At 38.2% G+C, this 70,826-nt stretch overlaps 2 protein-coding genes across 4 annotated transcripts; both read right to left on the bottom strand.

Moving 5' to 3' along the window:
• Positions 1-16,962: 16,962 nt before the first annotated feature.
• On the bottom strand, positions 16,963-23,959 carry LOC104120593 (long chain base biosynthesis protein 1-like). Of its 2 annotated transcripts, none has more exons than XM_070196657.1 (13): positions 23,757-23,959; positions 21,624-21,759; positions 21,292-21,386; positions 20,292-20,383; positions 19,410-19,503; positions 19,260-19,332; positions 19,024-19,156; positions 18,541-18,715; positions 18,273-18,413; positions 18,088-18,183; positions 17,833-17,974; positions 17,635-17,762; positions 16,963-17,526 (listed from the first exon to the last, which is right to left on the bottom strand). In XM_070196657.1, the coding sequence occupies exons 2-13, from the start codon at positions 21,736-21,738 to the stop codon at positions 17,350-17,352; spliced, it is 1,461 nt and encodes a 486-aa protein (XP_070052758.1). In that variant the 5' UTR covers positions 21,739-21,759; positions 23,757-23,959; the 3' UTR covers positions 16,963-17,349. The 2 variants fall into 2 exon arrangements, with proteins under 2 accessions (XP_070052758.1, XP_009630683.1); XM_009632388.4 differs by having other exon boundaries at positions 21,624-21,741; positions 23,735-23,958.
• Positions 23,960-26,072: 2,113 nt separating this feature from the next.
• LOC104120595 (uncharacterized) lies at positions 26,073-60,189 on the bottom strand. 2 transcript variants are annotated; one of them, XM_070196656.1, is made up of 13 exons: positions 59,633-60,189; positions 49,738-49,815; positions 33,982-34,139; positions 33,109-33,184; positions 32,428-32,495; positions 30,461-30,716; positions 29,796-29,924; positions 29,582-29,688; positions 29,420-29,473; positions 29,228-29,311; positions 28,901-29,064; positions 27,416-27,565; positions 26,073-26,480 (listed from the first exon to the last, which is right to left on the bottom strand). In XM_070196656.1, the coding sequence occupies exons 1-12, from the start codon at positions 59,964-59,966 to the stop codon at positions 27,418-27,420; spliced, it is 1,656 nt and encodes a 551-aa protein (XP_070052757.1). In that variant the 5' UTR covers positions 59,967-60,189; the 3' UTR covers positions 26,073-26,480; positions 27,416-27,417. The 2 variants fall into 2 exon arrangements, with proteins under 2 accessions (XP_070052757.1, XP_070052756.1); XM_070196655.1 differs by having other exon boundaries at positions 29,796-29,927; positions 59,633-60,188.
• Between the last annotated feature and the right edge of the window lie 10,637 nt (positions 60,190-70,826).

Raw genomic sequence — 70,826 nt, 5'->3', positions numbered from 1 at the left:
GAAAGTTGTTCCTTACGTCCTAAGCTTCGAAACCACTATATATATGCAGCTTATACGCACCTATAAATAGTTCATAAATGAGTTTAAATCGGCAGATTTGCCATATGACCCTAACTTGACGAAACGCCCGTAGAACTTTGTAAAAACGATCATAAAAGAGTCCCAAGATGATTACCTTGGCAAACCAAGTATAAATCCTGAAGAACCAGCAAGAACAACAATTTCCTATCTTCCGAAAATAGCTCCAAACACAGCTAATAGAAGGGGAAAACGATTGCAAAGCGTAGAGATTGTGCTTCTAGGCACGGGGGCAAACTTTAACGATAGAAATCGTTAAAAACGCACCTTAATCACTCAAGAACACCATGAAACCCTCTCTTAAGCTTTCTCACTGTTTTGGGACGAAGATGAAATGTTTTGGGGTCTTAAAAGTCGAATTTTCCGACTTATACCACTTGTTTGACCCGACCCAGTTCGCGATCCGATTTCAGCCCGGACAGTCCGCGGTAAAACAGTCATAACTGTTTACTCCAATGTCGGTTTGATGTGAGATTTCTTTGGTTTTAAACTAGACTCGTAGACCTTCGATTTGGTAGGTTGTGAGTCCCATAACTCTTTATATATTGGGAGAAATGATCTGATATATTTGACCTAAAGTTTAGAAAATTTATTAGAGAAATTTACGATAACTTTTGCCGACCTTTATTTCGCAACTTGCTTGACTTCAAAACTTAACATGTGACCAGTGTGATATTATAATACCTCATAACACATTATTCTTAGCATATTATATATTCTTAGTCTTATCCCACAGGTACAAGTTAACTTAAACCTTCCGAACGCGCGGGGTGCTACCCGAACCATTTCTTTAACCATGAACCTTTGTTTAAGGGATTTCTTTGACTTAAAGCTTTAGTTTAGTTCCTTGATATTACCACACATTTTCAGTCTTATTCTCCCAATGTGCTATACCCAATCATATATACCTAATATAACCATGCCACGTTACGTATATTACGTAAGAGAAGAGAGAAACACCTGGGGTCTCTCACCCTAGATTCCTATAGATTTGTTAGGAAGGTCCTTGGAATCTTCTAACCTTGTAGAGAATTATAAAAGAAGCCCTTATCTTATAAATTTGAAGAAATTATATTAATTAATATTTATACACTAGCCTATAGGTGACTAGTATATATAGGAGGTCATTCATTTATAACTCTTCAAGCAAATCAATCAAGTTATCTACAATACTAAAAACTTCCTCTGAGTTAGTTAGTTGTTATGTAAATAAGCATAGTCCTACATAGAATAGGAGTAGTGTAGGTATTGTGTATTGTTATAAATAGGGGTACTTGTATTATAGTTAAGGTATATTAATAATATAATTTTTCCGTGTTATATTTCTCACATAGTATCAGAGCAGTAGTGAGAAAACATTCGGGAAAGAAAACCCAGCTGAAAAAGTCGTCGTGCTTCAATTCTGGCAACCTTTAAGGGCTGTTTTTTCGTCAAAAGCAATTTCCATCGGTGTTGTGCAAAAACCAACACCACCACAAGATCCCCCAAACCCCGGCGACCAACCCCCAGCAAACACCTCCGGCAGCAGACGTCTCACGCGCCGCCACGGGCTGACCAGAGACAACTTTTTTCCGGCGAGATCTACTTGTAATGATCCGACCAGTCGTTTTGAGCTTTAGCATTTCATTTTGTTGTTTGAGACTTTTATTAGCTTCATATTATGTATTATGACTTTCGTGTATGGTTGGTTTCGATTTTCGAGCAGTTCAAGATTGATTTGGAAGAATGATTCTCGTTTTAGAAGCTTTAAGTTATACGAGTGACCAAGGTTTGACTTTTAGGTAAACGAACTCGGAATCGGATTTTAATTATTGCAATAAGTTTGTATGATAATTTTGGAAATGCCTGCAAAGTTTGGTTAAATTCTAATGAGTTTTGGATAAGTTTGGGTTGTATGGTGATTGTTTTCGGTTTCGACGTCGATTTGAGAATAAAGGTTACCATATAGAGCAAACGGCCTTTGATTCATATTTTGACTAAACAATTATATCCATATCGTAATTTTGGAACCATAGCAACTGAAATCATCAAGTTTCGACATCGTATGAAGAATTTATGATCATTTTACTAAGAATTGGGTTGCTATTATGAACAATAAAGAAGAAGAAGAATATTGTAGAGAAAAGTAGGGAGAAAATTCTTATTGATTTGGGATGAATTACAATGGAATAGAACCCTCTATTTATAGGGAAAAAGTGACTTCGCCACCAAATAAAATCCCTAAATCTCTCTAAAATATAGACATTCACTTTAAATACAATTCTATTTATAACACTCCCCCCTTGAATGTCTATTCAACAGATAATGTACCTCGTTAAAACCTTAACTAAAATAAAACCCAGTGGAAAAAAAATTCTAGAAAAGGAAAAAGAGTACACATATTTAGAAATACGCCTTTTGGTTGCCTCGTTAAAAACCTTGCAAGAAAAAACCAGTGAGACAAAATCTTATAAGGAAAAAAGAGTACAACGCGTATTAACTCCCCCTGATGAGAGCATCAATTTATATCCTTGAGCCTTCGCATTCCAATCTTGTGCACCATCTTCAAAATATCGTTGGTAGAGATTCGATAAACAAATCAGTCATATTAACTTGAATGAACATCATTCTTGATAGATATATAATGTCTTCATAAACTACCATGGAATGGACTTTTCAATATCTCCATAAAGGTAAAAAATTCTCGCTATCACATTATCATGCTTATAGTTATAGCAAGATACATTTGTGCATAAATTGCACTGAGGATGTGGTACTTCAAGATCAAGAATTGTATGTGCTTCAAGCAATTGAAATCCTTCAGGGATTATCATATAAGTATAGTTAAATAGGCCATATAAATAGACTTTAGATACATATCAAGTTTTCATGTCATGCTAGACATATAAAATACATGAAAGTGATTGCACACACCTATTGACTTTATACTTTCGAGTGTTTGAACTACATATCCAAAACTATATGTCTTTCATATGAAACCAATTCATTATTTCTCCAGACTTAAGATCCTCTTATATATTTAGCGTTATCATATATGTCGTCGACGGATATTATATATCAGTTCCAATATATTTTTCATAGAGATATCTTCATTCATTTCTGGTACCTGAACCTCTCCTGCGATTTTATGAAGTATTATGTCATGTGATCTTCTAGATCACTTGCCTCCTTACTATGATCATTTGCTCATCTTCTTTATCAAGAATTTTATTTGAAATCGATTTGTCTATACGCTTTAAGCGTACTGTAGACTTTGTCCTTCTAGGACTTATTAATTGGAGCATTTGCAATGAGAATATAGTTACTTTCTTTGGATCGGCAAATGCATCTGACATGCTTTGCAATATATTCCAAATGAATTATCTTTTTATGAACTTCAAGTTCATATTATCTTATTTGAGGATCTAGATGTAGAAATAATAATTCATTCCACGTAACTTTTTCTCAACTGTTTATCCTGTCTCCCCCTCATGTTAGAAAAACTAACTTGCTTCCTCAACTTTGGGAACTCATCTTTGTGCATTATGGTGTTAATCAAAATATACACCGCACATCAATAATAATAAGATGAAATTATTTGATTCCTGACCCTGAACCACTTGTGAGGGGAGAATGTAATATACTTTCGTCCATAACGTATGTCAAACTAATGTAGATAACTTTATTCTCATAAGCAATAGTTTAACTATTAAGTGGAGGCACTCAATAAATTATTTTGCTAAACCAGTTGTGATGTAAACTAACTTATCAAGATGAAGTGTCTTGAATAAAAAATCTGAAAATTATGCTCTAAATTAAATTATTGAGCAAGTTACCTCACAAACACCAGGTTGCAGGTTAATAATAATCGCATATGTAACCATCTCATAGATGCATCTTTTTTAAGGTTTACATAGCAGGTGAATGGGCACATATTCATCTTTGATAAATTTCATAATTCAAGGGATTCAATCTCAATTTTAGTTGGTATAATAATCGCGAGAACAAGCAACATAAGAGAATTCATAAAGAATCTTCTTCAACACTTACCCATGTTAATTCTCATTTATTTTGCGCATCTAAATCAAGATTGCTCAATAGGCCATGCTTGATAAAATTGTCGGTGTTAGTAAACTTTAGTTTTACATCATGACATGCGCAATTATGAATAAACTTCAAGTTTATTATGATATGGGTTTTTATATCAATAAACGTCTACTTTATTATGGCATTCTTTTGTTTGTGTACTACAAACTGAAGAATAAAGCGGGTAGCTTTTCACATATATATCACCCGCTACAAGTTGTAGTAATATAAGATATTAAAATTTTTCTTTATTTATAGTCTCAATATAACCAATCGCTTTTGCGAATACTTTAGAAACTCAATAAGTTTCTTTGAGACTTACTACAACATAATTCCTTATTGGTTATCAATTTTGTTCCTCCAAAATAGTAATAATTAGCTCTTCCAGATCTCTCAATAAATGTACTATCACATATTCATCAACATCCATATGGTGAATATCTCTTTTAAAGAGAAAGTTATACCATTATGGTTATGGTTAAAATTATATGCAAGATCTGTTTCTTGTATTACCGTTGTCTTTTAATAATCACATTGCCAAAATATTTTGGCATACAATAAGTACATGACCAATGACCATTTATGTCATAATAATGATATTATTTTCTTATTTCCTCTCAAACCTCCTTCTAGAGGTGAGTGTGGTATATACCACTAGCGCGCTCATATTCTTCCAAAAATGAATATGTATTCATAAATCACATGTTGTCACATTCACATCATGAATGGACCATAATCATCTATATGTGCTTTGCAAAATCTCATATCAAATCGATGACAAATGTTACTTTCACATAGTGAAGGATTAGTTTGAGAATAGTTATTATTCTCATTACCACAATGATGACGATTATAATTTCGTCTATTGCCATGTCCACATCCATTGATACATTCATGGTAATAATTTTTTCTTCTTTCAGACGTATCACATACTGCTATCACATTCTCTTAAGGGAATGAGAATGAAGCAAATTCAATGGGACGATGTAACGACCCGGCTGATCGTTTTGAGAGTTATAGCCTCGATCCCCTATTTACTGCTTTTCTCGTATCTGTTTCAGCTTATGTGACTTGCCGGGAGGTTTTGTTTTGGTTTTTGGGGGTGTTTTGGGACACTTAATCCCTAAATGGAAGTTTAAGTCTTAGGATTTTATCCGTAGTCGAAACTGTGTGAAGACGACTCCAGAATGGAGTTCTGTCAGTTCGGTTATCTCCGTTGGGTAATTTTGGACTTAGGAGCGTGTCCGGACTGTGAATTTGAGGTATGTAGCTGATTTAGGCTTGAAATGACGAAAGGCGAATTTTTGACATGGAGTGGACTTTTTGATATCGGGGTCGGATTCCAATTCCGGAAGTTGGAGTTGGTCCGTAATGTTGAATATGACTTGTGTGTAAAATTTGAGGTCAATCGGACGTGGTTTGATAGGTTTCGGCATCGGATGTAGAAATTTGAAGTTTCAAGTTCATTAAGTTTGAATTGGAGGTTGATTCGTATTTTTAGCATTGTTTGATGTGATTTGAGGGTTCGACTAAGTTCGTATGATATTTTAGGACTTGTTGGTATATTTGGTTAAGGTCCCGGGGGCCTCAGGTGGATTCCGGGTGGTTAACGGACTAGTTTTGGACTTGAAAGATTTCAGATATTTTTGGTGTTTTCAGTTACTAGTTTCCTCTTATGCGGTCGCGTAGGAGGAGACGCGATCGTGAAGCCTTGAATTAGGCAGTCACCTTTTTGTTCTATGCGATCGCAATATCTCATCCACGATCGCGAAGTTTGCGTGGCCATTGGTACGCGAACGAATAGCCAGTTTCGCGTTCGCAGTGAGGAAGAAAGGACCTGGGCAGTGGGAGGATTTACTCTATGCGGTCGCGCGGAATGTTACGCGATCGCGTAGGTTTATGCAGTCACTGGTACGCGATCGCGGGTGAGGTGACGCGTTCGCATAACATGTTTTAAAGCTGTTGGATTTTTGTTCTATACGATCGCGTGGGAAATTCCGCGATCGCGTAGTGTGAGCACCTGGGCAGAATATAACATTCCAAAATCGAGGGTTAAGCCATTTTTAGCAAAACTTGAGATAGGGAGCTCGGATTTGGACGAGATTTAGAGGGATTTTCAGAGACATCGATTGGGCAATGATTCTTCACTTATTTTTGGTTATATCCCACTAATCTATCATTAATTTCATCATTTGATTTCGGATTTGAGTTGAAAATATTGGGAAAAATGGGAGAAATTCTTCAACCAAGTTTTTGAGTTTTGATTCGGATTTTGATGTCGGATTTGGATAATTTTGGTACGAGTGAACTCGTGAGTAAATGGGTGTTCATATCTTGTGACTTTTAGCCGATTCCGAGACGTGGGCCCGTGTCGACTTTTTAGGACGATTTTCGGAATTTTTTGTTAAAGTCTTGATTTCATTAATTAGGTTAGTCTATTATAGTTGTATTTATGACATGTAATTATTTTTGGCTAGATTTGGGTCATTCGGAGTAGGATAATCGAGGAAAGGGCATTCTTACTGATTGATTGAGCTTGGCTCGAGGTAAGCGGGTTGCCTAACCTTGTGTGGGAGAAATACCCTTAGGATTTGGTATGGTTATGATATGTGAGCGCCGTGTACGCGAGGTGACGAGTCCGTACGCGGGCTATTTGTGGAAAAACATGATTTTCACTGAGTAATAGCTTGTTTTCATCTTATCAGAGTATACTAGCATGTGTAGTTATCCTGTTAGCCTAGAATAGCATGTCTACGTGTCTTAGTAAGTCCTGATTCTTTCTTGACTTGTACTTAGTCTAAATTGTAGGTTTCTTGCTGTAACTGTTATATTCATTTATTTGAGTTGCGTATTTATTTTGGGACTACGGGACGGTATCTCGGGAGACCCCCCATGCATATTTACTTTTGAGACTACGAGGCGGTTCCTCGGGAGTTCTCCCTGTACATTTACTTTTGAGACTACGAGGCGGTTCCTCGGGAGTTCTCCCTGCACATTTACTTTTGAGACTACGAGGCGGTTCCTCGGGAATTCTCCCTGCACATTTACTTTTGAGACTACGAGGCGGTTCCTCGGGAATTCTCCCTGCATATTTACTTTTGAGACTACGAGGCGATTCCTCGGGAGTTCTCTCTGCATATTTACTTTTGAGACTACGAGGGGGTACCTCGGGAGATATCCTTGCATTTTTATTTTGGGACTATGAGACGGTATCTCGTGAGATCCCCTGTTGTTTATCCCTGTGTTCTGCGTTGCTAATTTGCTATGTTCTCTTTGTTTAAATTCCAGTCTCTTATTATATTGTTATATTCTCCTGCTTATTTATTATATACCAGTGGGCCTGACCTGACCTCGTCACTACGCGGCCGAGGTTAGGCTTGGCACTTACTAGGTACCAATTGTGGTGTACTCATGCTACTCTTCTGTACATGTTTTCTTGTGCAGATCCAGGTACTCATTACCAGCCGCATTATTAGTGAGTCGAGACAGTTTTGGAGACTTCAAGGTACATCTGCCGCGTCCGCAGACCTCGGAGTCCCTTTATACTCTTCCCCATGTCTATTATCTTCTGTATTTCTTTTCTTAGACTCTGATGTATAGAGATACTAGGTTTCTTTCTGTAGTTTGTGATTCACGATGTTCCAGGTTTTGGAAAAACTGTGTACGTCTAGTGTTTTGGTTATTGTATATGCCGAGCGGCAGTATTATTGGTTATTCAGTATCTAATGCAGTTGGCTGTTTAGTTTTGCTTCCATTATTGATATTTCCGCAATCTGTTAGGCTTATCTAGTCGTATAGACTAGGTGCCATCACGACATGTCTCGGAGGGATGTTTGGGTCGTGAAAGACGGGTTTCCACTTCTTGTGCTCACAATCATACATGAATTTGATCATGGCAAGACATAGAAATTTTACCACTTAATGGTGGTTATAATTTCTCACAAGCTCTATTAGAATTATAATCAAACTTTATTGTCATTGCATATATTTAAAATAAAATTATAGAATTTCAAGAATTTAAAAGAGAAAAATAAAGTAAAATACTTACCTTAAATTCAGAATTTAATCATGAAGGAAGTTCATGGAACAATTGACAATCATTATGCTCAATCCCAAAGTTTATATTCAATTGGTTAGAGTCTCGTACTGATAACGTGTTATAAAACAATAAAGAAGAAGAAGAATATTGGAGAGAAAAGTAGGGAGAGAGAATTCTTATTGATTTGGGATGAATTACAATGGAATAGAACCCTGTATTTATAGAGAAAAAGTGACTTAGCCACCAAGTAAAATCCCTAAAATCTCTCTAAAATATATACATTCACCTTAAATACAATTCTATTTATAACAGTTGCTAGATTTTTTAGATTAATTACGAAATTTTCACTGAATTCGTATTTAAAAATCTCCACTATTTCCAAATATTAAAACCAACATATTTCCTTCATTATAAGGTCAAATGGAGTGATTCAAAAGCCTAACTTGACTGGAATATCACGAGGAATCCATTGGAGTTATAAAAAATGAGTTTTGGAATCATTTGGAACAAGAAACAAGGCAGAACAACTGGGTATTTTTGGCTATTAATGTTGTTGGAGTTTTTCTCATATTGAAAGTTTGGGATTGAGAGAATTCAAGGATGTTCTTCAAGTTTCTTCTATGGGGTAAGTGTTTTCTACTCAGTTTTGATTATATTTCGTAATTCTATCTTTGTTTTAGCATTTGATTGATGATTTCAAAAGATAAATTGGGAGGGATTTAAAAAAAGAAGAAGAAAAATTTGGGGTTTTTGTCTAAACTTTTCCAAAGTGAGTTTTTGAGTTTTGAACACCGGTTCAGAGTCGGAATTGAGTGAAATTAGTATGGTTGAACTCGTAATTGAATGAGTTGCTGGATTTTATAAGTTTTGTCAGGTTCCGTGGTGCGGGCTCAAGTTTGACTTTTTGGTTGACTTTGGGTAAATGTGTAAAGATTCGACCTTTATCGATTGGGTTTGCTTCCTATGGCATTATTTGATGATTTTGAGCTGCTTTTGGCTAGTTTCGAGCCGTTCAGAGGATGATTTGAGTGGGATGGCGCTTCTAGTGTATTGATTGAGCTTGTTTGAGGTAAGTATCTTGCCTAACTTTGTGGGGGAAAGGGGGAAACTACACCTTAGGTTGGGTTGATTGTGCTATTTGTGTTATGTGAAAGCCGTATACGCAAGGTGATGAGTGAGTACACGGGCTGTATGTGTATTCGACCGGTTTAGATTATCTAGACTCTTTCCATGCCTTTAATTGAATTGTTATAACATATCATATCTCTCATTGTTAATCTACTCTTACATGCTCTATTTGACGTTGTTAGCACTTGTTCTACCTCTTACTTGTTATTTTGCTCTTATATGCTTTAGTTGAATTTATTTCCCTCCTTATTATCTTGTTACCTCTTAATTGTTGAATTATTTTTAATTGAAGTTGTTATTTCATGGAATATCATCTTGTTGAGTTATTGGTGTTGAAGTTGTAATATCCATTATCACATTGAGACGAAGTTGTTAATTGTTGAGATACCTTTCCTTGTTGAGCACTCTCATTCATTTTGTTATTGTTGAAATTCTTGTACACATTGTGGTTGAGCTATGGGCTATTTGTTGTGGAAATATTAGTGTTGTTGACTTTGTGGCAAGTTGTGGCATATAGGGATTTGTGGTGCGAGTTGTGATCGTGTTGTGATATTGATACGCATGTGGTGATATAAGGCTAGGGTTTGATATACATGCGGTGAGATAAGGTGGGCTTGATACACGTGTTGCTAGTAGGGGAACTACTTGAAGCCACGCGGTGAGATAAGGTGGGCTAAAACGCGTGTTGCTATTTTGGAAAAAATAATTTTCAAAACTAAATGTAAGGCTCACGCGGTGATATAAGGAAAGATTGTGATTGAAATTGTGAAATGTGAATACGAGGCAGTACTTCGGTTGTGATTTTCATTGTACATTCCATGTTTAAACAACTTGTTGATTTGAACGGTCATTGTTCTTCCTTCAATCACTCATCCGCATTTTGATTGTGTTTGGTTATTCGTTGTTATCTTGGTGTTGGAACGATTGTGGTTTCTTGTGTGAGTCATGCATTCTACGTGATTTGTTGTGTTGCTTTAACATGCCAATCTGTGCCTCCGTTATAACTTGGTGAATTGATTGTCAATGTGAATTTAATTGCGTGGAGTCACTATATCATATTCTGTTGAGTTGTTGTTAACATAACGGTTTAAATAAAAGAATTATTAACATGTTTTATTCTATGTGCCCCTTAAGATAGAACTCGTTATCTCACTCGATACCTTATTATTCTAAATGGTTATCGCACATTCACTATAATTGGGTTCTCAAATTATACTCATTACCCTGTTAGATATTTACCTTACTTAAAATTATTATCATGTTTTTCTTTAACAAATTCTATATTTAAGTCGTTAATTTAACTTGTGTTTTGTTTTGTTTAAAAATGATACTTTTACTCAATTTTATGAATTTCTAAACTAAACCCATCTTATACTCTGTTTCGTACAAATTGGATATTATTTTACTTTACTTGATTTCTAAAATAAACTCATTATTTCATTTGACACCTTACTTTATTCAAGATTGTTATCATATTTTATGGTGTCTAAATATATCTTTCGTTCATATAAATAAATATTTATCACGGTTGCAAAGTACATGGTAGCACGTGGGCTTTGCCGTGTGAGGGTGATTGTTATTGTGGGCACGAGGTGCCATATGTGTAAGATTTCAAAATTGTGGTTCATGACTTGCGGTTTATGAGGTGTGGTGCCTCAGGGTAATTCTTGTTGTAAGTCCATGCGTTGGGAGCGATTTGATTATTTGAGTTATCATCCGTTTTTTTTTCTTATTTGAGTTCATTTACATCTCATCGGTGTTCTGATTATGTTGTTTCTTTATTACTCGTTTACTACTTACTGTCATTTATGTTTCTATTACTTCATTGTTGGTTGTAAATCAATAATTTTTTCGCCGTTGGTCTTACATTGATGTTCTTTCCATTGTTAGCTTATGTATATCTTGACAAGTTTCTATGTCTAGTAGGTGTCTTGACCTGGCCTCGTCACTACTCTACCGAGGTTAGGTTTGATACTTACTGGGTACTGTTGTGGTGTACTCATGCTACGCTTTTGCACATTTTTGTGCAGATCCAGGTATTCTGATTGTGTTGTTGAGAGTTGCATCTGCGCGACGGGAGACTTCAAGGTATCTGCTTGACGTTCGCAGGCCTCAGAGTCACCATCTTACTTTATTATGCTACTATTAAATTGTAATTCAAAATAGTATTGTGTTTAGAAATATTAGTGTATTTTAGTAGTGCTTATGACTCCATACTACCGATTTTGGGAAATGTATAACTATTGGCCGCTTTGCGGCTATGTATATCATTTAATAGTTTATGATAAATAATTAAATAGTTCAATTCTGTTATTAAATCAGCATGTGTTAGGCTTACCTAGTCTTAGAGACTAGGTGCCATCGTGACATCCTAAGGTGGGAAAATTAGGGTCGTGACACTACTCCACGCGCCGGCACGTGGAGCCCTTTCCGGCCATTTTTTGAAAACCCTTCTTTAGAACAGTTGGATCGCCCTTTAATTCCGAGCCTACCCGTAATTTTCTTTTTTGATTCTGAGCATTTTGAAAAAGTTTCGGCAACTACAGTAGTTTTCCGGCAATTATAGTATTTTTTTCTAATAGTTTTCCGGCAACTACAGTTGATTCTTTGTTTTATTTGGGTGCTAATTTGCTAGACCTCTTTTCAATCCAACAATGTCTTTGAGAGTTGATGTATTTGGGTCTAAAACACGGGTTCTGGAAGTTCTGGTATTATGATTACCTTAGAACCTTTAATGGGAAGTTCAAACTACTTAGCTTGGGTTTCGTCTGCCGAGTTGTGGTGTAAAGGTCAAGGTGTTCAAGATCATTTAAATAAAAGGGCTAGCGACGGTGATGAAATGACCAAAGCACTTTGGGAGAAGGTCGATCCTTAGTTATGTAGTATCATATGGCGATCTATTAATTCCAAGTTGATGCCCTTGTTCCGTCCATTCTAGACATGTTATTTAGTATGGGAAATGGCTCGTACTTTATACACTAATGACATATCTCGTTTCTATGATGTAATATCGCGAATGACAAGCTTGAAGAAACAAGAATTGTATATGTCTACTTACTTGGGACAAGTACAGGCAGTCATGGAAGAATTTGAAAAGTTGATGCCAGTTTCTGCTAGTATTGAAAAGCACCAAGAGCAACGACAGAAAATGTTTCTAGTTCTTATACTCGCTGGACTTGCTAATGAACTTGATTCAGTACATATTTTGGCTAGTTCGACTGTCCCTATAATTGATGAATTATTCTTTCGATTACTTCGCCTTGTTGTATCACCAAGTCACCTAGTGATCTCATCACAGACACTTGACTCCTCTGTTTTTGCTTCCTAAACAGTGAAAAATCGAGCATATCAAACTATGGAGAATAGACGAGGACGAGGTCGTTTTGGAAGATCTAGACCCAAGTATTCTTATTATCATAAACTTGGACACACTCGTGAAGTGTGCTATTTTTTACATGGTCGACCACCCAAAAATGCTTATGTTGATCAAACCGAGACTACAGGTAACAAGAGATTTTCTTTATCTGAGGAGAATATAATGAGTTTCTTCAATATCGAGCAAGTAAACAGACATCTCCTTAGTTTCTCAGACTGATACTTCTGTTGTTGGTAATTGTTTTGCTTGTGTCTCCCAGTCTAGTACTCTTGGACCATGGGTCATAGACTCAGGCGTTTCTGATCATATCTCTGGTAATAAATCATTTTTGTCGAATATTGTGTATTCACAGTCTCTTCCCATTATTACTTTAGCCAATGGGTTTCAAACTAAAGCAAAAAAAGTTGGACAAGCCAATCTCCTATCTTCTGTCACTCTAGATTCGTTTGACTCGTGCCCTCCATTGTGGTATATATTTTATTGATGATTCTTTTATTATGTAGGACCGCATTTTAGGACAGACGATTGGCATATGGCGTGAATCAGAAGGCCTTTACTACCTTAACTCACTCAGTCCCTCCACAGTATGTCTAGTTACAAATCCTCCAGACCTAATTCACACACATTTAGGACATCCGAACTTATCCAAGCTTCAGAAGATGGTGCCTAGTTTGTCTAGTTTGTCTACATTATATTGTGAGTCGTGTCAGCTTGGGAAACATACCCGAGCCTACTTTTCGTGTAGTGTTGAGAGTCACGCATGGTCTGTTTTCTCTTTAGTTCATTCTGATATATGGGATCCTAGTAGAGTCAGTTCAACCTTGGGATTTTATTATTTTGTTAGTTTCATTGATGATTATTCAATGTGCTTGGCTTTTCTTAATGAAAGATCGTTCTAAGTTATTTTCTATGTTCCAGAATTTTTGTGCTGAAATAAAAAATCAATTTGGTGTTTCTATTCGCACTTTTCACAGTGATAATGCCTTAGAATAATTATCCTCTCAGTTTCAGCAATTTATGACTTCTCAAGGAATTATTCATCAGACATTATGTCCTTATACCTCTCGGCAAAATGGGGTTGCAGAGAGAAATAATAGGCACCTCATTGAGACTGCTCGCACAATTCTCATTGAATCTCATGTCCCGTTGCATTTTTGGGGCGATGCAGTTCTCATAACTTGTTATTTGATTAATCGGATGCCTTCATCTCCCATCCAGAATCAGGTTCTGTATTCAGTATTGTTTCCCCAGTCATCCTTATACTCTCTTCCCCCTCGTGTTTTTGGGAGCACGTGTTTCGTTCATAACTTAGTCCTTGGGAAAGATAAGTTAGATCCTCGTGCTCTCAAGTGTGTCTTCCTTAATTATTCTCGTGTTCAGAAGGGATATCGTTGTTACTCACCTGATCTTCGTAGGTACCTTATGTCAGCTGGCGTCATATTTTTTGAGTCTAAACCTTTTTTTACCTCTTCTGACCACCTTGAGATATTTGAGATCTTATATATACCGACCTTTGTGGAGTCTACTATAGCTCCTCCTCCACCTTCAGCCACATAAGTCTTACCTATACCAACCGTTGAAGAGTCTAGTATTGCTCCTCCTAGATCCCCAGCCACAAACACACCACTCTTGACTTTATCGTCATCCACGCCCAGCATCAGGCCCAGTTGATTCATGTCCTGCACCTGATCCTGTTCCTACTGCGGACTTGTCTCTTCCTAGTACACCGATTGCACTTTGGAAAGGTATACAAACCACACTTAATCCTAATCCCCATTATGTCGGTTTAAGTTATCATTGGTTGTCATCACCCCATTATGCTTTTATATCTTCTTTGTCCTCTGTTTCCATCCCTAAGTCTACAGGTGAAACATTGTCTCATCCAGGCTGACGACAAGCTATGATTGGAGAGATGTCTGCATTACGAGTGGTACTTGGGAGCTTGTTCCTCTTCCTTCAGGTAAATCTACTATTGGTTGTCGTTGGGTTTATGCAGTCAAAGTTGGTCCGGATAGCTAGGTTGATCGACTTAAGGCCCGTCTTGTTGCCAAAGGATATACTCAGATATTTGGGCTCGATTACAGTGATACTTTCTCTCACGTGGCTAAAATAGCATCAGTCTGCCTTTTTCTATCCATGACTGTTGTTTGCCATTGGCCTCTCTATCAGTTGGACATTAAGAATGTTTTTCTTTACAGTGACCTTGAGGATGAAGTTTATATGGAGCAACCACCTGGTTTTGTTGCTCAGGGGGAGTCTCGTGGCCTTGTATGTCACTTGCTCCGGTTACTTTATGGTCTAAAGCAGTCTCCTCGAGCCTGGTTTGGTAAGCTCAGCATAGTTATCCAGGAGTTTGGCATGACTCGGAGTGAAGCTGATCACTCCATGTTTTATCGGCATTCTGCTTCAAGTCACTGTATTTATTTGGTGGTCTATGTTGATGATATTGTTATTACCGACAATGATCAAGATGGTATTACTAAATTGAAGCAACATCTCTTTCAACACTTTCAGACTAAGGATCTGGGCAGATTAACGTATTTTCTGGGTATTGAGGTCGCTCAGTCTAGATCAGGTATTGTGATCTCACAACGGAAGTATGCCTTAGACATTCTTGAGGAGACAGGAATGATAGGTTGTAGACCTGTTGACACTTCGATGGATTCGAATTCTAAACTTCTGCCAGGACAGGGGGAGCCGCTTAGATATCCTACAAGATATAGGCGGTTGGTTGGTAAATTAAATTATCTCACAGTGACCAGACCTAACATTTACTTTCCTGTGAGTGTTATAAGTTAGTTTATGAATTTTCTCTGTGATAGTCATTGGGATGCAGTTGTCCGCATTCTTCGGTATATAAAATCAGCTCCAGTAAAGGGTTATTATTTGAGGATCGAGGTCATGAGCAGATCGTTGGATACTCAGATGATGATTGGGCAGGATCACCTTCTAATAGACGTTCTACGTCTGGATATTGTGTTTTAGTTGAAGGCAATCTGGTGTCTTGGAAGAGCAAGAAACAGAATGTAGTTGCTCGGCCTATTGCAGAAGCAGAATATCGAGCAATGGCTATGGCAACATGTGAGCTAGTTTGGATCAAACAATTGCTCAAGGAGTTGAAATTTGATGAAATCAGCCATATGGAACTTGTGTGCGATAATCAAGTTGCCCTTCATATTGCATCAAATCCGGTGTTCCATGAGAGAACTAAACACATTGAGATTGACTGTCACTTCATCAGAGAAAAGATACTCTCAGAAGATAATGCTACAAAGTTTGTGAAGTCGAATGATCGGCTTGCAGATATTTTCACCAAGTCTCTCACTTGTTCTCGTATTGGTTATATATGTAACAAGCTCGGTACATATGATTTGTATGCACCGACTTGAGCGGGAGTGTTAGTTAGTTAGTTGTTATGTAAATAAGCATAGTCCTACATGGAATAGGAGTAATATGGGTATTGTGTATTTTTATAAATAGGGGTACATGTATTATAGTTAAGGTACATTAATAATATAATTTTTCCGTGTCATATTTCTCACATTTCCTTTAGCAAATTTCTCTTATTTTTCTTATCTAGTATTCCCATAGTGATTTTAAGTGTAAGTTTTGAGCTGACTTTGCATAGTAAGATCATGAGCAAGTTGTGCAAGAGCATGAGCAAGTTGTTAAGTGCCGCATATACGCTTAGTTTAAGACTAAGGACGTGACATTTTGGTTGAAATTTTAACATTTTTGAAGGAGATTTGGTGGAGAGGAAATGAGAGAGAAAGGGGGGGGGGGGGATAGAGGGTTGGGAAAGAGAAAATATAGGTTTTTACCAGTGCTTAAAAAAATTCAAAATATATATAAATTGGGCTAAACCTAGTAAGAATAAGCGAGTTAGGACCAATTTTTATAAACTAGTTGCCAGACCGGCCCACTATTGTAAATACCGCTTTAAAATATGGGCCCATTTTTGTTATAACTTGGGCGGGGCTATTAGACGTTATTATCGACCTTTAATACTCGAAAATCTCATCAAAACGCTATGTGATATGCTAATATTATTATCATTCTTTAATAAATAAAATTTTCAAAAAATAGTTTTCACTCTTCAATCAAACACCGAAAAACATTTTTCATAAAAACATTTTAATAAAATAAGTCATTTTCCATAATTATGCTTCAGTAAAGGCCATATGATATTTACTCAATATTTCCAAAATATTAGCCCTTTACTTCCTCTATACGATAAGATAGCTATAAAAATTTGAGATTAATCACTTCTAGAATCTAGACCAAAAAGATACTGTATATCTTAACAATACAATAAGAAATAACATGTCTATACAGTCAACTACAAGATCCCAACATTCTATCCTCTTCTATTTTCTTTATAATCGGTAAGAAAGGGAGATTTAAAAAAAAAAAAAAGATTAACACAGCTACAGGAAGCACAATATTAATCAAGAGAACTGACTTTTCAGGCCTTGTAGCCTTGCAACATTGCAACCTCAAGAAGTAAATCTTGATCTATCTAATATATTATAGTTGACATGCAAAGTCTAATGGACATAAAAAGTTAAAAAAGAATGTTCACCTATTTGAATACTAGAATACTTCTGCCCTATTTTCGCTTCAGCTCACATATCAGACACTTAAAAGACGATGAACCTCACTTCTAGCTCTGATCGGTCAATAGTGAAGCTGCGACTCTCTTCAACGATTCACTAGCTTTCTTCATATCAGATTCTGAGTGCCCTGCTGAGACAAACAATCGAAGCCCAACTGGCAACTTACATTTATCAAGTGTCGATCTCTTTGAAGTGACAACAAAAACAGAATCTTCCTTCAATACCTGCCAAATGACAATATTTTGTGGAGAATCTATTAGGATGTGTATGAGAATAAGAATAAGAAGAAAACACGGCTACAACTTGAAAGTTGAACACAGATTATGACTTACACGATCCGCGATATCTTCTAGCAGTTTTAGGTCACTGTTTGTGGAACCCATGGACTTGTTTAGTCTTAGAAAAACTATGGGAGAGAGTGGATCACTCGCTATTTCCAGCCCTTTAATATCTGATAGACCTGCAACCACACAAGGTAATAAGTTGATATCTTCCAGCAACCACTGATTACTTTGTGTAAGGGAAAATACCTTTAAACAGTATCTTAATGTTTTCCCTCAATTTTGTGATAAGGTCAGGATTTACTTCCAGGATATCAAAAGCTTTGATTGCAGCACTTGCTAGATATGGAGGCAGAGAAGCAGAAAACACGTAACCAGAACTACTGAGGCGCTGCCAAACAAAAGAAAACCGGCTTAATCGGGAAAAATAAACAGGAGACAGTGACAAGATTTTTTTTTTGGAAGAGAAGGGAAGTGTGACTATACCAATCACATTTTTAGTACCTGGTGTTCAATGACTCTTGTACTCCCGGTGCAAAATCCTCCCTCTGTGGCCAATGCATGTCCCATGGAAGCAGTAATGATATCTATCTTGTCGACCTGCAAAAAGGATAACCTGATTAAGGTTATACATACAGAAAATACAAATCCAGAATAATACAAGACGGCTATCAATTGAGTGGCATTACCGGAACATTGTAATGTTCTGTTAGACCTTTACCGGAACTGCCAAGCACACCCAAGGAATTGCTTTCATCCAACAATACCCGGAATCTGTAGTTTTCCTTCAGTTTGATGATTTCATCCAATGGAGCGACTTGACCAGAATTCTAGATGTTGAAGAAACAAATGAAATTAAAGAATAATCTTCTTAGTGAATTGAGAAGAGGTGATCATGGTCCAGGCAGTTCTACGACATACAGCTTTGACACAACTAAATAATAAAAAAGAAGATACCTGATACACTGCTTCAACAACAATATATCGCCTAAGTTTTTTAGCTCGCTTGTTTTCTTGAGTGACTTTCTCCAATGTATTTCTCAAGGACTCCATATCATTGTGCTTGAAGTATATGATTGTACTTCTAGAGAGCTGAAGTCCATTTTGTATTCCCCAATGCACACCTTCATCCCTAAGCAAGCAAAAGTCATGGTTGAAAATGAGAATTAATTCATGAAATGCTAATATGTTTCATTTTACTCTACAGACTGGTTCCTCCATAATCCCTTTCTCCTACCCCCAATAAAAGATATTTCATCCTCTGTAAGGATATATCTATTCTACAGCCTGGTTCCTCCATAATCCCTTCCTCCTACTCCAAGAAAAGATACTTCATACTGTATGAGGATGTATCTATTCTACAGCCTGAGCTCATCTTTAAAAAAAAAGAAAAATTGAAGAAAATACCTATGATCAACGTGCAAAGAATGATGAACTTACGCAACAATGACATCTCCCTTCTTGCAAAATGCTGGAATTGCACTGAACATGGTAGAAAGTCCATAAGAGTAGAGTATAGAATCAGGAGTTCCAAGAAACTTGGCTATCCTGGCCTCACAATCAAGGTGAACATCTGTATGAAATAAAGAATGATAAGGTTGGGCGAGAAAGAGGAAGGTTGGAAATAGAGCAGAAGAAAATTAACTCTCCCTATTTATGAATATCACAAATTATACCAATTGTTCCATAGAATCCACGAGGACCACAAGAACCTACTCCATATTTCTCCAATGCCCTGGTGCATGTCTCCTGATATACGACATCAGGCAATGATAACCTTGAACCAAATTACAATTCAAAATGTTCAAGAGAGAAGGGTTTCTTACGAGTAACTTTTCATTTCCTAATAATCCGAGGTAATTGGCTGAAGTAAAATTTACTACTTCCTTGCCATTAACAGTTGTATGAGGACCTGCAGCGCTGCATTAATAAAACTTGTAAGCAATTAGATAAACGAGAGAACGCAAGCAAATAGAAACTACAACCATAGAAATATGGGGGTTTCATAAACTTGACTTACAACTTTTATAGCCTGAGTAAGCTCGAGTAGAAGAAGCAAATAAGCTAATCTCGCTCCAAATTTGCATATGTTTTAACTTTTTGTACTGATTTGCATCCTCCTAGATGCTTATCGAATGAAATAGGAGGTACAGGAGTTATTAACTTTTTGTACTGATTAAAATAACAAGCCAAACCTGCATATATTCTCTTTTTAATTCTAAAAACCAAAAAGGGCATAGGTAGATGTGTTACACAATTAGCGCTTATCTAGATTTTTCTCCTCTTGTGAACTCAGGTTCAGTGGCTCTTTTCTAGTATCCCAATCAACTCATTGAGTTCCATCCCTTTGGGTCTCGTCCTCTTTGACCTAAAAAGTTTGAGCCCAAATCCTTAATAGGAGGAACCAAAGCCTTAAATCAATTCTCAAAGTTCTCTGAATACCCTCGTTGATGTTCTAACGTAATTCTTAGGACCAGTCAGGATCAACAGACCATAAGAAAAAGGGATTCCTCTATGTGGCTCCCAAAGTCAGTGGCATGGCATTTGAATTAGTTCCTATATTCTTTGGCTGGTTTCTCCCACTTAAGCGAGGAACAGAATCTTACAGTGGTAAAAGGCATAATTAGACAAAATGTGTAGAACACTGACTTGTCTAACAAGAATGTATATTCTTTGCTTTTCAAATGATAAAAAAAGAGTATTTCCACCTTTCAAGTACTGGAGGCTCCGATTTCATCTCATCTGTAATGGTGGGAATAAGAGGTTCTGGGACCCATTCATCACATAGCTCATCTATTTCCTAAAAACCGAAGCACATACACACGTTCATCAGCTTGAATGTAGCATGTTGCATAGAAGATAGAAAACTTACATACAAATACTGACACGCTATAAACAATAACATATTTTATTTTTAATTTTAACAATCACTTAGGCCAATAAATATCAAAACATTATCAAATAGTACATAAAGTATGGACGGACCCAGCATTAATAGTAACGCCAAGGAAAGACTTGTACACATGTAAGTGAGAAGCCTACCTCCTATCTATGAATACCAAAATGCGGGGATTATATTGGCACCAACCGCTATACAATGGTCAAGATTAAAGATTCCTAAAAAATATAGAATGTTGGAGCTCTTTAATTTTCAAGTTCAAGGTCATTGCCCAAGCACCTTAGAGCTTAGAGCATAGGATGGAGAAAGAAGAGTTGGACATCTTTAAGTTAGGTTCTACTTTGAGAGAGCGTTACAGCAGCAGCTTTTTATGCTATTCTTCTAAGAATGTAAAACTTTTTTAAGTTTATTATCTTTTCTGGCCCACATCAAGCATAGGACTTTCTGCAACTTTTAAAGAGAAGAACTGGCTAAAGTGTGAAACCCTGCCTTGATCACTTTCCAATAAGATAATCATTTAACTACACAAATCAGAAACTGGAAAATGGGAGTGTATCATAAATACAATAATTCTCCTTTTAAGCACATCATCATCTTGGTAATGAGGAAGAGCAATCAAATACCGATTAGAACTTGACCATGGAGGCAATTCTGTTCATATGAATGAGCAAATCAAACAAACAAACAACAACTACTGCGCCTCAGTCCCAAAAAGTATGAGAAAATCAAAGAGAGGGAGCGAGAAAGAACAAAAGATGGACTAACAGAGAAACAAAGATAGAACTGGTGGAATAACACAAGGGACTAACCTTCTTTGTCAATGGTCTTTTAGGTGGTTTATAACTTTTCTGCGATAGTAGGAAAAGGATGACTACAAGGAGAAGACCCTCCACAAATAGATGCCCTGCAGGATCAAGAGTACGTCTTCTCACAAGTCATCATCTAGTTTAACAACCAATAGCAAATTTTTTATGGATAGGTAAAATACCTCCCATCTAGTTTGAAAGCAATAGCATTTTATTATGGATAGGGAAAATACCTCCCATCTAGTTTAACAACAATAGCAATTTTATGTACAGGGAAAACACCTCCCATCTAGTTTAACAGCAATAGCAATTTTTTTATGGATAGGGAAAATTACCTCCAATGTTAACTCCAAACACCACAGCTCTTGCAAATGGAGCCTCGGATATCCATGTCACCCAATCAGATGCATCTCTCAACGTATTTGTAACAACTGATATTGTTGCATCCATTATCTATATGGAAAAGAAGTTGTTCCATTCACATAATTTTAGGTAATCTATGATACCCCAAAAGTTCATGTATAATCATAAAAGGGACTGGAATTAAGAGACTAAAAGATAAGCATTTAAAGCGCCAGAGAATCAACATTACCCATTTTTAGATAAAATGAGCATTGACCATCAACCATAATGTTGTTATATATCTTTTCACGTTAACAGTTTCACAATAAGTTTCAAAAATGTCGCCAGTCCTATGGTTGTTATGAACAATTAATTATTTTGTTAAAAAAAGTTATACTTAATCATTCCTTTGTGTAACAAAACATAACTAAGGTGTTGGATTGAAGAAAACGATAAGTTAGACGCACACAACTATAAATAATATTATACTATCAGAAATTCATCCAGAAAACAAATTCATTTTCTTGGCTTTGAGGAATTGCATGGTCCTAAAGAACATAAATCATTATCATTTTTTGGCAGGGAAGACAGAATCATATTTGACAGATGAAAACTAGAAATTTTATCCTGTACCTGCTTTATGCTAACAAATGAAAGTTCACAAAATAAGGTGAAACTTCTCTCTCAGTCTTTTTCTTTGTCCAATGTGTCAATTTGCCTACCACACTCAGCATGTCCTTCATATAGCTCATCCCCTATTCTCCCTTAAGCTTTTCAATTATGGAATTATGAAATCAAACAAATTGGACAATTGAGCATACCAAATATGATTGTTGGAGTATGATCTAAGCTTAAAAAAAATGTGTGCATTAACAGCATGTAACTCGGATCGAGATGCAATTCCAACTCAGTCAGATCAGAAGACCTCAACCATTTGGCCAAAGCCTGAAAAAAACTAACTTCTCTTTCTTGAATTGTCTTAAAGTACATAAATAAACGTTTGTATAAAAGATAACATATTTGATGGAAGGCTTTTTCTTTACAAGTTATGCAACCAAGGAGAGAGAATTTTTACTTACCTTATCAAAAAAATAAAATAAACTAAAGTATGAAGCATAAGCAAGATGCTTAGCACGAAACTTAAATGCTAAGCATAATCTTAGTACCTTTCCTTTGTTGGATGGTAAAAGTGACCAAGGTTAGACTTGAACCAGACAGGCAGACATAGATTAACTCATTCTTTGAAATAAAATTTTAAACTACACCAAAAAGTATATATCTAAATACCAAAATAAGATAAATTAAAGTTAAAATAAAGATAATTTGTCTTTGACTCTTGGAGAGCAAAAAAGGAACAGAAACTATGGGACACAGTGACTAGTTGTTATCTCATGTCCGTTGTAGGTACTCCCTCTGTCTCATATTATCTGTCGTATTTTTTTTTACACGCCCCTTAAGAAACATTAATTAGGAAAGGGGTTAGACTATTATACCCTTATTTATGTCTTAAGATAAAATCTCTGTTCATTGAATATTTATTCTATTTATGTATTATCTCCATCTTCGAGAACAATTATTACTGAGGGTAAAAAAGGAAAAACAATAATCAATTTTGTCTTAGAACTTCTAAAATGACAAATAATTTGATACAACTATATTTAGTAACCACGACTGTTAATATGAGACGGAGGGAGTAACATAAAGAGCTCCTAATTTCTGCAAATAGTTAAATGAAACTCACTTCATCATTTGAATAAAACAATAGAATGGAAATCTGAATTACGTCAATAAATAAATCCAAGCACAAAAATTCCTACTTCGGTTCCTTCCATCAAATCATAGTTCAGATTTGATCCAAAAGATCACAACTTTGATCCAAGATTTTTACATTAAGATCCTCAGAAACTACAATACAGATCAATGAAGACAAAAACTAGGAATTGTTTCAACACTATTGATTAAGAACTGCATAGAAGTTTGTATTTTTGCACACAATAAATCTTTATAATACAAAAGAATCGTCAAGAAATTTATAATAACTCAGATTTGAAGATACCCAAATGAAATATTACATTTTTAAAGGAGAATTTCATAAAATACTGACCTGAAAAGAGTGGTTCTTGAAGCTTCAATGGTGTCCTTAAAGATTAGCTTTATTACCCAATTTGCCTCCAAGACTGTGGATTTTGTTTGCAGAATTTTTAATGTTGGATTTGGTTTTTAAATGAGGATTGAATAAATATGAATATAATAATTAGCGATTGATGCAGAAAGGAAAAATACAGATTGGCTTTACATGGATGAGATGACTGTCAAATGTTAGAAACAGATCAGCAGGTCTTACTGGTCAATACAATATTCTAAGGGGTCATTTGGTACCAAACAAGTTATCCGAAATTATAATGATAGAGATAATAATTCGGAGATTAAATTTAATAAATATATTTTTATTCGAAAAAGTTAGATTTATTGGACTAAAAATGGGATATACAATATTCTAAGGGATAATTTAAACATATGTTTGGTGTATAAGATAAGTTGGGATAAACTTTTATTTTTAATTTTAACCTTGGATTATTTAAAAGACTTTGGGGAACCAGCCTTGGAGAATAGAATCTTTGTCATTTTAGTAATTATCTGGGGATTACTTAATCTCCAAACTATTATTTCACCCTCAATGTGAGATAGAATAATACTCAATTGTGAGATTAATTAATCCCGAATTCCAAAGTTCAACCAAACATAAAATATTCTTGCATTTAGTTCTGAAACTATTATCCTTTATCCCACATACTAAACAACCCGTCCTACTATTGAGCTTTGGTGAATTCTTTAATTTTTTCCTTTTTAAATAACGGTGGTATTTAAGATGTTTTGTTAATAAACACTTGCCAGTACCTAATTTCTACATTAAAGATATATTAATTTATTATAATTAAGTCTTAATTAATTAATTATAATTTAATAATAATAATGTATATGAAGATAAATGTGAAGTAAATTTCTTTTTTGCGTTTTTCTAATAAAATATTTATTTATTTCTGGACTATACTTTGGTGGAGTTAAGATATAAACTTTATTTACAACTAAATTCCAATAAAATTTACAAAGGTTAGTACTGCTTAATTTTAATATTTCTCGCTTTGACTTGTACATGAGGCTTGTGATTCGTTTGGTTTGTTTATTTAGTAATTAGTACTCCCTCTGGTCCACAATAAGTGATTTTTGACCTTTTTTTTGTGGTCCCAAATAAGTGATTTTTTCAGATTTTAAGAATGAATTAATTATTTTTTTCCTACATTGCCCTTGGAGTAAATAATGTTGGAGTATGTGTTAGAGATATTTATGTGAAGAGATAGTAAAGGTTAATATGGTTAATTTCATTGTTAATTAATGTTAAAAGGTGAATTTCTTAATCTGTATAAAAACATCCAAAAAATCACTTATTCTGGACCGGAGGTAGTAGTAAATAACTTTGGGGAACAAGGTGCTGCTACCTTAATAATTAAATAAAAGAAAAAGTTACTATTGTTGATTTCTATATAACAATAGAGTGATACTTAGAACAATTATTGTAACACATATGTCTTTAGGCTAAAGTCGTGCGAGTCTAGGCCCAAAAAAATAATAATATCACTAGTGTGTTAGTTGTAATGATATCGGAGCCACTCGCATGCAACATTGAGTAATGGTGGGCCACACCTCAACGACGACATTGAGTCCCTAAGAGAGGGGTTTATATAACACCAAATAGAGGAGAAATGTTACTTACATAAGGAAGCATGCCTTTTACCCTAATGACGCTGGTGCAAGCCTGAGCCCAAAAATGATAATATTACTAGTGAGTTGGGGTCTTACAATTTAGCCAAGAACTGATTATTTAATCTACCTTTAACCCATCAAATGTCAAGATTTTCATCTTTAATAAATGCCACAAACAAATGGTACATGTTTTTTTCTAACAAAAAATAAATATGCCACTACCAATTTATCCTCGAATCAATTCACTAAGGGACGACCTCTTATACATAATTTCAACGAAATGTTCAGATCATCGACTTAGGTTATCCAAGAAAAAAAATACGTGAAGCAAAAGCCTTCCTATCCAAGTGAACCATTCTTTTCTTGTGGAGTCTAAGAAAAGAATCTGGACGAAAGGCGAAAGATCGGTGTTTTGAGAATTTTCAAAAGATCAAAAATGGTGTACCTTTGGAATTATTGTAAGAGAATTTATGTTGTATTTTGATTATTATGTTTTAATTTCAAAAATAAAACAAAACCAAAGTGTTTGGACAAAAAAAATAACAATTGCAGGCAATGCTTGGAATCGAAGTGCATTTTGACCTTTGATATCCCTTTGCTTGTATGTTATAGAAAACCTATTTCACCGCTTAGTGTAAATGTAACATTCGTGAAGACTTCCTCTTTAAAGCAATAGTAAATTCTCAAAACATCAGATCCTAATCCATGAATTAGAAATTATAATATACTGTTGCATGGTATTTCCAATAAAATCCTACCTCACTGGACTCTTCTAATCATATACATAATGACATTCAACGTAATGATTCCCGGAATAAAATCTTCTCTAAGAATATCATCAAAAGAAAATAAAAAGGTGAAGCATATTTCTAATCACATAAAAATGATGTTAAAGAGAAGGAACGAACGACATGCCAAAGATTGGAAATGAGAAATATATCTACTGATGAATAAAATACAATAATACTGAATCTCAGTCACCACTCATTCTTTCTGACATCAGAACCTGGTACACAAATTCCAGGGGTTGCTTTCTAGCTCAGTACAGTTGTGAAGCCATGCATTTTATCTTCTAGCAATGTGTATACCTATAAGATTCAAAAAGAAAAGTGTTTTAATGCTAATTGCAGAAGAGATTTGCAAAAAATGCCTAAACATAATCGAGTGAATCCCACATCTCCAGACATAATACAACACAGTTGCCGTCTCTAACGAGAATAGCAAAACAAATGCATTCTTGTAATGACGCTTTAGTTCAACTGTAGGTTAGCATTTGCGACATCTAACCGTCCAAAATGAAATACGTGAAAAGTTGGAGGAGAGAAAGGAGAAAATAGAGATAGAACTTATTCGTATGCACAATAAATAAACAAAGAAAGCATGAATAAATAAAAGATGATGGTGCACTTATTGCACATTTATTATGTTGGCACCGAAGACCTTGACTTCTAACAAGATCAAGTTGACTTCAAGGATATAAGGTGCTAAAATTAGGAGTGTCAAACCACGCGTAAATACTTCTTCTTGGAAGATTAGCTCTCAAGATTTGCCAGAATATGTAACTACCTCACCTGTCAAGAACAAGCGTAAGGGTACAAAATGCCCAGAAGTCTTTAAAAGTAACACTCAGATCAATGGCTTTTGAAGGGACCAGAAAAATATTCCTTAGCATATAATCATAATGCTTACGAACATCCCAATGTAAATGACAACATTCAGAAGTTAAGACATTACGTGTGTCAAGCAAGATAGAGGAGCTAACTGCAACTATTTCTCAAATTTCAGAGCAATTAGCACAATATTTCCCTAAATGGCATACAAAAATCAGCTTAATAGCTATATGAAACTACACGTACATTTGTTGATCAAGAAAACTATGACTAGATCATATCTTCCAGGTGAATACGAGTCAATACGTACATCAGACTGTGGAAAAGAGAAACCAAGAACAAACAACATCTCACAAAGTACATATCAATCAGAAGTTAAAACAGCTGGATTAGAAAATGAGAGTTCCATTTACCTTTATGTGTGGACCCATAGGGGTTCCAAAGAGAATGATTTGTCATTTCGTGTCTGAGCTGCAGCAGCTCCTCCAGGAGGTGCATGCACAGTTATTGGAAGTACCCACTCACACTTCTCTCTACCCTCTACCAAAAGAGGATGCTCATATCTGATATGTTATACATGAAGCACTTTCAGAAACAAAGAGGGATAAATTTGAGAATTTAGTGAATTCAAGGAAAAATACCAAAGTACGAAGGAAAATCTACAAACAATATCAGATAGACATTGCACGGATGAATCAGGACATGGCGAACGAAGAGGGTAGAAGAGCACGTCAAGATTACAACTATGGTGCATTTGATTAGACCATATAAATTCCTTTCATTACCATATTCTCTTTAAAATTGAATCAACTATTTAAACAAACTAAGAGCATGCTTCAACCTTCTGTGATTCACTAGAAATAATTATGTCAAGAAAGTTCCCACTTTGACATAGAGAAGATTGGAAGTTTAATCATGTAGAATCTCAAGGTGTCTTTGATTATCCACTTTAATTTAGATACTGATAGCAAGAGAGTGAAGGGGAGCCTTGGCGTGACTGGTAAAGTTGTTGCCATGTGACCAGGAGGTCACGGGTTCGAGCCATGGAAACAACCTCTTACAGAAATGCAGGGTAAGCTGCATACAATAGATCCTTGTGGTCTGGCCCTTCCTCAGACCCCCCCCCCCCCGCGCATAGCAGGAGCTTAGTGCACCGGGCTGCCCTTTTTACTGACAGCAAGAGAGTATTTCCTGTTAAAGGTTCTAACTTAAGAACCATCCTAGCAATACTCAATATCCTAGGATAATTGTCAAAAGACGGAGACCATCATCATGATCATTTTTTCATTTGCTGGGCACTGGTTCATGAACCATTACCTCAAATGATATTATGAAAAGAGGTACAAGATTGGACACCCAGTGCTACTTACGTTTGAAGGAAGAAGTGATAAAATATTCTTCTCCATGTGAGTTTCCTAGAGAATTTGCCATTTGTTTATTCCGAAGGGTTAAGCCATGGACAATTGAGCCTTTAGCCTCTTCATGATTTCCCTTGATTAAAATGGAGATCAGTAGTACATAACTAATAGTCTGCAATTTGATTCAACAGCTCACATATTCTACATGGATTCTCAGGCATGAAAGAAATAAAAGGTGGAATCAGAATAATTTTTTGCACAAACTCACTGTCAAATTTCTCATATCCCTTATATTTGGTGGAAATAAGAGGCCATTTAAGTAGTTGAAGAGCAGATGTACTTCTAGACCCTTTTGATTGTTCATGATCTTTTTTCAGCTTTTTAGTAAGTCTACAAGCCCTTTTGTATGATTACTGTTCTGCTATGTGTTTTACTCTTTATCTGCACCCTCTCAAAACAGAACTCCAGTCTTTAATCAATGACTCATGCAATGTTATCAATCCAGCAAAACATTCCTGTTACATGAAAAAATGGTCATACCTTGACCAGTCAACATTCTTGGGAGTGGTAAAGAATTCAAATCGAAGAGCCCATTGTACGGAGACATAATGAGTGGAAAAAGACATAGGACCATCCATCGGAATGGAAAAAATAAAGCTTGTCTGAATTAAATCAGCAACCACTTCATGATGATCACTATGAACCTGCATAATTCAAATTGCTTTGGTTACTAATCACCAAATGAAGGGGGGCTCAAGTATTTATCTCTTTCCAGATAAAATCCGTCAAAACACTTTTGCTTTATCAAATGCAAAGAGTAGTAAAGAATCATCAACAGGTATAATACTAGAATCACTTAAAGAATACCTTAGTAATAGAAGGAGCATGTCTCCGTGAAGGATGTACAAACCGTCGGCTTATAGTCTCGGTCATCTCCAGTGTTATTAAAAGCTAGAAGGCAACAAAAAGGACCAATAAACTCCAGAGCGCACAATAAACTGATAATAATCCATATGTCTAAGCCTTATTCCAAGCATGTATTTTGATATATAAGACTACCTCAAGGCATCTTCTAGAACCCTCTTCATGAAAAAAGGTCAGGGTTCCACCTATCTGTTGCAAAACAATAAAAAACAGGTAAGGTTCCAGCCAGTCTGATGCAAATAGGCATTGGTGATAACACTAACATGGAAGGACCAAGACACTGAATAATACAATTACCATATCACTGAAGTAATACGTCGACTCAGAATTTTTTGGAGAAAACCTTAGAAGCACTTGGTCATCCAGTCTAATGTTGTAAGACCTCCCTCGAATAAACCCTTCTGCTGCAGTAAATGTTGGTAAACGATTATCATCAAGGATCTTTTATCACTTAAAGAGTATGGAGGGAACAAATACTAGATATTTAGATCTGAGTGCAAGCTTGATTTACATGCTCCAGATTCACCCATGCCTGAGACAGAAGGTACTGTTGAATCATCATATTTGGAAAAGGATTTGGTATTTTTCAGCTGTTGACTTGGAGAGACGAAAGAAGAAGACTTGCTGGGGGACAAAACATCTGCTGGAAGAATAAAATAAAACCCTCAGTTCTTTTTTGCTTAAAATAAGATAAAACTGTCAGCTTGACTAAGAGGAATTGTAACATTTCCATTTTGTGAAAAAAAGGCATAGAAATAAAAAAGTCAATTTCCTCGAAGATACCTATCGGACCATGAAAACACATACTCCCTCTATCCCATTGTATGTGACACTTTCCCTTTTAGTCTGTCCATAAAAGAATGACACCTTCCTATTTGTAAACTATTTAAAATTAGCATCCAAACTTTACCCTTAATGACATTACTTGTTTGGACCCAGTTGATATAAAAGTTCATTCTTTTAAGGGGGATTATTGGTAGTAAGGGCAATTTTGGTACTTCGCATATATTTAGCTTATGTGTCAAAAGTTTATTAAACTCTATGGCCAGTCAAACTCCTTCACATAAAATGGGACAGAGGGAGAATAAATTTTCTAAGACTAATGATATTCTCTGAAACTACTTCAGTGGTAAATGACGCTTCATATGCATGTAGATATGTGTGTGTTCGTCTTACCCCCATTAGAATCATACAAGACATCAGCCACAGCTATCTGTGGAAGTGCCAGTTGTGAAGATATGCTCGACCGTCCTTCAAGATGTGGAAGATCTTTGCTTGAAGACCTTGCTAAGGAAGACTGCAAGGATAATGAACTTCCAAATGTTCGGTGTATATTATCTTTCATGGGATTATAGGAGGAAACTGATGAGACTTCATCCCTTGAACTTTCATATCCTTCCTCCACACCATCAAAAGTTTCATTTATTTTAGCCTGCAGAACACACAAATTCTCGTCAACAACTCAACAAGTTCTATCCAGTTAACCTCTTTGTTCTCGTATCTCTTTGATTATCCTACAATAAACTACTAACTAAAAGTTCTGCATTGGCATAATCCAATCCCGCCAGGGAAAAAGAAACAGGAAACAAGAAGCAGAACAAAATAAAGAGAGGGAATTGCCAAAAAGAAGGAATTCAAGATGCTTTGAGGATACAATCAGCCCTATTCAGAAGATTAAGATGAATTGTCTTCTTCTTTTTTGTTTTTGTTGCAAAACAGAATATAGTGTTGATTTAGAATCAATCTAAAAGCCTTATAAAGAGCAAGGATTGTAATTTTTGTGCTTTTTTTAGTTTCATGTAAACATCTTTTTGTCTTCCAGCATAAGTTTTGTGCTGAAGATTTATTAATATACTGGTATATGTTACCTTCTCAAAAAAAAAGGAATTAAAGAGGGGGCTGCTTGTCAAGAATCTAACACTGTTTTCTGGCAAGTACAATTTTGAAGAAGAAAGATTTTCCTCTCTCGTCCATTCTTCCTGGTGTACATCCATGACATAGCGGATATTTAGATTCTGAAGTCTCCAGGAAATTAAAAGGTCACCATTTCCATTCTTTCATTTCATCTTCTAACATTTCATGCAATATCGGACCTTGCTCTATTCCTAAATGATAACGGCTAACCAAATCTAAGTAAATCTACTTCTAGAGTGTTAATGCTAGATCTGTTGACTGCTATAATGTTGGGACACTTATGCTGAACAAAGCAAGTTTTGTTTCAGTTATCCTCCTAATTTGAACTCTATTGGTAAAAAATGTTTTAATTGAATTAATCATTTCTAGGAGGGCCTATGGCGTCAAGGGGTTCTAGTCCTGACAAATTGCCTGATATTTAGACAGTGCAACAAAATCCGATAAAACCTCACAATCAAATAACAAGACTGAAGAGCTCCAAATATGTAATTTATTTTTTTCCTAGCCTGACAGTCCTCTTCTCTGTATTCTTAATCTATTTTAATAAAAATTCTTTTTTATTATTTAAAAAGACGAAGAAATGGAGAAGATTCAAAAAGTCCTCTTCTCCACTTGCATGCCTCGTAGCTTTAGGAGAGTAGAAGCAAAGTTCTCACTATATGTTTGTCTTCGCCATTATAGGTGACTTGGAGATAGGAGTTTCTAGAAACACACAATTCTAAACCCCCAAAAGAAAAGAAAAGAAAAAGAGAGAGCACTAAACACACTACATACCTTCATAGAGAGAGAGACAAAGCGAATAAAAGTTACAATGAAAGTGAATATATGCCTAAGGATGGCTAGCAATAGTCTGGGGGGAGGACATTAGGCTATTCAAGTTTAGTTGTATGAAATGATTTAAATGGACTAACATGGTGAAGATTCATATAGCTGACCTCAACTTGTTTAGGACAGAGGCGTAGTTGTTGTTGTAGTAGTATTGGAACGGAGGAGAAGAATGAAAAAAGGATGAAAATACTCAGGTCAACTATTCCCTGGAAACATTTGGGTCTGTTCGTAGTTGTTGTTGTAGTAATATTCCCTGGAATATCATCTTTTACAAATTGGACCATCTTTTCTAATTTTATATCTTTTCAAATTCTAGTGAATCCTTATACAGTCAATATTTCTTTCTTTAATCACAAGAAGCCTACTGAATAACAAAGATAACTGGCAACAGAATGGTTTACCCAATCAGAATCTGCATCCATCTCTTTCCAATAAACATCCAAAGGCAGAGTTGAAGCAGGAACAATCCCTGTTAAATCGAAAAGCATAATGTGATCATGCCACTGGTCAAAGTAAAAATAAGTATTGCCCAAAATACATAATTAGCGTTGAATTTTCAGAACTGAGAAACCAAGAAAGAAAAGAACGAAAAAACATTTACACAACCTTTAAAAAATGATTATTTCAGCATATCATGTTAAGGTAATTCAAAGTAAGTATAGTCATACATCATTTGACTTCTCATCACAGTAGGATTATTTAAGATTGGTCAGAGGAAAAGAAAATTCAGCCAGATAAACAGATTTCAGAAAAGTCCTTATATAATAATACTAGTAAAACAGTGGTTTTCTTGAAGGGGCTCGTAGGTATTTTACGACTTCAAATATAATGTAGTAACCATGTATGCAACAATACAAGGATATATTATGGCTCCACAAAAGAACCAAATATTCCGACTTTGTTTCTTGTCTCTATCATTTTAGCCACCCCCCAGTATTCCCGTGTTACTGAAGATATCTTGCAATGAAACAATGACCTCATCAGGATGTTAGACTTAAAGTTTTCTACACAAAATTCAACAGCTAAATCACGAACCAGAACAGATTATATAAGTTTTAAAGTTTAAAACAAGAAAATATTACCACAAGTGCGGCCTTCTTCACTTTTCAGGCCATTACTCTTCTGAGTTACCCATATTTGCAGTGGTATTCTCGTTTCCTGCACGGGTTGAGATTCAGAAAATAGTAGAATCCAAAAGCAGAAAAAAAACTTATGCACAGTTATTGCACTTTTTTTTGTTGAAATGGTAAGAATATTTTAATTTCAGCACTCAAGCTTTATTGCACATCTGTATTGATACTAAAACACAAGCCTTAACATCATCTGTGAGTGGAATATAGAGGAATATAGATTTATCAAATCCTCTTTTTCTTCGAAAAGAAGAAGAATCAGAGAAAAATTTGGGAGTTGTAGCGCTTTTCTCTATATCGTTTTGCTAACGGATACATTATAAGCAATAAAATTTTCGTATTAAATGATTAAATGTATTATTCGTATTTCAGGTGGACAGTTTCTTTTCCACAATTGAATATGATTTTTCTAGACATTGATTTGCATACAGATGAAACAGAAGCTTAAGATAAGATCACCTTCTCAATCCGTTTTGATTTATTACCAGAAGTAAAAGAAACTGAAAACAAAGCACAATGCCCATCAATGTAAACAGTAACACAGTTGCATTCTTAATTAATTCAAGATTGACAAGCTGCTGACCAAAAGGTCGTAGAGCTGTCAGAAACGTGAAAAATGGTTAAACAGTAAAGCAAATGACCACATAGCGCTCTGGAAAAGCTGGGATGACTATGAGAAAGACGCAGAAAAGTTAGACATGCAATTACAAGAGCATGCCATAAAAGAGCAGGGTAATGCTCCTGAAAGCTGACAAAATATGAAAATCAAATCAAACAAGGATGATAAGTATAAATGAATGATGAACAGAACAGCAAAGAACTAACCAGCTCATCAAGATCTCGTATAGATTCTTCACGGAAGTGACCATTTTCCATCATCAAGTATTGTCCAGATAAAATACTTCTAACATAGTAAAGGTAACGAATGGTTGCACCCCTGTATGATGGTGGTATGGTGCTTGGTAGAATTGTTCGCACCATAACTGCAAAATAAAAGCACATCCTTTCTTTTTATTCATGTCAAAACAAGGAGAATGCCATCAAAGCAGTACTGTTCGGAGCAATTTTTAAGTTGAACACTTTGTTAGGGGTCCGTCCCACAAATGAACAAAATCTTCGGATCACTGAACATAAAATAGACACCGGTTGCGCATAAATACAAGATGCAATCACATCAATTATTACCTATATAACAGCTAAGTTATTCCCAGAAAATGAGGCCTGGGCTATTCTCTGCCAATCCACCTTGTTTTGCAATACAGGTTTAACCTGTACATCTAAGTAAAAATTGAAGAACCTAACCACCAGGGAGTCGGCATCAAGACAATGTAATTTTGCATGTGAAAAGTGCACGAAAAAACATGTATCTCATGAAACGCCATGTAAATCCCTAAGTTATTCAACAAAGATTTATACAAATGGCACGGACCTTCTAGGGATAATTTTGGTATTTCCTCAATTAATTCTTCCACTTTGTATCCGTCCTGTCTTTGGTTAGTACGACTTTCTTTTTATAATTATGGTTTGTTCCGAACTAACTTGCGTGCACTTCATCTAATTCACCAAAGTACCTGCTACTTCTGGTTGAATGTGTGATGACCTCATCTAAACGCTTAAACTGTAAGAAAGAACACATACTTAATTAAGTCATCAACACACTCCCTCACTAGCATGCCTGATTATTTTTCATGGGTCAACACTTGAGAATTCACATGTCATCAACACACTCCCTCACATGCGCGCATGATTATTTTTCATGGTCAAACACGTGAATTTTTTTTATGATAATGGGCGGTGAGACTTAAACCCATGACCTCTGATTGCTCTAATGCCATGTTGATTTGTGTGATCACCTCATCGAAAATTTAAATTGTCAAAGAAAGTACATATTTATTTACTTGATTATATCTTCAACACCTCCCACCGATTCACGTATCAGGTAACCGTGAGCCCGTTTGGATTAGCTTTTAAGCACTTGGGTTAAAAGCATTTTTGAAGTGTTGGGGTTGAATTTAAAAAGCAGTTACGTGTTTGGTTAGAAGTGTTGAAGTTGAAAATAAGCCGTTGATGTGCTTGGTGAAAAAGTGCTGATACTTATTTCTATCAAAATGACCAAAATTCCCTTAAAGATGTCAACATCAAAAATGAATTGATTACTGCAAAATTTTAATTCTAAAGATATTGTACTAATTTTAATTTTAGTACAAGTCAATTTAGGTTGCATTTTATTTCACGTTACAAGATTTATTAGATAAAATTAATTTTATTGATTAGATGTTTCTTTTCCCTTTGATCAGATAATTACTTTTATTAAATGACTCAAAATAATGTAATGGAATGGTGAGAAGCCAAAATCAATTAAAGTTCAATCAGAAGCTAGGATATGGTGTTCAAATATATTGAAGGATGATGTAAATTACTAAAGATATTGCGGATAGTCATTCCAAGAAGTTGCAGAAAGCTTCACAAAATGGAGCACTCGATGTGATAGTAATTGCGGCAATGACAAGTATAATCATTATATAGGTGGAGAAGAAGAAAGATGAGGGATAAAACTGTTATTTATTTGGTCAAACCCCAAGTACTTTTAAGCCAAAAAGCAATAACTTGGGATGGACCAACTTATAGTTTTTGGCTTGTTTTGAGTTATTTTAGTTTAAAGCACTTGGCTTAAAAGTATTTTTAAGTTTGTCAAACACCAAAACAAGCCCAAAAGTACTTTTTTTTTATAAGGTAAATTGTATTAATCAAAAGGGAAAAAAAACTCCCGCATACAAGAAGCATACAAAAGGTAGAGAATTTACATCAGAACATGATTCTCTACAAATGACGCCCAATCTTCTACACAAGTAGGGGCTATATGTGTGCACCAAAAAACGATCAAAGATAAAAGACTATTCTTAAGATGTGAAAACGGAGACTCAATCCCCTCAAAAACTCTCCTATTTCTCTCTCCCCAGACTAACCACATGAGAGCTAACGGGGCGAACTTCCAAGCCTTTTGCTTGCTTCTTCAATGGAAACCGGCCCAGCTATATAGCATTTCCTTTACAGTGTTTGGCATCACCCATTGAACACCAAAAAGATTCAGGATTGCCCTCCACAAACCCCAGGACACGGGGCAATGCAGCATAAGATGATCAACTTCTTCCCCTGAGCTTTTACACATGTAGCACCAACTAACGTGTGTAATTCCTCTCTTTCGCAGATTTTCAGATGTCAAGATCACTCCCCTCGCTGCTAGCCATGCAAAGAAACACACCTTCGTGGGCGCCTTAGGAATCCAGATCAATGAGTATGGGAAAGTAGTCTCCTCTCTCACCAACATACTCTGGTAGAAGGACTTTACGGTGAACAAACTATCGCCACGCAACCCCCATCTCCAAGAATCATTAGATGGATGGGACATGTCTTGCCCGTATAGCAGTGTCAACAAATTTTGGAGCTCCGCAATCTCCCAATCTTGCATGTTCCTTCTAAAAGAGAGGTCTCATACTATCCCCCTTCATGCTCCTTGCGAATTTGTTGGACCATCAATTCCTTCTGGTTTGAAACTCTGAAGACGTGGGGGAAAGAGACCCTCAGAGTAGCCTCTCCACACCACCTGTGATTCCAAAAGTTGATTCTCCTTCCATCTCCCACCTTGTAAGTGATGTTGCCATAGAAAGCTTCCCAGTTCTTTATGATGTTCCTCCACATGCCACACCCGAACGGTGCTGTGATTGCCTTGGTCCTCCAACCCCCTCCCGTGGAATCGTACTTTTCTGCTATGACCTCCCTCCATAGAGCAGCTCTTCTACCCCGAATCTCCACAACCACTTCCCCAGCAAAGCTCTTATGAATACCCTGAGATCTTTTACTCCAAGTCCACCCCACTTCTTGGGGAAGTGACTGTCTGCCAATTCACTAGATGAAACTTTCTAGTTCCGTCTGCCGCATCCCAAAGAAAATTCCTTTGAAGCCGCTCCAGTTTTTCTGTGATGCTCACAGGTGCTTGCAACAGGGATAAGTAATAGGTAGGGATACTCGACAAAGTGCTTTTAATAAGCACTTCCTTACCGCCTTTTGACAAATACCGTTTCTGCCAGCCTGCTAATCGTTTTTCAACCCTTTCAATGACTGTGTGAGAAGGCACGGGAGAAAATATGTTATTGATATTGGATGATAAATACAATACAAGAGATCTCTCTTTATAGATATACACTACAAGGAGATATTACTCCTCTTCCAATGTGGGACAAGACTACACTATACATATCTATAAACTAACACTCCCCCTCAAGCCGGTGCATACACATCATATGTACCGAGCTTGTTACACATGTAACTAATACGAGAACCAGTAAGAGACTTAGTGAAAATATCTGCTAGTTGATCATTCGACTTTACAAACTTTGTAACAATATCTCCTGAAAGTATTTTTTCTCTGACAAAGTGACAGTCGATCTCAATGTGTTTAGTCCTCTCATGGAACACCGGATTTGACGCAATATGAAGAGCAGCTTGGTTATCACACACTAGTTCCATCTTGCTGATTTCTCCGAACTTTAACTCCTTGAGCAACTGCTTGACCCAAACTAACTCACACGTCGCCATAGCCATGGCCCGATATTCGGCTTCGGCGCTAGATCGAGCAACTACATTCTGTTTCTTGCTCTTCCACGAGACCAAATTACCTCCTACTAGAACACAATATCCAGACGTAGAACGTCTATCAAAAGGTGATCCTGCCCAATCAGCATCTGTGTACCCAACAATCTGCTCGTGGCCTCGATCCTCGAATAGTAATCCTTTGCCTGGAGCTGACTTTATATACCGAAGAATGCGAACAACTGCATCCCAGTGACTATCACAGGGAGAATCCATAAACTGACTTACAACACTCACCGGAAAAGAAATGTCAGGTCTAGTCACTGTGAGGTAATTCAATTTGCCAACCAACCTCCTATATCTCGTAGGGTCTCTAAGAGGCTCCCCCTGTCCAGGCAGAAGCTTAGCATTCGGATCCATAGGAGAGTCAATAGGTCTGCAACCCATCATTCCAGTCTCCTCAAGAATGTCTAAGGCATACTTCCGCTGTGAAATAACAATACCTGAGCTAGACTGAGCGACCTCAATACCTAGAAAATACTTCAATCTGCCCAGATCCTTAGTCTGGAAGTGCTGAAAGAGATGTTGCTTCAGATTAGTAATACCATCCTGATCATTACCAGTAATAACAATATCATCAACATAAACCACTAGATAAATACACAGATTAGGAGCAGAATGCCGATAAAACACAGAGTGATCAGCCTCACTACGAGTCATGCCGAACTCCTGAATAATTGTGCTGAACTTACCAAACCAAGCTCGAGGGGACTGTTTCAAACCATATAGTGACTTGCGCAATCTGCACACACAACCATTAAACTCCCCCTGAGCAACAAAACCAGGTGGTTGCTCCATATAAACTTCTTCCTCAAGATCACCGTGGAGAAAAGCATTCTTAATGTCTAACTGATAAAGAGGCCAATGACGTACAGCAGCCATGGACAAAAAGAGACGAACAGATGCTACTTTAGCCACGGGAGAGAAAGTATCACTATAATCAAGCCCAAAAATCTGAGTATATCCTTTTGCAACAAGACGAGCCTTAAGCCGATCAACCTGGCCATCCGGGCCGACTTTGACTGCATAAACCCAACGACAACCAACAGTAGACTTACCTGCAGGAAGAGGAACAAGCTCCCAAGTGTCACTCGCATGTAAAGCAGACATCTCGTCAATCATAGCATGTCGCCATCCTGGATGAGATAGTGCCTCACCTGTAGACTTAGGGATAGAAACAGTGGACAAAGAAGATATAAAAGCATAATGTGGTGACGACAGACGATGATAACTTAAACCGACATAGTGGGGATTAGGATTAAGTGTGGATCGTACACCTTTGCGGAGTGCAATTGGTTGACTAAGAGGAGACAAGTCCGCAGTAGGTGCAGAATCTGATGCGGGGCGTGAATCACCTGGGCCTGATGCTGGATGTGGACGACGATGATAAGTCAAGAGTGGTGGAGCTGCAGAAGGTTGAACTGGATTATGTGGAGGAACTGGAGCTATAGGCGGTGGAGCTATAATCAGAGTTGTAGGTGGTATAACCGGAGCTGTAGGTGGTGGAACTGGAGCTATAGGTGGTAGAGCTACAACTGGAGCTATAGGTGGTGGAGCTACAACTGGAGCTGTAGGTGGTGGAGCTGGAGTGACTGAATCTCCAAAAGATGAAACTGGTAGTACCTCAGAAATATCTAAGTGATGACCTGAACCTGTGAAGTATGATTGGGTTTCAAAGAAGGTAACATCAGCGGACATAAGGTACCGCTGGAGGTCAGGAGAGTAGCATCGATACCCCTTTTGTGTTCTCGAGAAACCCAGAAATACGCACTTAAGAGCACGAGGAGCTAACTTATCTGTTCCTGGAGTAAGGTTATGGACAAAACAAGTGCTTCCAAAGATACGGGGTGGAAGAGAGAACAAAGGTAAATGGGGAAACATGACAGAGAATGGAACTTGGTTCTGTATAGCTGAAGATGGCATCGATTAATAAGATATCAAGATGTAAGAACGGCATCCCCCCAAAAACGCAACGGAGCATGAGATTATATGAGTAGGGTACGAGCAGTTTCAATAAGATGTCTATTCTTTCTTTCAGCTACCCCATTTTGTTGAGATGTGTACGGACAAGATGTTTGATGAATAATCCCATGAGATTTCATAAACTGCTGAAATGGGAAAGACAAATACTCTCGGGCATTATCACTACGAAATGTGCGAATAGAAACCCCAAATTGATTTTGAATTTCAGCGTGGAAGGTCTGGAAAATAGGAAACAGCTCAGATCGATTTTTTATCAAAAATATCCAAGTGCACCTGGAATAATCATCAATGAAACTGACAAAGTAGCGGAATCCTAAGGTGGAACTGACCCGACTAGGACCCCAAACATCTGAATGGACTAAAGTAAAAGGTGACTCTGCTCGATTATCAAGACGCCGAGGAAAATGGGAGCGGGTATGCTTACCGAGCTGACATGACTCACACTCTAGAGCTGACAAGTGAGATAAACCATATACCATTTTCTGAAGTTTTGACAAACTGGGATGTCCCAACCGTTTATGTAATAAATCTGGTGAATCAGTAACAGGACAAGTTGTAGAAGGAAGACAAGATGTGAGTCCATGTGATTTAGCAAGGATAAGGTAATAAAGTCCGTTTGATTCACGCCCGGTACCAATGATCCGCCCCGTACTGCGTTCCTGTATAAAAACATGGTCATCAAGAAATAAAACAGCGCATTTAAGTAATTTGGCTAAGCGACTAACAGCTATGAGATTAAAAGGACTATTGGGAACATAAAGGACTGAATCTAAAGGTAAGGAAGGAAGTGGGCTTGCTTGATCTATTGCAGTTGCCATGGTTTGAGACCCATTGGCCATTGTGACTTTTGGAAGAGATTGAGAATACGAAATAGTAGTGAAAAGAGATTTGTTACCAGAAATATGATCTGATGCACCTGAATCAATGACCCAAGACTCAGAGGATGAACATTGGGAGAAACAAGTCACGCTATTACCTGTTTGAACAATAGAAACTATCTCAGAAGATGTCTGCTTACATGCTTTATACTGAAGGAACTCAATATACTCTGCTAAAGAAACCATCCGACTATTCAAAGCATCGGTTCCCATGTCGCTACAATTTGTAGTAGTATGGTTAACTTGAAATAGTGGAAATAAGTAACTCCTGTGAGAAAACTGAAGAAATAGTTTGAAAAACACTGTTTACAGCAGGAAAATAGAACATTGTTCTGTGCCGGAAACACTGTTCACGCCGAAACACTGTAGCTCGTCGGAAAATTCCAAAGTTGTCGGAATTTGTTATAACCAGGATGGATAGACTCGGAATTCCTTTGCGAGCAAGCTGTCCTGAAGAAATATTTTCAAAAAATGGCCAGAAAGGTCACTGTTCACGCCGGAAAAATATAAAAGTGGCCGGAATTTGATTTGAATTAGATGGGCAGGCTCGGAATTTTGAGGAGAGCACACTGTCCTGAAGAAGCTTCGCGAAAAAATGGCCGGAACCCTCGCCGGAAAAGTTATTGCCGGCGCGTGGAGGAGCGTGGCGGCTTTTCTGCCGGATAAAATTTCAAGGGGTTGGTAGTCGGAGGGTGATCTACCTGATGGTGGTGTTGGTTTTAGCACAACACCGACAGAAAGTGACTTTCACTTAGACAAGCCTTAGGTCACCGGAAAAATTACACGATGACTAAGTTCTTTCTTCCCGGTTAACGCTGGAATGACGCACAGCGATCTTTTCTCACTAATGCTCTGATACCATGTGAGAAGGCACGGGAGAAAATATGTTATTGATATTGGATGATAAATACAATACAAGAGGTCCCTATTTATAGTTATACACTACAAGGAGATATTACTCCTCTTCCAATGTGGGACAAGACTACACTATACATATCTATAAAGTAACAGACTGGATTCCAAACCGTAGTATCCTTTTGCAAAGCGCCCAATGGTAGACCCAGGTAAGTAGTGGGAAGAGAGCCCATCTTGCATCCGAGAACATGAGACAAAGCATCAATGTTAGCAACCTCACCCACCGGGAAAATCTCACACTTGCCGAGGTTGATTTTGAGTCCTGATACTATCTGAAACCACTGTAGTACCTGCTTCAGGCAAGTCAACTGATCCATATCGGCATCACAGAAAACCAGGGTGTCATCCACAAAAAGCAAATGAGAGACACTTCGGGCACTGAGCATCCCGATCGAAGCCGAGAATCCTCTCAAGAAGCCTCCACTCGCTGCACGATCCATCATTTTACTCACAGCATTCATCACTAAAATGAATAGCATGGGGGATAGGGGTCACCTTGCCTGAGCCCCCTGGAGCTGCTAAAGAAACCACACGGGCTACCATTAACCAGGACAGAGAATCTGACTGAGGAAATGCAGAACTTGATCCATCCCTCCATCTTTCCCCAAACCCGATCCGCTTCATAATGAAGTCCAGGAATTCCCAATTGACATGATCGAAAGCCTTCTCAAGGTCCAACTTGCACAGTAAACCGGGTTCTCTATTTTTTCTTCTGGAGTTTACAAGTTCATTTGCCACCAGAGCAGCATCCAGGATCTGCCTACCTTCCACAAACACATTCTGGGAGGACGAAACAGACACGTCAAGAACCTTCTTGAGTCTGTTGGAGAGCACTTTAGAAATAATCTTGTAAATGCTCCCCACTAGACTGATAGGCCTGTAGTCTCTGATACAAGATGCGCCTTCTTTCTTAGGCACAATGGTAATAAAAGAAGCATTGATGCTTCTCTCGAAAGCACCATTCACGTGGAAGTATTCGATGGCGTCCATCAACTCCCCCTTAATGGTGTCCCAACAGAGCTGGAAGAAGGCCAAGGAGAAACCATCAAGCCCGGGGGCCTTATCGCCAGCACAACTCGATACAGCATCGTGCACCTCCTCCTCCTCGAAAGCTCTTTCTAGCCACTCATTGTCTCCCTCCCCTATGTGGTTGAACTCTATTCCCTCCAAAGTAGGCCTCCAACTAACTTCCTCTTTGTATAAGTTCTCATAAAACCCCACTATCGCCCCTTTTACCTCCTCCTCTCCCTCAATCCTCACCCCATCTACAACTAAGGACTCTATGAAGTTTCTCCTTCGATTTGCAACCGCAACCCTATGGAAGAACTTGGTATTCGAATCCCCCTCCTTTAACCAGAGCGTCCTTGATTTTTGTCGCCAACTAGTCTCCTGAGCTATTGCTAACTCGACTATTTCACTCTTAACCTCCCCTAATCTCACTTTCTCAGATTCATCTAGCTCCCTCGCCCCTTCCCCTCTCTCTAATTCCCCCAATTCATGCATAAACTCCTTCATTTTGACCTCCACCCTCCCGAAGACCTCCTTATTCCACCTAATAATATCTCCCTTGAGCAATTTGAGTTTCTTCGACAGACGAAATGAGGGTGACTCTGATACCCCGTAGCTGGTCCACCATTCTTTCACTTTGTCACAAAATCCTGGCACTTTCAACCACATGTTCTCGAACCGGATGGGAGCACGCACCCCCCTCCCTCTGAATCCATCTAGCAAGATAGGCAAGTGATCCGAAGTCAGCCTAGGTAAAGGGATCTACAACACATTCGGCACCAGCTCATCCCAGGAGGATGATATAAGAAATCTATCGAGTCTAGACCTTGAGTTTGAATCCTCCGCCCTGGCCCAAGTAAACCTTTCCCCCGACAGAGGAAGATCAATGAGAAAGTGATCATTGATGAAGTCAGAAAACTCCTCCATGGCCCTCGAAATCAAATTGCACCCTAATCTCTCCTCCGGGAATCTAATAGTGTTAAAGTCTCCCCCTAGAACCCATGGAATGTCCCATTCCCCCATAATATTGGCCAGTTCCTCCCAGAAAGACACCTTGGACCCTTCCCTTATCGCCCCGTACACTCCCCCAAATCCCCACTCCACCCCACTCACTCTATCTTTGACGAGAACTGCCAAAGAGAAAACTCCCTTCCTAATCTCCTTTACCTCCAAGCTTCTATCATCCCACATAAGTAGAATGCCCCCGGCACTTCCCGCTGCTGGGACCCAGTCATATTTTACCCAACTACCTCCCCAGACACTTCTCACGATCGCATCCGACAAAACTTCCATTTTGGTCTCCTGAAAACAAACTAGGTTGGCACCCCACTCCCTAACTCCCACTTTGATGATGGCCCTTTTGTTTGGGTCATTCATCCCCCTGACATTCCATGAAAGGATCTTAACTTCCATAAGCAACAATAGCCCTCATTTCCCCAACCCCCCTAGCCGAGGTCCCTTTCTCCATGTCACATACTCGACCCCTCTTCTGATACACCACTACATCCCCTATTTTATTTTGATTAACACCTTTACCCAACACCCTCCCTGCGCCTTCATAACAAGGCTGTTGCTCAATCTCCCTCAACAGTTCTAGCACCCTATCTTCCTTCCCTTCAAAAGAAACACCTAAGAACTTCCCAAAGTTTAATAGTTTATCCTCCATCTATAAGGACATAACCCCTTCTCCAATCCGTGACGAAATTGGACATGCGTCTTCTGTAGTTACCTTTTCCTTGCCCCTACCGGAGGAATGCAAGACCATAGCATTGCTAGCAATAGGACCTCTGGGTGCCGGGTGGATCACGTCGTTTCTTTGAGAGGCACCAACCTCTGAAATTAATGCCTCTCTGGAAGGAGATTGTATTGTAACCTCAGCACAGCAAAGCACAGGGGGAGATGAGGGGGCGATGTTGCTGGGTCCTTCAGAGGCGGGGGGCATTGAAATAACACAACCAGCTTTAGCCGGTGCTGCTCCTGGAGCAGTGGCCGAAGAGGGGCGTAAGTCCCTAGTGCTTGGTGAAGAAATACCACTGTGTGAGGCATCATTGGCAAAAGGAGTGACTGCTTCCATATGTTTAGGAGCCTTATCGGACGCAGCTTGATATAATCTGGGCCCCTTTGGATCAATTCTAATAGAATTGGAAAAAGTTGTTGGGCCCCTGTGTGGAGGCCCAGGCCTGTACTTGCTGAAATCTTGCCCGACCCTATGATAGTTAAAAGAAGACCGACCCATTCTGCCTTTCCAGCCCGCATCACTAACCCATTCACGTCTTTTCCTCCTGTTAAAATTTTGTCGTCTTCTCCCAAATTCAAACCTCCCGTCACTTCTCGATCTACCGTCTGATTCCAGCTTAGTCCACTGATCCGGTGAGCCCTCCCCTCCCCTCAGAGACTGATTTCCCCTTCCCTCCCTTCTATTTGACCTTTCCTTTTCTTCCGCCAATATCACAGGCATAAAGATAGGGCAAAATTCAGGGCTCAACCAAACCCTGTAACTCAAGTAGCCATCTTCCAAAAGCACTTTAAAGCTGGTTTGACCAACTTTTAAGCCAATCCAAACACCCTCTATGTCCAACAAGGCTTAGACGGATGGAAAGAAATCACCTAACATTTTTTTCACCTCTACTATGATTTGAACCTTAGTCTCATGGTCTACTCCACCTTCATTAACGGATTGACCATTAACCACATCCTTGGGTAGATAGTATGACTTATTTACGCATTTATTTGTTCAAAGTTACAGTCTTTTCAAGGTTTATTTGACGCGTTTCAAACCAGCTTTTAAGCCAATCCAAACACGCTTTATGTCCAACAAGGCTTAAGATGGATGGAAAGAAATCACCTATCATATTTTTTATCTCTGCTATGATTTGAACCTTGGTCTCATGGTTGACTCCACCTTCATTAACGGATTGACCATTAACCACATCCTTGGCTAGTTAGTATGATTTATTTATACACTTATTTGTAAAAAGTTAACAGTCTTTTCAAGGTCTATTTGACGCGTCTCATTGAAACTCAGACTTTAGCTTTCATAATTATCATACAGTTTCTGACCATTAAGCTCCTTGTATTGCTTATCAAAAAGAAAAGAAAAAAGAGTTCATGTGGAAGTGTTTCCCTGTCCTCACGATGATAAAGTTCTTTTTTTCCTTCTTTCATAGAAGACTGAAGATTTAACCACTAAAAATTAGTACAACGACAAAACGATTGTTAGACCTCAATCACAAACAAGTTGGGCTACATATATCCTGAATATCCATTATGTTCTGTTTTGAACTGTTTAATTCCAATACTCAATAATTTGTCTTCTAAGATAAATAAATTAAGGGTTTTCCAACTGTAGAGGTGCTCTACATTTTCGATATATATATGTGTGTGTGTGTGTTTGTGTACTTGCAGACTTGGAACCTATATGGATCTTTTGATCCATTGTGTTTGTATTCTTCGCAAAATTCGCATGAACTCTGAGAGATTGTAAGTCCTGTAAAACATATAAAAACAAATGTACCAACACTAGTTGAGAACTTACATGTTCCAATTAAGGGTGCGCATTCGGGCAGTTCGGACTAAATATGAAAATTTTGGTTTGAATTTTCGGTTTTCGGATTGAAGAAATGACAATCCAAATCCAATCCAAATAAGCTCGGATTGGATCGGATTTTTTAAGTTCGGTTTCGGATTAATCGGTTTGGATATTTTGAATTTTTGGTTTTGAGCTTATAAGTTGAGATGTTTCTTCTTTTTACGAAAATGAATATCCAAATGAACTACTCATGTTAAATTGCCTGAAAAGTTCCTCATTCTCACCGCAATCATCCAAATAAAGTATCCAAGTAATGAATTTATTATCAACGAAATGCGACAGAGACATTAATGAGACATTAATACGGCTGATAAGAAGCAATTATAGTAAAACCATATCCAAATGGAAAATATTATGACAATAACTTAGTAATTAATATTGAATATATGATGGGCAGGGTGTTGAACTTATTACTATTGGCATATGGTTAATGGACTAAATATACAACAACAGCAACAACAACAACCTAGTGGAATCCCACAAGTAATAAATTAAATATAAAGTATAAAAATTTCGGATTTTCGGATATCCAAAATTCCGAAGTACCAAATCCATTATCCAATCCGAAATCCAAAAATTTTAAAAATCAAATCCAAAATCTAATCCATAATTCAAAAATCTAAATAAAAAATCCATTAAATTCGGATTTTGGTTTGGATTTCGGGTTTGCCCAAACTATGCCCACCCCTAGTTCCAATTATACACGGCATACCCAATAACAGAAAGGTGAAATCTCAAACAGACAGAGGTTTCTTCTTTTTAATATCATAAAGGGCAGACTACTCAATATCTTATACTCCCATATCCTAGTGGAATAGAATATTATGACAATAACTTAGTAATTAATATTAAATATATGAGATAATACCTAATGGGTATGGTGTTGAACTTATTACTATTGGCATATGGTTAATGGACTAAATATACAACAACAACAACCTAGTGGAATCCCACAAATAATGAACTAAATATAAAGTATAAAAACTTTAGATTTTCGGATATCCAAAATTCTGAAGTACCAAATCCATTATCCAATCCGAAATTCAAAAATTTTAAAAATCAAATCCAACATCCAATCCATAATCCAAAAATCTAAATAAAAAATCCATTAAATTCGGATTTTGGTTTGGATTTCGGGTTTGCCCAATCTATGCCCACCCCTAGTTCCATTTATACATGGCATACCCAATAACAGAAAGGTGAAATCTCAAACAGACAGATGCTTCTTCTTTTTAAGATCATAAAGGGCAGACTACTGAATATCTTATACTCCCTCTCCAATTTTATGTGACACGCTTTCTCTTTTAATATATCCCAAAAAGAATGACACATTTCTTGTTTTTCGAAACTACATAATCTTAACATCCCCGATTTACCCTTAATGACATGACTAATTGACAATGACACCTTAACCACCTTATTTAAACTGAAAAGACATGAGGAATTCTCACCTGCAACTCATTTAAAGGATGTTGGTACTCTGCATGTATTTGGTTAAGTCTTCTTTAATTTCTTAAATCGTGCCCAGTCAAATATCTTCACATAAATTGGGAAGGAGGGAGTATTAATTTCTTGGGAAGAGGTTAAAAGCCAAATGTTGCTACAACTCAACTCAGTAAATACATTCTTTTACCAGATTTGAGACCCAGATTAGTTAAAGGTAAATCAAAATTGTGCATTTGAAACCATTGAGTTCAAAATTGTAACTACTCCTTACGTCCCAATTTACGTGACATTATTTTATTGGTCAACGAGTTCAAGATGTCAATTGACTTGTATATCATCAAAGAAATAACAGAAGATAAGGTGCTATGTTAGCTTGATAAAATAATATTTCATCAAAGTTTAAGTTAAAATAGTCGAATGAGTTTAGACTCTTGAAACTTGTGAAGGTTTTATAAAGTAGTCTTGTTAATTAAATAATATTAATGATGTGAAACGTTCCAATATCGAATGAATATCGTGCAACTACAATTTTTTATAAGTCATATCAAGTAACTATACCAAAGGGAGTAAGTCAAAGAGACTTTGATGGTTCGGAGTTGAGTGTGTTCAAATTGAATTTTCACCAAAAAAAAATCTGGATTAATAAAGACAACTGGAGCGTTGCTTTATTTTTAAGACGAACTGAAAGTTATATAATAGGCAAGATGCTGTATCCGATAGGATAGAATATGTAAAGTAACATACATATCAAAAGAAGGATTTTACAATAAAATCAAATTGTAATATTAAATAAATAAGGAGATAACTAATACAAACTATGGAAAATTACTGATAAGTTCAAAATGGTGTTGGTAAAACCCAATTTTTGCAATAACTTTAAAGCTGGATGGTAATGCGGTATTTAAATTGGGTAACCAAAACCCAGTAATGAAGGAACCTAAGGGTCAATGGGAAAAGGTAAAAATATTATACAAATAATGTTCATCATGCAACATACAGTAACTCTGGACAGTAACATTTTATACTCATTATCATCATGCAATTCAGCTATGTGAGTTATTCAAATGATTAATGGTATTTTGCCTTGTATTCTGGACAGTAACATTTAATGGTTGTCATGTTCTTTTCAAGAATTTCTAGTTTTGCTAAAATAAGCCCCGTCCTAGGCTTTTTGCTTGATTTCCCTTCAACTTCGTAGGGTTTCAACATGATTCGAAGTATAGTCCTTATTACACCCTGCTTCATCATTCAGACCAAACTAAAAAGCTTAATGAAGTCGTCATCATCTTCAACCAATCGCTTGAGATTTTACTGAATATTTGTTTAGTTTCCCTGTTTTGCAAGCAAACACTGACTATGAAAACAAAAAGTATATCATTCTTTTTTGTATTGATGTCATGCAACAAAGCATCATAAATTTTATTTCTATTGTATTACCTAGTATAGCACCGAGGTTACACCCACTGCTTGCATGTTTATACAAAATTATTTGCATGTGTTTCCATTAAAAGAAACAACAGATAGCTAAATGAATATACTCCCTGTATTCCAGTTTATGTGATACTATTTTTTTATTAGTCCGTTCCGGAATAATGACACATTTCTATATCTGGAAACAATTAACTTTGGACTTCCCATTTTACCCTTAAAGGGAAGTTTTTATTGCCACACAAATCTTTTTTTTGATAAGGTAAATTGTATTAATCAAAAGGGAGAGAACTCCCGTATACACGAAGTATACCAAAAACGTAGAGAATTTACATCAGAACATGATTCTCTACAAAAGACGCCCAATCTTCTATACAAGTAGGGGCTAAATGAGTGCACCAAAAAGCGATCAAAGATAAAAGACTATTCTTAAGATGTGAAAAAGGAGACTCGATCTCCTCAAAAGCTCTCCTATTTCTCTCCCCCCATACTACCCACAGGAGACTCATAAGATTGCCACACAAATCTTATGACATGTTTAAGATCACACATTCCAAAAGTCTTCCGTTCTTTCTTAAACTCCATGTCGAGGCAAACTATGTCATATAAATTGAAATAACGGGAGTATATGATTAGAATATGTAAGAATCAGGAGGATAACGTCAAGCTAAAGGTTAAACTTACATTGTCTGGAGCTACCAGCGGAGACAATCTGATTTGAAATTAATGCAGGAGTCACATTATCCATAAAAACATACTCACCTGGAAGAAAATAAAACATAACAATGAAAAGTATCACATAAAGCATAACAAGATATAAGAACATTTATCTTCAGTAATAACAACAGAGCAAAAACAGAAGATGGTCCCTGGAGCTAATTATTAGTGCATCTGGTTGGAGAGGGATAGAAGTTTTTTTGAATTTTGTCAGTTCACTAGTCATAGCCTAGTTTTAGTTACCAGAACTGACAAATCTTCACTTTTTGTTTCTTTTGTTCACCCATGTAATGCTTTGCATCTGCTTGATGCCCTTCATGAATTTTATTACTTCATCAAAAGAAAAAGAGCAAATACAGACTTTTCTTTTTCTATAAGATCTATGATTTCATCCTACTAGCTATAAGAAATTTTGTGATAATCAGGAATAAAGCATTTCTCTAATGTAGCATATTGCTTTTAGTCCTTTATAAATTTGGATTGTGCCTTATCAGCTGATGAAGAACTTTACATAATGGCACCCACAATGCCCACATTTATCTTTGAAAAAATCAAAGCACCATGTATGAACTGGTACACCGACCAGATTTTGTGGTCAAACATGGTCTACACAGCCAGACACTTCAGACTACCTTTCCGGCTTCAAAAACGTCCCTCCATCAACTGTTGTCCATTGTTTAGAACTTGAGTTGCTTTTTCTTCGCTAAAAAAACAGATGGAAATCTTGTGTCTAGGGCTGTGCATTTGGATCGGATATCCGAAATCCGAACCGATCCACTCAATTTCGAATTTCGGATATTCGGATTGGATATGGATTATGTTTTATAAAATTTCGGATATCCGGATTGGATTCGGATTGGTATAATTTAAATCCGATCCGACCCGAAATCCGAAATTATATGGACCTATATAAATATTATACTAAAATTTTAGGGTTAGGCTTCTTTCTTATTTCATTTTTCAGACAACCCACTTAGGTTAGGGCTGTATCTCTCTCTCACATTTCTGATTTCTCTGCTCCGACTTCCGCCTCTCTTCTCCAAGAGTCCAAATCCTTGTTCGATTTCCAATCTCAGACAGTCACGACTCACGACCAAACGACGCACAGCTCTAATCGACGCACAACCCTCTTTCTGTGTGTGTTTCACGGTAATTATTTCACGGTACAAATCAAATAGAGGTATTTTTGTGTGTGTTTTTTGTGTCTTTTTTTTGTGTGAGTTAGAGAGAGATTACATGATCTGTGCTAGGCTCACCGTTGACTAACTCAGCTGATACCTAATATCAAAACATAAGTATACTCCAAGAACTTAGTTCTCTTTTGTTTTTGTGCCTTTTTTTTTTTTTTAATTTCCATGCTGTCTTTTTCCAATTTTTGGGTGTATGTATCGATTTGGCTTTTATGGGTGTATTTTAATTATTCCACGTCTGATTTTACTTTGAATTTTTTTGTTTTCGTAGATGGAAAATGAGGCAGAGACGCCGAACGAACTTCAAATTGTTGAAAAATGTGGTGAAAGTGGTGCTTCAAATGATTCCACAACCAACTGTGAATCTCAATCTGGTTCGAAGAAAAGAAAAATGGTTAAAGAAAGATCAGTTGTGGTGAAAGTGGTGCTTCAGATTGTGGTTTATTTATTCCAAGAAGAAGCCATTGAACTGTTTTAGGAGAAGAATGGTGTTTTCATCATATTCACTGAATTTGTTTTGTTAATCAGATTGTGTTTTCTCCTAAATTAAGTCCTAAACCAGCAATCTTACTGGTGGAATCATTATGCAGCATTTGAAACGTCCTTGTAAATTCCTGGTCTTTGGAAATTCCTATGTTAGTTAGCGGCATCTGCTTCAGCAAGATCAGGACTTAATTCATTCTTGTTTTAATTGATAAGCACCAATCTCAGTGGCAAGATACAGAGAGCATTAAGAAAGGGTGAGTATGATTGGCAATAAGCCATAATAATGCAGACAATCCGATCCGACAATCCGAAATATTATCCGATCCAAACTTTAAAATCCGATCCGATCCAATGTTAATTCGAATCGGATTCGGATTGCATTTTGTAGAATCCGAAATCCGAAATTTCAATCCGAAATGTGTTAAATCCGATCTGATCCGATCCGTGCACAGCCCTACTTGTGTCTTCTAAAGGGGGCACCTTCAACCTGTGTTTAACCCCCATATCTCTGCAGCCCAGTTTCTGATTGCTTTCGTTGAGCCAACACACTTTACAAAGCTCCCTACCAAACAAGTGTTCAGAAATTTTCTTCTCCTCTGGATGTGCTCGGTTGAAAGCCTAAAACTTGGTTCCTTCACAGCATCCAATTTCTGGAAGTTACCTTCTAGGTCCAGTACTGACCAAGGTAGAGCATCTTTGAAGCCATTCTGTCTTTACCTAGATTCTAGTGTTTTTTTTTTTTAGGTAACATGTTTCTGTATATTTATTAAGACATCAGCATAAAGATTGTGCTGGAAACCAAAATAGGATGTTACATCAGAGCGCCAAAATAGTAAAAAACCTACATGCTTGTTCTTCTTACAAGGAACCTAGTACGTCCAAACTATCCTCAGGATCATCTATGTATTCAGATTTACACCAAAAACAAAGAATAAGAATACTAACCAACATATCCATCTTGATTCTAGTTTTTCTTAAACAACTTTAGCTTTACTTAGGTCTTGCATGAGATTTGCAACGTCAGTGTCCCTTCCAGAACACTTCCATCTTCTACAGTTTCAAGCTTTTCTTTAAACTTTTTTAGCTTTGCAGGTAATCAAAATCTTGCACCACTTGGACTGAGAAATAGTACCACCATTTATTCACCAACAACCCCCCTATTGTAGCCACATATTCACTTCTTACATCAAACTAGGAGAGTTTTCCTCCCAATTACTAGAGATATTATCCTATTAATGCCAGACGCAGCTCTTTTATTTTCTCCACGTTAATTTAATCATACCATTGGTAAACCAATTGGAATTAAATTCTGAGAACTCACGGTTACATGACCATCTCTTCCGCAAATCTAACAGCATAAAAAATCCCATGCGATCTCAAAAATTTGACATATTCTGAAGTGTATTAGATAATCGTTGTGCATTCCTTATGAACTCCAGACAAGACCCACCCAAAAATCTTCCCCAAGCATTTGAGCAGGTAGGACAAGGCAGGACAACTCCATGATGAAAGGATCTCCTCATTTAGGGACATCTCCTTTTGTCCCATAAAATTGAAAAACCCTTAGCTCCCAGTCTTGAGTTCAAAGACAATCGTGACACATGTTCAATTGCCTACCCATCTTGATTTCTTGTAACTGGTAAGCAATACACATACGGCCTCCAATTTTTAATCACTGCCTTCACACCATTTTATGGGGATCATTTAGACCCTGCGTATTCTGCGACATTATTTTGAATTGCGAGATGATAGTGAGTATAAAATGCCTGATGTATCCCCTCTGCCTTCTCCTTCCAACCTTTCCTTCTGTTTTCCAATCAACTTCACAGCATTTAGGTATCTGAACTCGAAGTCCATTTCCCCTTTGGTGCCAAAATTCTTGCTCTTCTAGATGGTGTTTGCACATTGTTTGTTTTATTCCACTTCTGTTCCTTCTTACTTCCAGTTAAATTTTCCAGTCTTCTCCTAAAATCCTTCAAATGAGATTCCAAAAACATTTTCTAAAGCCTTAATCTTTTTATTTTTTTGGCCCAAATAATCTTATTCTATTCCGGTGAGCATGAGTTGTTGTTATTTCTAACAACAGCAAGATGCACATCAGACATTGCAATTGGTTCCACAGATACATCTGAAATATTCGACAGCACCTTCCACCTGTGATCCCTTGCAGTCTGCTAATTATAACTGGAACATCTGACAAGGAAGGTTCCCAAGAAGTATGTTCTACACTCCCTCTCATCTCTTGACCCTGTGAAGACAAATTTTCATTTCCTTCATAGCTCCAGTGACACTCATCCTCAAGTGAAAAGCTGGCCAAGCTTCTTCCTCTAAAATCTCACTGTTCCATGGCCAACCAATCTAGCTTTCATTATGACCTTGAGTCTATCTTTCTCTTGATCCAGCACAAGGCTTATGTTACTCTGTATTATTGAATCAACCCAGATTGCGGGAATGTTTCTTAAATCAACAGAAATACTATGCAAATTTTGATTTGGTTGACACAACACTAGAGAGATGGAAATTTTATCTCCCTAACTAACCATTTTATTAATACCCATTCCAATAACTATATACTCCCTCTATCACAATAATGTGGTATACCTTCCTTTTTAGTTGTCTCAAAAAGAATGTCAAATTTCTATATTTAGAAATAATTATAACTTTGAAATTCCTACGTTACCCTTAATGAGATGATTTTTGACCACACAAATGTCAATGGTTTATGTTAGGACACAAGTTTCAAACGTCTTCCTTTCTTTCTTAAACTCCGTGCCCAGTCAAATGGTGCCATATAAGTTGAGACGGAGGGAAAGTGTCATATATCAAGCAAGTATCAACCGTTCATCCTTATCAGAAAAAGTATCAACAGTTCATATTCAAATTAAATAATACGATTCGCACCAAACTGACTTTTTGATATTAATTACTCATTACATCCCATTTTATATGATGTTGTTTGATTGAGCACGGAGTTTAAGAAAGAAAGATTTTTGAAACTTGTGGTCTAAAACAAGTTGTAGATATTACATCAAAGGTAAAATGGGAAGTTTAATGTTAAATTGCTTTTAAATATAAAAATATATTGTTAGTATGTATAGTGTAGTCTTGTCCCACATTGGAAGAGGAGTAATATCTCCTTGTAGTGTATAGCTATAAATAGGGACCTCTTGTATTGTATTTTATCATCCAATATCAATAACATATTTTCTCCCGTGTTTTCTCACATTGTATCAGAGCATTAGTGAGAAACCTGTCGCTGTGCATCATTCCAGCGACTTTCGGGAAGAAAGACCTCTTCGCCGTGCAATTTTCCGGCGACTTAGAAAGTTGTCCGTAAGCAAATCACTTTCTGTTGGTGTTGTGCAAAAACTAACACCACCACAAAACTTCTCACGCTCCGGCAACCAAACCCCAGTCAACCCCACCAGAAAACACACGTCCACGCGCCCTCACGCGCCTGGAAAAGAAAAAAAATTCCGGCGAGATCTGACCCACGCGCCGGCGCATGAGCACTGTTCCGGCCAAATTTTAAAAAAGTTCCAGTTGAACAGTAGGATCGCCTGGTAATTCCGATCCTACCCTCACTGGTTTTGTTTCATTCCGACCACTTTGAGTTTTACCGTCAACTACAGTAGATTCCGGCGAGCTACAGTGTTTCCGGCGCAGAACAATGTTCTGTTTTCCTGCTGTAAACAGTGTTTTTCAAGCTATTTCTTCAGTTTTCTCACATGAGTTACTTATTTCCACTATTTCAAGTTAACCCTACTACTACAAATTGTAGCGACATGGGAACCGATGCTTTGAATAGTCGGATGGTTTCTTTAGCAGATTATATTGAGTTCCTTCAGTACAAAGCATGTAAGCAGACATCTTCTGAGATAGCTTCTGTTGTTCAAACAGGTAATAGCGTGACTTGCTTCTCCCAATCTTCATCCTCTGAGTCTTGGGTCATTGATTCAGGTGCATCAGATCATATTTCTGGTAACAAATCTCTTTTCACTACTATTTCGTATTCTCAATCTCTTCCAAAAGTCACAATGGCCAATGGGTCTCAAACCATGGCAACTGCAATAGGTCAAGCAAGCCCACTTCCTTCCTTACCTTTAGATTCAGTCGTTTATATTCCCAATAGTTCTCTTAATCTCATAGTTGTTAGTCGCTTAGCCAAATCACTTAAATGCGCTTTTTATTTCTTGATGACCATGTTTTTATACAGGAACGCAGTACGGGGCGGATCATTGGTACCGGTGAATCAAACGGACTTTATTACTTTATCCTTGCTAAATCACATGGACTCACATCTTGTCTTCCTTCTACAACTTCTCCTGTTACTGATTCACCAGATTTATTACATAAACGGTTGGGACATCCCAGTTTGTAAAAATTTCAGAAAATGGTATCTGGTTTATCTCACTTGTCAGCTCTAGAGTGTGAGTCATGTCAGCTCGGTAAGCATACTCGCTCCCATTTCCCTCGGCGTCTTCATAATCGAGCAAAGTCATCTTTTACTTTAGTCCATTCAGATGTTTGGGGTCCTAGTCGGGTCAGTTCTACCTTGGGATTCCGCTACTTTGTCAGTTTCATTGATGATTATTCCAGGTGCACTTGGATATTTTTGATAAAAAATCGATCTGAGCTGTTTTCTATTTTCCAGACCTTCCACGCTGAAATTCAAAATCAATTTGGGGTTTCTATTCGCACATTTCGTAGTGATAATGCCCGAGAGTATTTGTCTTCCCCATTTCAGCAGTTTATGAAATCTCATGGGATTATTCATCAAACATCTTGTCCGTACACATCTCAACAAAATGGGGTAGCTGAAAGAAAGAATAGACATCTTATTGAAACTGCTCGTACCCTACTCATACAATCTCATGCTCCGTTGCGTTTTTGGGGGATGCAATTCTTACATCTTGCTATCTTATTAATCGCATGTCATCTTCAGCTATCCAGAACCAAGTTCCATTCTCTGTCATGTTTCCCCACTTACCTTTGTTCTCTCTTCCACCCCGTATCTTTGGAAGCACTTGTTTTGTCCATAACCTTACTCCAGGAACAGATAAGTTAGCTCCTCGTGCTCTTAAGTGCGTATTTCTGGGTTTCTCGAGAACACAAAAGGGGTATCGATGCTACTCTCCTGACCTCCAGCGGTACCTTATGTCCGCTGATGTTACCTTCATTGAAACCCAATCATACTGCACAGGTTCAGGTCATCACTTAGATAATTCTGAGGTACTACCAGTTTCATCTTTTGGAGATTCAGTCTCTCCAGCTCCGATTTCATATTTCTGAGGTAGGTTGCTCTGATGGTAAGCACCCTCCACTTCCAACCAAGAGGTTGTGAGTTCGAGTCACTCCAAGAGCAAGGTGGGGAGTTCTTGGAGAGAAGGATGCCGAGGGTCATTTGGAAACAGCCTCTCTACCCCAAGGTAGGGGTAAGGTCTGCGTACACACTACCCTCCCCAGACCCCACTAGTGGGATTATACTGGGTTGTTGTTGTTGTTGTTTGTCTCTCCAGCTCCACCACCCACAGCTCCAGTTATAGCTCCACCACCTATAGCTCCAGTTCCTCCACATAATCTAGTTCAACCTTATGCAGCTCCACCACTCTTGACTTATCATCGTCGTCCACATCCAGCATCAGGCCCAGGTGATTCACGCCCCGCATCAGATTCTGCACCTACTGCGGACTTGTCTCCTCTTAGTCAACCAATTGCACTCCGCAAAGGTGTACGATCCACACTTAAAGTTATCATCGTCTGTCGTCACCTCATTATGCTTTTATATCTTCTTTGTCCACTGTTTCTATCCCTAAGTCTACAGGTGAGGCACTATCTCATCCAGGATCGCGACATGCTATGATTGACGAGATGTCTGCTTTACATGCGAGTGGCACTTGGGAGCTTGTTCCTCTTCTTGCAGGTAAGTCTACTGTTGGTTGTCATTGGGTTTATGCAGTCAAAGTCGGCCCGGATGGCCAGGTTGATCGGCTTAAGGCTCGTCTTGTTGCAAAAGGATATACTCAAATTTTTGGGCTTGATTATAGTGATACTTTCTCTCCCGTGGCTAAAGTAGCATATGTTCGTCTCTTTTTGTCCATGGTTGTTGTACGTCATTGGCCTCTTTATCAGTTAGACATTAAGAATGCTTTTCTCCACGGTGATCTTGAGGAAGATGTTTATATGGAGCAACCACCTGGTTTTGTTGCTCAGAGGGAGTTTAATTGTTGTGTGCAGATTGCGCAGGTCACTATATGGTTTGAAACAGTCCCCTCGAGCTTGGTTTGGTAAGTTCAGCACAATTATTCAGGAGTTCGACATGACTCGTAGTGAGGCTGATTACTTTGTGTTTTATCGGCATTCTGCTCCTAATCTGTGTATTTATCTAGTGGTTTATGTTGATGATATTGTTATTATTGGAAATGATCAGGATGGTATTACTAATCTGAAGCAACATCTCTTTCTACACTTCCAGACTAAGGATCTGGGCAGATTGAAGTATTTTCTATGTATTGAGGTCGCTCAGTCTAGCTCGGGTATTGTTATTTCACAGCGGAAGTATGCCTTAGACATTCTTGATGAAACTGGAATGATGGGTTGCAGACCTATTGACTCTCCTATGGATCCGAATGCTAAGCTTCTGCCCGGACAGGAGGAGCCTCTTAGAGACCCTACGAGATATAGGAGGTTGGTTGGCAAATTGAATTACCTCACAGTGACTAGACCTGACATTCTTTTTCCGGTGAGTGTTGTAAGTCAGTTTATGGATTCTCTTTGTGATAGTCACTAGGATGCAGTTGTTCGCATTTTTCGGTATATAAAGTCAGCGCCAGGCAAAGGATTACTATTCGAGTATCGAGGCCACGAGCAGATTGTTGGGTACACAGATGCTGATTAGGCAGGATCACCTTTTGATAGACGTTCTACGTCTGGATATTGTGTTCCAGTAGGAGGTAACTTGGTCTCGTGGAAGAGCAAGAAACAGAATGTAGTTGCTCGATCTAGCGCCGAAGCCGAATATCGGGCCATGGCTATGGCGACGTGTGAGTTAGTTTGGGTCAAGCAGTTGCTCAAGGAGTTAAAGTTCGGAGAAATCAGCAAGATGGAACTAGTGTGTGATAACCAAGCTGCTCTTCATATTGTGTCAAATCCAGTCTTCCATGAGAGGACTAAACACATTGAGATCGACTGTCACTTTGTCAGAGAAAAAATACTTTCAGGAGATATTGTTACAAAGTTTGTAAAGTCGAATGATCAACTAGCAGATATTTTTACTAAGTCTCTTACTGGTTCTCGTATTAGCTACATGTGTAACAAGCTCGGTACATATGATGTGTATGCACCGGCTTGAGGGGGAGTGTTAGTATGTATAATGTAGTCTTGCCCCACATTGGAAGAGGAGTAATATCTCCTTGTAGTGTATAGCTATAAATAGGGACCTCTTGTATTGTATTTATCACCCAATATCAATAACATATTTTCTCCCGTGCTTTCTCACATATATCATTCTTTTTGGACAGACTAGAAAGTGCATCACATAAATTGTGACAAAGGAAGTAGCTAATTTCTTAACTACAACTTATATACTTCCTCCGTCCCAATATATGTGGCACTGTTTGACCGTACATGGAGTTTAAGAAAGAATGAATCACTTCTGAAATTATTGGTCTAAAAAAAGTCAGATTTATTTGTGTAGCTATACATCATCTTAACTAAAATGTGAAATTTTAAGTAATTTTTTTTTTTTGTTGATAATGGTAACAAATTTTATTATGAGTAAAATATTTACATGAGATTGTGTGAGCCACAATCAGAACCCAAAAGAACTGACCGCCTAGCCTATTCGATTACATTTCTTCTAGCAAGTCCAGTAATGAATGTACATCCTCCCTATAGCTTTGCACCAAAAATGAAATAACAAACAACAGTTGAACTTAATTTTCTGATAAAAGCTTGGCCTATCTTCAAAAATTCTGGCATTCCTTTCCTTCCATATGACTTAAATTATTTTTAAGTATAAAAAGGTATCAGCCCTTTAGACAAAGAGGAAACTGCATCACATATATTGGGACAGAGAATGAGTAACATTTTCAACTCTTCTCTTAAAAGCTACAGTACTAAGTTTGGTCAAACTAAGACAATAAAAATGGAATTTGAGTAAATAAGATACAGAAAGCACATCAAACCTCTGCGTTGCTTAGAATCAGGAGATGGTTTAGGAGTTGAAAACCATTGAGTATCCAATTTCTCGATCCCTTTAATCTCAAAATTAAGTTTTTCAATAAGCAAAGAGCACGAAGTTGTCGGGTTCTTGATTTCAACGGTAATGGTTACCGGATCACCCGGTCTATACACTTCTCTATCCGGCTCCAGCTTCAACTGTGGTTGTGGTAAATCCGTCGTTGCATTGGATCTTCTGACACTGCCACTGCCACTGCCACTGCCGATGCCGCCGCCGATGCCGGTGGTGATGTTAAAGAATGAGAAACCACGGGAAGGTGGTTTATTAGGGGCTGACATTTGGTGAATTAATAGTGGAATTTGTTGAAAAGATCAAAAGAGTTGAAAGATAAGAAATGGGAAAAGGATTTTATTTCTTGAATTAGGATATGAAAATGGAGAATCTATGGAAGTTCAGTGAAGGAGAGTGAGAATGTGAGATCTTTGACACCCTGTTTCATTTTTTTCTGATGCCAAATTGTTTTGTATATTTTTTTATTTTTTGCATTTGAGTGTGATCTGTCGGGCAGGTTGGTTATGACCTCTTTTGAAACTTACGTTACCCATCGTTTACAATATATTTGTATTGTATTGTATTCTTTCGTTGTATAGATATAAGGTTTGACTATATTATATTATTTACTGTTGTTAAATATTACTTTTGCTAATTGATTTATTTGTACCGTACTATAACCGATAATAAATGATAACAACAACAAAAAACTCAGTGTAATCTCATAAGTGGATCTGAGAAGAATAGTGTGTACGCAAACCTTATCATTACCTTATAAAGATAGAGAGACTGTTTTCAATAGGCTTTAGGCTCAAGGAACAATGAAAATAAAGCAACCAAATAACAAACAATAGTAATAACATTGTAATATAGAATCAGACGCGAATGAAATTTAATAATAAAGAACCATGAATAAGAAAATACAAGAATATTCCTAGTACTACTAGAAAAGCCCGGGAGAAATACAATGCTACCTGTCAACCTTCAACCTTAATGGGTGATACGCAAGCCTGTAAGCCACCTCTCTCACTCTCTCAAGAATCTCAAAAGGGCCGATATACCTAGGGCTCAACTTGCCCTTCTTTCCGAACCTCATCACATCCTTCATGGGTGATACCCGAAGCAACACTCTCTATCCGACCATGAATGCAACATCACGAACTCTACGGTCGGCATAACTATTCTGCCTGGACTGAGCTGTGCGAAGTCGATCCTGAATAATCTTGACCTTATCCAAGGCATCCTGTACTAAATCTGTACCCAACAACCGAGCCTCCCCGGCTCGAATCATCCAACCGGCGATCGGCACCGCCTACCGTATAATGTCTCATAGGGAGCCATCTGAATGCTCGACTGGTAGCTGTTATTATAGGCAAACTCCGCAAGCGGCAAGAACCGATCCCAAGAACCTCTGAAGTCTATAACACAAGCGCGGAGCATGTCCTCCAATATCTGAATGGTGTGCTCGGACTGTCCGTCCGTCTGAGGATGAAATGCTGTGCTCAGCTCAACCCGCGTGCCCAACTCACGTTGTACTGCTCTCCAAAAGTGCAAGGTGAACTGCGTACCTCGATCAGAAATGATAGACACGGGCACACCGTGAGGACGAACGATCTCGCGAATGTAAATCTCTACCAACCACTCTGTAGAATAGGTAACTGCCACGGGAATGAAGTGCGTTGACTTGGTCAGCCTGTCCACAATGACCCAAACTGCATCGAACTTCCTCTGAGTCTGTGGGAGTCCAACAACGAAATCCATAGTGATACGCTCCCACTTCCACTCAGGAATCTCTAACTTTTGAAGCAAACCATCAGGTCTCTGATGCTCACACTTTACCTGCTGACAATTTAGACACCGAGCTACATATGCAACTATATCCTTCTTCATCCTCCTCCACCAATAATGTTGCCACAAATCTTGATACATTTTGGCGGTGCCTGGATGGATAGAATACCGGAAACCGTAGGCTTCTTCAAGAATTAATTCACGAAGCCCATCCATATTAGGCACTCAAACACGACCCTGCATCCTCAAAACTCCAACAACTCATACAGTAACCTGTTTGGCATCACCGTGCCGCACAGTGTCCCTAAGGACAAGCAAATGAGGGTCATCATATTGCCGCTCCCTGATGCTCTCAAACAAGGAAGACCGAGCGACTGTACAAGCTAAAACACGACTAGGCTCGGAAACATCCAATCTCACGAACTGATTGGCCAAGGTCTGAACATCTGACGCAAGCGGTCTCTCACCGACTGGAATGTACGCAAGGCTACCTATACTCGCTGCCTTTCTACTCAAAGCGTCGGCCACCACATTGGCCTTCCCGAGATGATACAAAATGGTGATATCATAGTTTTTCAATAGATCCAACCACCTCATCTACCTCAAATTGAGATCCTTTTGCTTGAACAAATACTGTAGGCTCCGATAATTCGTGAAAACCTCCCACGACAAACCGTAAAGATAGTGCCTCCAAATCTTCAGCGCATGAACAATGGCTGCTAACTCTAAGTCATGTATATGGTAATTCTTCTTATGAATCTTCAACTGCCGCGACGCACATGCAATCACCCTATCATCCTACATCAATACTGCACCGAGCCCAACACGGGATGCATCACAATATACCGTATAAGATCTTGAACCCGTGGGCAACACTAACACTGGCGCCGTAGTCAAGGCAATCTTGAGCTTATGAAAGCTCACCTCACACTCGTCTGACCATCTGAACGGGGCACTCTTCTGGGTCAACCTGGTCAACGGGGCTGCTATAGATGAAAACCCATCCACAAACCGACAGTAATAACCTGCCAATCCCAAGAAACTCCGGATCTCCGTGGATGAAGTGGGCCTAGGCCAGTTCTGAACTGCCTCAATCTTCTTAGGATCCACCTGAATGCCCTCTGCCGATACAACGTGCCCCAAGAAGGCGACTAAGTCCAACCAAAACTCGCATTTCAAAAATTTAGCATATAACTGGTTGTCTCTCAGAGTCTGAAGTACAATCCGAAGATGTTGCTCGTGCTCCTCTCGACTGCGGGAGTAGATCAATATATCATCAATAAACACAATCACAAAGGAATCCAGATAGGGCTTGAACACCCGGTTCATCAAATCCATAAATGTTGCTGGGGCATTTGTCAACCCAAATGACATCACTAGAAACTCATAATGCCCGTACCGAGTCCGGAAACTTGTCTTAGGGACATCGGATGACCTAATCCTTAACTGATGGTAGCCAGACCTCAAATCGATCTTTGAAAATACTTTGGCACCCTGAATCTGGTCAAATAAGTCATCAATCCTCGGCAATGGATACTTGTTCTTGATAGTGACTCTGTTCAATTGCCGGTAATCTATGCACATTCTCGACGATCCATCTTTCTACTTCACAAACAACACGGGCACACCCCAGGGCGAGACACTTGGTCTAATGAAGCCCTTATCAAGCAAAACTTGCAATTGCTCCTTCTACTCTAGGGGGCCATACGGTATGGTGGAATAGAAATGGGCTAAGTGCCTAGAGCCAAATCAATACAAAAGTCAATAACCCTGTCGGGTGGCATCCCCGGTAGGTCTGCATGAAATACCTCTGGAAACTCACGGACAACTGGTACTGAATCCATGGAAGGAACCTCTGCACTAGAATCGCGGACATAAGCCAAATAAGCTAGACACCCCTTCTCGACCATACGCCGAGCCTTCATGTAAGAGATAACCCTACTGGTAGAATGGCCAATAGTATCTCTCCACTCCAATCGAGGCAACCTCAACAAGGCTAAGGTCACCGTCTTGGCGTAACAATCCAATATAGCATGATAAGGTGACAACCAATCCATACCCAAGATAACATCAAAGTCTACCATATCGAGAAGTAGAAGATCTACACTAGTCTCAAGACTCCCAATAGTAACCACACACGAACGATAAACATGATCTACAACAATAGCATCTCCCACAGGTGTGGACACATACACAGGAACACTCAAAGAATCACGAGGCATAACCAAATATGAAGCAAAATAGGATGATACGTAGGAATAAGTAGAACCCAGATCAAATAGAACTGAAGCATCTCTACTGCAAACTGAAACAGTACCTGTGATAAAAGCGTCAGATGACTCAGCCTCAGGCCTGGTTGGAAAAGCATAGCATCGGGGCTGGGGCCCACCACGCTGAACTACATCTCTAGGACGGGCCCTAGATGGCTGGCCTCCACCTCTAGCGGTCTGACCTCCACCTCTAATGGCCTGACCTCCATCTCTAGCTGTCTGACCCCTATATCTAGCTAGCTGAGCGGGTGGTGAAGCACTCGATGTCGGGACCATGGCACGAGAACCCTGATGTTGTGAGTTGCTCGATGCACGAGGGCAAAATCTAGCCATGTGCCTCGGATCACCACAAGTATAACATGACCTCGGCTGTTGTGACTGCTGACCCTGTCGACCTGAGTAACCACCCTGAAAACTCTGGAGCAGAGGTGCACTAATAAGAGCTGGTGGTGCACTGTAGGCTAGTTGGTCAGAATAAGGCATATGAGGGCCACGACTACCTGAAGCACCGTAGGATACCTGGAGTGCTAAATGAAACGGCCTGGGAGGATGGCCTCTACTAAAAGAACCTCTGTCTCCAGACGAAGCACCGCTAAACCCATCGGAATGACGAGGATCTTGTCAGATCCTTGACCTCCCCCCTGTGCAAGAACCATCTCGGCTCGCCTGGCAACAACGACAGCCGTCTGAAAAGAAATCTCACTCCCGATCTCCTTGGCCATCTGTAACTTGATAGGCTGAGCAAGTCCCTCAATAAACCTCCTCACCCCCCCCCCCTCTCTCTCTCTCGATAGGAAGCAGAAGAATAGCATGACGGGCCAAATCTACAAAACGGGTCTTATACTGAGTGACGGACATACTGTCTTGCTGGAGATGCTCGAATTGCCGGCGATAATCCTCTCTCAGTATGACAAGAAGGAACTTCTCAAGAAATATCTGAGATAACTGGTCCCAAGTAAGAGCAGCGACCCCGCTGGTATGGTCAATACAAAATCCTTCCACCATCTCTTGGCGAAACCGTCATCTGAAACACAGCAAAATCGACCCCATTGGTCTCAACTATCCCCATGTTCCGTAGAACCTCATGGCAGCGACAAGATAATCCTGTGGGTCCTCAGAAGGTGCACCAATGAAGTGAACTGGAAAGATCTTGGTGAACTTGTCCAATCTCAATAAGCCCTCAGAAGACATAGCTGGCCCATCACCGGTCTGTGCCGCAACAACCGGCTGAACTACTCCGACTGGCTGAGCTGCTGAAGTCTGATACCGGGGAGCCATCTGCTCCGGAGTGTGAGTAGCAGGAGTCTGTGCTCCTCCTCCAGCCTTAGAGACGGTTGGTACCATGGGAAATGTACCAGTCTGGGCCACACTCTCCATAAGGCTTACTAAACGGACCAAAGCGTCCTGAAGCATTAGGGTGGCGATGAACCCCTCCAGGACCTGAGCTGGTCCAACAGGAACAGTATGGGCTGGAACCTCCTTGTCAAACTCTACCTGAGGCTACACTACTGGTGCTACTGCTCGAGCTCTGAGCTGAGCTCGGCCTCTGGCACGGCCTCGGCCTCGACCTCTGCCCTTCGTAGAAGCTGCCACTGGGGGCTTTGGTTGCTGCTCAGCTGAAGTTGCAGTACGTGTTCTCCCCATCTGCAATAGAACAATAGTAGAAGAGTTCAATTAGCAATGAGAGAACAAAATCGCACGACAGAGAAGAATAGAAGTGAAATTTGTTCCTAAACTTCATAGCCTCTGGAATATAAGTACAGACGTCTCTGTACCGATCCTCCAGACTCTACTAAGCCTGCTCGTGAATTGTGAGACCTAGGCAACCTAGTGCTCTGATACCAACTTGTTATGACCCGGAATTCCCACCTTCGGGACCGTGATGGCGCCTAACATTTCACTTGCTAGGCAAGCCAGTGTTAGAGGATTCTTTAAACCAATTTTAGTCAATTTCAATAACATAATCAATTAAACAAAATAGAAGCTAAAACTAAAATGCAGAATAACATAAAAAACATAATATCTGATACAATTCGGATCTGGAGTCACAACTCACGAGCTTCTAAGATTTGCTACAAACAGAGTCTGAACGAAATACAACTGTTCTGAATGAAAAGAAACAATAAAATAAGAAAACTAGAAATGGACTCCAAGGTCTGCGGACGCCAGCAGATCTACCTTAAGTCTCTGATAAGCAAGTCCGGACTGCCGAGTCTCATGATCATCTAGGGCCGATACCAAAATCTGCACAAGAAGTGCAGAGTGTAATATGAGTACAACCGACCACATGTACTCGTAAGTGTCGAGCCTAACTTCGACGAAGTAGTGACGAGGCTATGGCAAGACATGCACATAATAAACGTGTGCAGATAACAATATATGTACAAGAAAATAACAATAACATCTAAACATGTACTATTGGGAGGGGGACATGCTAAAGGGGGACAAGATATAAGAGATACAGCTGAAATGATAACCAGAGCAGTCAACATGCTTTTAACCAGTGAAAACAACTAAACACAATGAAGAAAATTGCATAGCATCACCCTTCGTGCTTTTACTCTCAACATCACAATATAAATCAATAGATACGGCACGACATCACCCTTCGTGCATCAACCATCAACTCTCATAACATGGCACGACATCACCCTTCGTGCATTAACACTCACAATATGACACGACATCACTCTTCGTGCATTAACACTCTCAATATGGCACGCCATCACCTTCATGCATTAATACTCACAATATGGCACGGCATCACCCTTCGTGCATTAAGACTCACAATATGGCACGGCATCACCCTTCGTGCATTAACACTCTCCCTTACCACGTAATAATGAACAAGTAATAGCAGGGAGATAGAATCAACAAGAACAAGCCTTACTTCAATAATGGTTCCACAATACCAATCTCAACTTTGGAATCAATACTCAATTATCACAAAAGCCCGTAAACACGATAAGAATGATCAATTTAGTAAGTAAGTAGTCTAAGCATGGATAACAAGATCAAAGTAAGCAATAAACTACAAGGAACAAGTCCCCACCTGCATGCTTTAACCCGACAATAACGCGTAAGTACTCATCACCTCACATATACGTTGTACCCAACATCTAAACATGTAGAAAATAGACAAACAAGTCCTAATCCCTCAAGTCAAGGTTAACCACGATATTTACCTCGCTCCAAAGGACCAATTCAAAGCTCAACCACGACCTTGCCTTTCAAACAAGCCTCCGAACCAATAGAATCTAGCAAATTACCAACCAAACGATTCAAATTAAGCATTAGGAACTACCCATGATTGCAAAGAATTATATTTATGTCATTATTGAAAAAGTCAACAAAAGTCAACTCTCGGGCCCGTTTGGTCCAAACCTGAAATTCGAACCAAAACTCGATTACCCATTCACCCCGAGCCCGATTATGTGATTTATATTCGAAATCCGACCTCAATTTGAGGTCTATATTCCAATTTTACAAAATCCCTAATTCTACCCAAACCCCCAATTTTCACCATGAAAATATTAGATTTTAGGTTGAAATCTTATGAAATATAATGAAATATTGAAAGAAAATAGGTTAGAATCACTTACCAATGAATTGGGAAAGAAAGGTTCTTGGAAAAATCGCCTCTAGGTTTTTCTTGTTTTGAAAATTTGAAGAATGAGAGAAAATCCCGTCTAACTCATACTTGACCAGTCGCAATTGCGACCAATTGCGAACCCCGCAAATGCGAGCTTTTCTTCGCAAATGCGAAGTCACACATTTTTTGCTATCATCGCGATTGCGATGATTTGTTCGCAATTGCAAACAGTGGCCATTCCGCAAATGCGACCATTTGATCGCAAATGCGATCACTGTCCCCCCGCCCCCACTTCGCAATTGCGAAGGATTGGTTGCAAATGAGAACCATGTGGTGCCCAGCTACTCTTCGTAATTGCGAGGAAGCAGCTCGCAAATGCGAACCTGACAGAGGTCGCAAATGCGAAGCTTGACCTCGCAATTGCGAGGTCTGAGGCCTGCACCAGAACTGAAGCACACCAACACTTTTCTAAGTCCAAAATTCACTCCATAACCTATCTGAAACTCACCTGAGCCTTCGGGGCTCCAAACCAAACATGCACACAAGTCTAAAAATATCATACGAACTTGCTCGCGTGATCAAATCGCCGAAATAATACCTAGGACTATGAATCGGATACCAAAATCAAATGAAATTTTCAAGAAACTTTAGAATTGCTATATTAACATCCGGACGTCCGAATCACGTCAAACCAACTCCGTTTCTCTCCAAATTTGACAGATAAATCATAAATATAGTATTGGACTTATACCGGATTCCAGAACCAAAATACAGATCCAATATCCAAAAAGTCAAACATTGGTCAAACATTTCAAAGTCATTAAGCTTTTAACTTTCAAATTCCAACAAAATGCGATAACTCGGGTTAGGGACTTCCGAATTCATTTTCGGGCACACCCCCAAATCTCAAATCACGATACGGACCCATCGAAACTGTCAAAATACGAATCCGGGTTCGTTTGCTGAAAACGTTGACTGAAGTCAACTCAAATAGATTTACATGCAAAAATTTCATATTTTCTCAGTTTTTAACATAAATGCTTTCCGAAAAAATACCCGGACTGCGCACGTAAATTGAGAAAGGTTAGAATGAGGTATTTAAGGCTTCAAAGCACATAATTAGGTTCTAAAATATAAGATGACCTATCAGAACATCACAACCGCTCTGTAGAACTTGCTCTTAAATCCATGTGTCACATTCTTAGCACTTTACTATAACTGAAAAGTTTACTAAAATACCCTCAATTGATTTACATATTAAATTTATCAAGAATTAAGCATAAAAATCGACCTTGTTCATGTTCTTCTAAAATATATGGTCCAGTCTCAGCGTATTTTTCAATTAGCTTATCATAATTTCATATAACTCTTCCATATAACTCAGTTAGCTTATCATGATTTCTAATCGACTTGTTCTCCATTCAGCACCTTCAAGTTTAGCCTACACAAAAAAGTACAACAAAATAATAAAGTAATAAGATAAATATTATTACATAAAAAAGAACAAAACTACTAAAAATAAATGTATCTGTATTAATTGATCCCATACTTTAGATTCAGTACTCCACATGTTTGTGCTGGGATCCCATGCAAATCTGCTCATCCCATTTTGAAAGGTGTCATAACATTTGCTAAATTTTATTTTAATATTTCTCATTCGGTTGTGAACTCTCTTTATTAATAATTTTATCCGGAAAATTTGACTGCATCTCCTTCACTGTATTATCTATTGTGTGTACAGTAAAAGTTCCGCCAACCTTGTTTTCAAGTATGTGCTCATGATGGAATGCGTCAATTAAGGCATCATCCATATAATTTGACCGAACACAAACAGAAGTATTATCTGAAAGATTTGTATCGCTTGAGGATGCCTTTGGCCTTTTCGGCATGTTTCTAACTACATAATTAAGATATATTCATAAGAGATAAAAGAAAACTTCATCAAACATAAATATTTATAACATGTATAAAAGACAATAAATGAATTGCACATATAATTCAATAATAGCTAAGAAATTACTTTCAACCAACATCAAATAAACAACCACGAAAAACTTTATTGAGTTTTTATCTCCTAGAAGATTAAGTTTGATAACTCGCCCACATGTGAGCTGCTATGCCATCTCGAATCAACTCCCCCTTCTAAACTCCTTATTATTTTTCCCTAGGATTTGGTAGCTCTTCACGCGCATCATTATCATTCATAAGCTCCGCATAAACTTGTGCAAGTAATACATCATTTGGATCTACACCTCTTAAGTAGTTGTGCAAATTACAACATGCAAAAATAATAAGCTGTAAGGCCCCGTAGAATTTTGTCAAGAATTTGAGATTTTATAGTGTCGAGGTAGGCTAATGTGTTTGGAAGGTTGTATATAATTTCACGGCTCGCAAGCTCGTCGCGGTACGAGCTTTTTGGGTTGTGCAATACATTATGGAGTTGGTGGAAAACTTGCGGAAAAATGGCAATTCTGCAGTCAATTTCGCGGCCGCAGAGTTGTTCCGCTGGCCTCAGAACCATTGCGGAGTGAACCGGGAGAAGCTTAATTTTGAAGGCCATTTCGCGGTCTAATATACGAACATAACCATTTTGCAGACCGTATATTCGTCGCATATCAGCAAGGAAAAATTTTGGAAGGAGATTCTGCGGTCCAATATGGGTCCAATATGTGATCGCAAAATCGGTCACAAACTTGATCAGGCCAACCCAGTTTTGGAGAATCATTTCACGGTCCATTTTGCGAACCGCACACCTATTTCGCGGTCCCATCTGCAATCGTAGACCCGGCTCAGAGGTTGAATTTTTGAGATTTTTTTTACCTGACCTTGTTTTAACAAAGAAGGCATCGACGTTATTTTAGAAGGCTTTAGCTGTTGTTTCTGAGAGAGGAGAGTAATCTAGAGAGAGAGAGAGAGAGAGAGAGAGAGAGAGAGAGAGAGAGAGAGAGAGAGAGAGAGAGAGAGAGAGCTCCAACATTCCTACTCATCAAATTCTTGCTCAATCTTGAAGATTCAAGAAGAAAGATCAATGTCTTCTACAAAAGGTTTTATCCCTAGCTCTCAATTTTGAATTTGGGTTGAATACGAGGAGTGAGAGGTATGATTATTGAGTTGGGAGTTAGTCATTCATCCATGCATGTGCCGATGAAGGTGGTGTGGAGGTTGTGGAACTAATATTGATGAATTATTAAGTTGGGGAATTGGTTGTAGGGTGATGGATTTTCATTATAAAACCTTGTAGTCGACTTCGCACATTTGATGTTTGATGAAATGCCCAAATGAGCTAAACCTATAAGCACCTTCCTAATTATTGTTCAATTTGGTTATGTTTCTATAGATTGAAGTTGCTAATAGTTGGGGAACGTTGTAGTAATTCTGAGGAAAGCTTCATTAAGGTATGTTGGCTAAACCTCTTCCGTGGAGTCGGATTCCACGAATTTCTTGTATTTTCAAATATGGTTTGATCAAATTCCTACTCCTATTGTTCCAAATCGCTT

This window comes from Nicotiana tomentosiformis, chromosome 3 (assembly GCF_000390325.3).
Source record: "Nicotiana tomentosiformis chromosome 3, ASM39032v3, whole genome shotgun sequence".
NCBI classification, from domain to species: domain Eukaryota; kingdom Viridiplantae; phylum Streptophyta; class Magnoliopsida; order Solanales; family Solanaceae; genus Nicotiana; species Nicotiana tomentosiformis.
The sequence above is the reverse complement of the archived record's forward strand: the minus strand, read 5'-3'. Positions and strand labels throughout refer to the sequence as shown.

Coding starts and splice junctions, on each gene's coding strand:
- LOC104120595 (XM_070196655.1), bottom strand. CDS start 59,966: ATGTCAGCCCCTAATAAACCACCTTCCCGTGGTTTCTCATTCTTTAAC. Junction 29,928..30,460: donor CTTGTATGATTCTAATGGGG/GTAAGACGAACA, acceptor TTATTCTTCCAG/CAGATGTTTTGTCCCCCAGC. Junction 29,689..29,795: donor CATGGGTGAATCTGGAGCAT/GTAAATCAAGCT, acceptor CATTTACTGCAG/CAGAAGGGTTTATTCGAGGG.
- LOC104120593 (XM_070196657.1), bottom strand. CDS start 21,738: ATGGATGCAACAATATCAGTTGTTACAAATACGTTGAGAGATGCATCT. Junction 19,157..19,259: donor TGGATTCTATGGAACAATTG/GTATAATTTGTG, acceptor TATTTCATACAG/ATGTTCACCTTGATTGTGAG. Junction 18,716..19,023: donor AAGGGAGATGTCATTGTTGC/GTAAGTTCATCA, acceptor TTGCTTGCTTAG/GGATGAAGGTGTGCATTGGG.